General features: G+C 37.3%; 2 protein-coding genes across 2 annotated transcripts; both read right to left on the bottom strand.

Annotated features, from left to right (window-relative positions):
• Window positions 1-61291: 61291 nt before the first annotated feature.
• On the bottom strand, window positions 61292-61663 carry LOC132061644 (receptor kinase-like protein Xa21). Its single transcript, XM_059454416.1, has one exon. It carries the CDS (start codon window positions 61661-61663, stop codon window positions 61292-61294), a length of 372 nt encoding a protein of 123 aa, XP_059310399.1.
• A 79-nt stretch (window positions 61664-61742) lies between these two features.
• Window positions 61743-63767, bottom strand: LOC132061643 (LRR receptor-like serine/threonine-protein kinase EFR). Its single transcript, XM_059454415.1, has one exon. The coding sequence runs from the start codon at window positions 63765-63767 to the stop codon at window positions 61743-61745; it is 2025 nt and encodes a 674-aa protein (XP_059310398.1).
• Between the last annotated feature and the right edge of the window lie 8322 nt (window positions 63768-72089).

Below are 72089 nucleotides of genomic sequence, written 5' to 3'. Positions count from 1 at the left end.
CCGATTACCCTCAAGACCCTCATAAGTAATGTCATGAAGCGTATTATACGTAAATTTTGTATGCCGCCACATTTGACCCGAGGTGGGGCCACGCGTCCCGAGATTTTTGTACGAGGCAATCGTTTTTGGCATAATTTCGCGAACTTAAAGTTAAAGCTTTTGGCTATTGCCTTAATTACTACACGATGGTTGTTTTGATTGTTCCCTTAAGTTGTACGATATGTTTTGATACGTAAAATGATCGCGGAAGTTCATAACTTTTACTTATTAATTTCGTCAACCCGGAATCCGTTTCGTGCACTTTAACATGACGGGGAATATAGTTCGTCCTTGAGTTTGGAAAAGAATATGGTTATTTACTTGTTATATGCATATGACCTCTCACTACTCGCTCGTGCATACCGTCGTTATGTCTTCCACCGAGTCCCGGGCGGGTATGTATTCGTGCACACTATTGCATTGTACCGAGTACTCATTAGGGTCGGTATTATTTATACATACGAGTCCCTCACTCCGGAGGGCCGGGTACGGCATATTTATACATATACGGTTTATACTTACCGAGTCCCTTGCCGGAGGGCCGGCACGTTAAATGTGCATACCGATTTGATGATATGACGTTGGTATACATGATACATGTTTCTCAAAGTAGTTCTAGTTTTCCCGACTCTATGCTTAATTCGATATAGTCTAGATTGGGTTACGGTTCTATTTACCGTGTCTAATCGCTTTTACATACTCGACTATTTCGCATCGACCCCCTTTCTTCGGGGCCGCGTTCATGCCGCGTGCGCAGCATACGTTCGGCGAGCCGCCGCCAGTGGTCCCCGTTCGCCTATTTCCGGGAGAGCTCCCTCGTCCCGAGTCCGCATTTTCGTAGCCGAGTTTGTGCATATTATGTATATCCGAGTCATGTTAGGCGGGGCCCCGTCCCGTCATATATATTCGTATGTTCCGTTTTTGTGAGCGGCTCTATAGACATAAAACGTGGGTTATGGTTCCGATTTTGCACGTTCGCAAGTTTGTATTTGATATGAAATTCCGGGCGGATTTATCCACCGCGGCGCCAATTATGTATGTGTTTATATCCGAGGGTATACGGATACGTTGGTGCCCATCAGCGCAAAAGCTGATTTTGTTAGTAGGAAAACAAGAGACTCCTCGTCCATGAATTGTTCAAAATATTTTGAGTTATTTTATTGATTTTCTTGTTAACGAATGCATTTCGTAATACAAATTTGCCAATAACCACAACTATAATACAACGGGTAAAATTCAACAAAAGTGGTATCGCAGCGGTCACCCTACGAATGTACACATGCACTTCCGTCATGCAAAGTCTTGTTTCTGTGTTGTGCACCACATTTCCATATACCACAACACAAACAAACCTTCATAACATAAATCTGACGTGGATGAATTCTTACCTTTCTCTTCTAACTTCTTCATTCCACCAAATTGTCCAAACGACGAAACGAACGATTATCTTCCGAAATAATTATACCACGTTGTAGAGGACCCTTGAATTAGTAGAAATACAACAAGAAAATAATTCTTTGGACAAGTTTTCAAAGGTTTCTTTCTTTCCGATTCAATGGCCGAATGCTCAGTTTCTTTTCTCCTTCTTCTTTTCTTTCTCTTCTTTCATCAATTTCCGAATCTTCTAAGGCAAAAAATAAGGCATGTGATGTAGGCGCCCATTTTCCGCCCCCCGAGATTCGAGTCACCTTGGCCTCCAGCTTCCCTCTCTTTAATTTTCTAATGTCTTTTCCTTCTTTTTTTTGTTGCTCAAAGACACAAAGTTTTCAAGAACTAATAATTGGAAATTCCAATTTTACGCCGGAGATGATTTTCCAATATTTCCACATCCAAAATTTTCGTCACTGCAACTTATATCAAGCAAGACTAAAACATAGCATTGTCCTCAACTTACTACAATTATCTCGCGACATCGCAAATATTCAAAATCGCTTATAACACTTGATACCGCAACTATCTCAAAATATCCGAACGTGCAAAGTACGGGGTACGACATGTTTAGGCCAATCCTACATCGGGGTGCACGTCCGCTCATACGAGCATCCCGAGGCAGCAGGAGTGTTACCGTGGTATATGATGATTTGTGCATATGGTTTCTCACTATTTCCCCCGGCTTCGTGCGAGCTATTATTATCTCTTTCACCGCGTCCCGGCCGTGCATGTATTCGTGCACTTCATTTGACCTTGAACAGACACGCGTCCTCATGGGGAGGGGCATACGGCACGATCGATATTTACCGCATGTCACGGGGTTGGATGACTATTTGATAGACAATATGTCGATGGCTTCTCACCGGATGGTATATGATGATTCCCTTTTACGCGTTCCTCACTAGAGAGGGTCGGGCACGTTACAGGCGCATGTGACAGATGATTTTAATTATTGCGTCCCTCCAAGAGGCTAGGGCGGGCACGTTATATGTATATGACGATGATGATTTTACTTACCGCGTCCCTCACTAAAGGGCCGGGGCACGTTATATGTATACGCATCCGATGGTTTTACTTATCGCGAGCCTTCACTAGAGGGCCGGGGCACGTTATATCTATGCATATGTACGAGATGATTTTCTCGTTGTGGCAGGCCTCATTTGGGGAATGTCGCCGCGTATGAAATTTTTCTTGTGATTTATGTTTCAAAGGCAAGCGTTATGATTTCGGGTTATTGTATTACTTCTTTCATTCTCCTCGCCGGTTCGTCCTGTTTACGATATTCCATGCTTTACGCGCGCCCCACATACTCCACCGCACCCCCTTTCTTCAGGTCGCGGTCGCGTTTCATGCCGCGCCGGTCCATCGAAGATATGCATTAGATGTTCCCATGACACGGAGCTCCATTTCTCCGTACGCCGCTACGGTACATAAATCCTCACTTAAGGTTTTTTTTTGTGTTTATATAATCGTGTATGATATGGTTGAATTGTAAGCGGCTATTTATAAACCACATGTATTATTAAATGGCGCTACGTTTATTGTTATTATGACCGTGAGATAGGATGGAAAATGGTAATAGTTTTATTTGATTTGGTAAAAATCGAGAAAGGCAAAACGTTGTTTTATGCTAAAAACGTGTCCGGAAATGTCAAGACCGTATTTTACTTCAAATTACGCGCACTCCGACTCCATATTGCGAGTTGAACGCGATTATACTTACGCTAACATCGTATACCATCGAACTTACGGTTAAGCGTGCATAGGCGAGGGAAATTTAATACATAGAATTTTTTTTCCATAAGTAAAAGAGTCCTATAAGACTCGGAACATCGAGAGTAGTAAATGGACTAGAATATCCCGAGGCAAAAATTTGACAACCCATTAGTCCACGAAATAAAGCCGCGCGAGCAAAAGGAAACTGGGGTACAAAGAAAACATCATGGCACGAGAATTAGGGCCATGTGAGACAAATGGAGTAGAGGACCTCCCCGACTTATATATGATGTGTATAGGTATAGGTTAATGAGTAATACCCCGTGATGACCATGTTAACCGAAGAAGAGAGGCGGATTCCGACAACCAATGCGACGAAAATTTGAAATAACTTTGATAAGGAGAAGTTCAATCTAAATTTGGATTAATTTTAACAACAAGCGCAGATCGTATATGGTCATGCGGAAACCCCCCCCCCCCCGAGACCCCTACCCGACATATGAGACATATTGTATATTCGAGAAATTTATTTGGCAATTGAAATATCCCCGTACTAACAACGGGACAACTTGTGTAAATTATGAAAGAAAGGCTATCCCGAGAGACTTTCGATTGTTTAAAGGTTTAAATCAGGTATGATTTCAATGTCTCGGAAAGGTTAAGAAACACTTGGAGGAATTATATTCCATTTTATCCCTGACTATTTTGGGAAAGTTGAAAATTCAAAAAAAAAAAAAAAAAAATTTGAGGCAGAGGTGGCCGGCCACCTTATGGTGGGCCATGGCCACACCAAACATGTGTGAAATTATATATGATGACTTAGTCATCTAGAAGTCATACGATACTTGGAGAATTTTCAAGAAACTTAGAGAAAAACTCAAGAAGCAAGAAAAAAGGGTCACTCAACAAGGAGGAGGAAAAGGGAGACCAAGAATTAACCATAGAAAATGTTTTGCAAACCTACTAATTCAAGGGTGCTATAACGTGGCGAAAAGTTATGTAAGATAGTTCGCTAGTTTTCTCTAACGACCAACTGTGGTCATGTACATGTTAAGAAAGGTGAGTTTAATCTTCTTTTCTTGTGTATAGATGATGTGTGTGTTGTCGATTAAAATGGAAGAAAATTTATGATAGAGATAGTAGTTGGCCGTGTATGGTGGCCACAATGTGTGTGTGTTGTAGTATAAGTCATGAATACAGATGGTGGTTAGCATGTTTTATTTGTTGTGGAGTGAAGAAAAGAATGCAAATCATTTTTGTGTAAATGGTGGTTATTGGCCGAATGGCCTCCTTTGTGTGGTCTTGAATGAACAAATTGTCGTTGGTTTCGTTGTCGTCTATTACGATGTTATAAGAAAAATGCAGTTTGATGACTTAGAATGACGTTGTATTGTTATGGCATGATTTGGGAATGTATGTGGATTTTTATGTAATTTTTGCATTTATGAATATTGCTTTGTTAGTATGTGGATTAATGATGTAAATCATGAATTTGGAAGAAAGAGTATAATTGATGTTGTTTTATGGGTTTGAGGGCCATTTCAAAAGTGCAATGGAATAACGTTTGGATTATTTGAAAAATTGTATGAATTGCTTAAAGTGTTCTTGTATATGATTTGAATGGCTTTGAGTTAATGCATGAATATGAAAATGTTGATAATAGTCGGAAGTATGAAGTTGGAGTAGAAGTTGTGACATTATGTGGAAAGAAAGACTATATGTGTTATTGTGAGTTTTATGGCGATTATTGGTGTCGTTGAGTTGATCAGATGCTGGTTGGTTGTTGTTGTTGATATTTGAGCCGAGACGATTCTCGACGTTATACACATAAAAAGCGCCGCTCGAAATTTCGGTAGCCAAACGTGAACCTAAGATTGGAATGTTAATCCTCATGAATAGTAATCGGTAAAGTGCGACCATTTACGCATTTTCGACGAAACGGATTGGAGATAAAGCAAGCAGACGTCCGAAGGCATGTAAGGCTTACTCCTTCTTTCTTTGGCATGTCGTAGACGTGTAGGCTTGATTTCGCGCCGGGGGGACTTTCCTAATTCTAGAAATCCGAGATTGAAACGTTACTATTCACTCGCAGGGATCACAATGTCAGGGTATAGTCGAAAGAATTGTCTCGAACGCCTAGAACTTGCACGAATAGGATCCGATTACCTCCTAAGACCCTATAAGTAATGTCATGAAGCGTATTATACGTAAATTTTGTATGCCGATAAAGTACGAGAAAACATAATCTTCGTATTGAAATTCGTGTTTGTTATACATCTAGTTTTCAGTATAAAAGTTTGCATAGCTAATGTATAATCTTCAAATAACTAATTTAAATTGCGTGATTTGTACTCTGGAGATCAATTTTGCTTTCTTCTGATAAATAATCATATTTCTGTAGCATAGTATGAAAACATCAAAGAAGAAAAGAATTGTACAATTTCAAGCTGTACCTATATACAAAAGCCTACGGAATTATCCTTTCCTATGAAAACTATACGTCATTAGAGGTTACCGATTCTTCGAAAAATATGCTTTTTTTCTTCTAGTTGAACTCCTATATTATTACTACTTATATGAATATTTAAAATAAGGCTAAAGTGCAAATATACACCGCTAATTTTAGGTTTAAATGAGTATATACCGATAAAAAAGCGGTATATATCACACTGCCGATTGCATAAATGGTGCAAATTTGCTTTTTATTTGTGACAAGTTTTTTAAATATCATTTAGCTTATATTTTTAATTTAAAAAATATCACGTGACTTTAAAAAAAAAATATATACCCATTTTTTGTAGACTTATTTTTTAAAGGCACTTGGCAATTATTTTCTAGTAGTTGTATACATTGGTTTAAAAAAAAATTTACATTGCTTAAAAAATATAAGTCTACCCATGGCTTTAAACAAACTAGATTCGACCCAGTAAAAAAAATTACAACGTGGTTTAAAAAAATTGATAGTATTTTTTAATGTCACGTGACATTTTCTAATAAAAAAAAAACAAGCTAAATAATTTTTAAAAAAATTTACGACAGTGAAAAGGGTATATTTGTGCCATTTGTGTAACTATGAGGGGTATATATCCATCATTTTTCGCTCTAAATCGTAAAGTTGTGGGGAATATTTTATGACTTTTTCCCTTTAAAATATAAGTTGGAAGATTTAACTGAAGGTGACCTTTTAGTTGTCAAATTAGTATAGGTGACTTGTAGGACCACATCAAATCAAAATCAATTAAATTTGGGATTAAGAGATTGTCCAAAAAATGTATTTTTTCAAACTTCTTAATCTTTGTAAAATACAAAAGATCCCAACTTAATTAAAAAAAAACCCACTAGCCCCCGCCTCCTCCTCCCACCCCTCCCCAGCCCCCTCCCCGCCCCCCCCACCCCGCACCAAAAAATTCCCCGCCCCCCACCCCCACCAAAAAATTTTTTTTTTAAAGAAAAGTTTGGATTTTTTTTATTTGCTTTTTCACCAAAGACCCCCTCCTCCCTCCTCCTCCACCTCCGCACACCCCCCCCCCCCCCCCCCAACCCCCCGCCTAATTTTTTTTTTTAAAAATTTTGTTTTAAAAAAAAAATTTAATTTCTTTATTTGTTTTTTCACCCCCCTCCCCCCCCCCCACCCCCAAAAAAAATTAAAAAAAAAGTTTTGATTTTCTTTTTTTACCATCCCACTTTTTCTTCCTTCCACCCCTCACGCACCCCACCCCCACCCCATTTTTTTTTTTTTAAGTTTTGTTATTTTATTTGTTTTTTCACCCACCCCCCTCGCCCCTCCCCACCCCCCTCCCAACCCAATTTTTTTTTAAGTATTGATTTACTTTATTTTTTTTCAGCCCTCCCCCCACACACCACCCCCAAAAAAATTTTGATTTTTTTTACCTCTCCCCACTCCTCCTCCTCCCACCCCTCCCTCCACAAAAAAAAAAAAATTGAAAAGTTTTTTTTTTGTTTTTTTGCACCCCTCACCCTTCCAAAAAAAATTTGTTTTAAAAAAAAAGTATTGAATTTTTTGTTTTTCGCACACCAACCCCCTCCCCCCCCCCCCAAAAAAAATGTTTTTTCTTGAAAAGAAGTTTTGAATTATTTTTTTTGGTTTCTTACTTCTCCCACCCACAACAAAATGAAGTTTTGGATTTTTTTTTTGTTTTTGTTTTCTTACTTACCCCACCCACCCCCAAAAAAAAATTAATTTTGTTTTAAAAAAAAGTCTTGGAAAGTTTTTATTTTGGTTTTTTAAATCCTCTCTCTCCAAAAAAAATCTTGGAAGTTTTGAATTTTTTTTTTTTTTTTTTGGGTTTAGGAAAAGTTTGTAGTGAATAGATGGTTTTTTTAAATTCTTGTCTGGTATGGTTCGGGGTTTAGGAAAATATATCCAACATATAATTTTTGTTCTTGTCCTGGTATTTATCTGATTCTATTTAGAAGATAACCAACAGATTTGTAATTATTGCAACAAGTTCTACTTTTGCAACAAGTAGACAATCCATTGCAACGACTCGCTGTCACATTGGACATAGCTTCAGTTATTTAGTTTTTTTTTTTTTTTTTTTGTAGAATATCTCTGATTTATAGTTGTTGCAACAAGTTCTACACTTGTTGCCAACAAATGACAATCTGTTACCGTAACAACTAAATCTATTGACATAGCTTTGATTATTTAGTTTTTTTTTTTTGTAGAGAGATATCCTACAAATTTGTAGTTGTTATAACGAGTTACACTTTGTTGCAACAAATCAAACGATACGTGCAACAAATACAAATGTATGGACATATCTTCGATTATTTGGTTACAGTAGTAGAAGATATCCATGATTTTGTAATTGTTGCAACAAGTTCTACACTTGTTGCAATAAGTAGACAATACGTGTAACATGACTACAAATGTATATTGGACATAGCTTCGATTATTTGGATTACATGATAGAAGACATCCAACAGATTTGTAGTTGTCGCATAATTTACACACGTGTTGCAACAAGTAGACAATTTATTTATGAATCGGCAAATGTTGAGGAAAGATATAGTCAAATTGAACGAACAAACTGACAATCGATCCTTAGAAAGAGATGAAGAACGAGCAAAGAAGCGAGAGATACAAATGAAGAAAGTGAAGAAGAATTAGAAGATGAAGAAACTGATGATGGAAATGAAGGAGATGGAGTAGATTAAGGAAATCTGCTACACCTTAGAAGGCAGTTGCTGAACTAAGTTGTGGTATTTGGAGCCAAGGTTGTTGTTGAACAATTTCTGTTTTTTTTTTATTATTATTTATCCTTTATGTTATTTGTGAATGATGTTTATGAACTTATTTATTTTGATTAGTTGTGGTATTTGCAACCAAGTGGGCATGGAACAATTTTGTTTATGAACTTATTTATTTGCTTATTAATTATTGCAACAGATGATGCGTCGGTTATTTGCGAGCAACAAGTTACTAATTTGTTTCAACAAGTTACTAACTGCTTCAACAAGTTACTAATCTTTTTATACAAGTTGCTTAGTTGTTGCAACAAATTATTCACCTTGTTGGAAAAAATCAAACAATGGCTTAAAGTATGCAAAAACTAAAAAACATGTCGCAACATATGAGTTAATTGTTGCAACAGATCATACACTTGTTGAAGAAGTTGCGGCAAGTTGGTTAACTGCTTCAACGGATGGATACGATATGTTTAAGCAAATTGTTGAGTTATTGCAACATATTTGAATTATTGCAACAACTTACTTATATGTTACGGCCAGACATCTCATATGTTGCAACAACTTACTCATATTTTACAAAGAAGGTATCTCATATGTTGCAACAACTTACTCATATGTTGCAACAGATATCTCATATGTTGCAACAACTTACTCATATGTTGCAGCAGGTATCTCATATGTTGCAACAACTCCTCAATTGTTGCAACATATTCACGATATTGATCACATTGAACTCCTTTGTTTATACTGAATAACATTGAATTCATTTTTTTATCACTAAATATGGTTGAATTAAGTACTTCGCATCAAAACACTCTAATGATCACTCGATTTGGGAAGAATACACTTAGAATTGCCCATCTAATCCATGAAATTACTATCTAATCCATTAAGGATATTAGTATATATATATTCATCACTAAATACCATTTATTTCCTTTGTTTAACACTAAATATGGGTGAATCAAGTAGTTCACATCAAATTACTCTAATGATCACTCGATTTAGTGCATACTGACTTAGTAGATCATCTTTCCTGACTCAAAATACATCAAATTGATTAAGTATTATACATTGATCAACGAATATCGTTGATTTCCTTTGTTTATCACTAAATATGTGTGAATTAAGTAGTTCACATCAATTTACTCTAATGATAACTCAATTTAGTGCATAATGACTTAGTATATCATATTCCTTGACTCAAAATACATCAAATTGATTAAGTATATACATTGATCACTAAATATTGTTGATTTCCTTTATTTGTCATTAACTATGGGTGAATCAAGTAGTTCGCGGGCATACCGACTTAGTAGATCATCTTTCTTGACTCAAAATACCATCAAATTGATTAAGTATTATATATTAATCACTAAATATCATTGATTTCATTTGTTATCACTAGATATGGGTGAATCAAGTAGTTGATATCAATTCACTCTAATGATCATTGGATTTAGTGCATATTGACTTAGTAGATCATCTTTCCTAACTCAAAATACCATCAAATTAATTAAGTATTATAAATTGATCACTACATATCGATGATTTCTTTTGTTTATCACTAAATATCATTGATTTCTCTTTGTTGATCACTAAATATAGGTGAATCAAGTAGTATACAAGTGTAACTACGTAATATCTATTGCAACAAGTGTAGCATACATTGCAACAATCGTAGTATCTACATTACAACAAGTGACATAGTTGTTGAACAAGTCCTTACTCTTGTTGGATAAACACGACAAGTTACCCGATTTTACGCAACAAGTCACTCCACTTATTGGAAAAAACCCCAAAATGTAACTTAGTTAATAACGCAACAAGGCACATCGGTTATTTGCGACGGATTACTTACTTGTTGAAAATCTTTTTAGCAGTTGATAAAACCCAACAAGATGCTTGCTTTGCAATAAGTCCCGTTACTTGTTGGATAAACACAACAAGTTACGGAGCTGTGCAGCCAGATTCATTAGTTGTTGAAAATTGTTAGAAAAGAATTTATTAACGTCGAATACACACATTTGTGATTGAACACGATCAACATATCATATAAACCAAGTTCACAAACACAGAGACGGAAATTATCATTCTAAAAAAGAATAACATTAAAATGTCATAAAGTTCAACAAATAACTATTATCACAACACGGTACAGACTAACAACTATGGAGCATTTCGGTTTGGACATGTTTTTTGTACCCGTTTTGCATAAGGAGCATTTGTTTTTTCTCGTTCGCAATGATTCCCCGATTCCACGCCTCCTCTTTGTCCGCCTTCTTCCGGGTTTGCTAGGATCAACATATGGAGGAGGTATCTCTCTCTCTCTCTCTAATTCAAAACTTCTTTTCAAGTTTTTTTTGGGGGGGGGGGGGGGGGGGGGGATGGGGTGGGGTGGTGCAACAAAATAAAAAAAAAAAAACTTTTAAAAATATTTTTCTAAAAAAACTTTTTTTTGGTGGGGGTGGGGGTGGGGGGCAAGGGAGGAGGCATAGTGTGGGGGTGGGGGCGGGGATGGGGGTGGTGCAAAAAAAAAAAAAAAAAAAACTTTCAAAATCTTTTCCAAAAAACATTTTTTGGTGGGGGGGGTGGAGGGCAAGTGGGGGCGGGGGTGGGGGATGGGGGCGGGGGGGGGAGGGGGGTGAGGGCGAGGGACAAAGTGTTAAAAATAAAACTTGAGGGTAAAGTATTAAAAATAAAGTTGAGGGTCAAAGTGTCAAAAACAAAACTGTTGGGCAAGCTCCAAACCCCTTAATCACTAATCAAATCATCATCTCTACTCAATAATAAAAACTTGAATCACCTCCCCTCAATTTTAAGGCTTAAAGGTCACTTATATTTAAATGCCCCATATAAGTTTTACGTGCACTATGGTGATGAGATACTTATTTTTGGCTCGGTATCCTAAAGATCCTCAACTCCAATTTGAAAGCAAAAATCACTAAAGTTGAAGCTGAAAGTTCTCTAGTTATTTTTTGGCTTTTGTGATCTTCGTGTTCACATTGCCTTCGGTGACTTCATGCCTTTTGCTTTTTATATGAATTTCTATATTCTGTTGATGCCTTTTCTACAGGGTGGAGGTTACTCTACCCTCCCTGCATCCCCACATGGTGCATGACTATACTGGCTTGTTGTTGTTGTTGTTGTTGATGCAGAAAAAAGCTACTGTTTTTGCTCAAGAAATAAAATGGAATTGATTTATCCTTTTGCAGCATTTGCTTCATTGATAGCCTGCTTTAATTTAAGATCTGAAGTTTTCTTCAGTTGCTGCTTTAGTCGTTTGCTCGGCTGCTTTAAGATACTCGGTGAGCTTAGTGTCCTCGTGCAAAGCAACATCTCGTTCTTCTTCAGTTCTTTTTATACATGCGATGAAGCTTATTTCTTTTCCATCCCCAGCCAATAGCGACTCCTTTGCATCTAATTTCAATCGCTCTGCTGTCTTCCCATATAGTTTTGTTTCCTTTTTCCCTTCATCCAAAAACATTTTATATCTGGCATTAGTCCTTTTGATCATTTTTTACAAGTTTCCAGCCTCTTTTTTCACTTGTCCTAATTCTAATTGTGCAGCACTAAGTTTGTCTTTCGCCCCAAATGCTTTGGAAGCAACTTCCTTCAACGCAAACGCTAAATCATCTAAGGCCTTTCTGCTGTTTTCTTCAGCCTCACTTGCCAACTTCATTTCATTTTTAGCAAGTTCATCTCATAGTTCAGAGTCTTGGCCTTTGATGATGCAATCAAGTAAATTGTGTGTTACAGGATGGAACAACTAAAAGCATCAAGTAAGTCATGTGTTCCATCGTCCAAATTAAAATGAAGTATCAGTGATACTGTTTAGGATTGGTGTTTGCACGTTTGCATTGTTTTATGGCAAGTTTTGCAATAAATGAATTATTCAATCCAGATTGACGATAACAATTTCAAGTGCTCAGTAGATCTCAATAGTAGAAAGATTAATAAGAATTTAAATTACGAAGTTCCACACAATTTTTAGCCGGCTTATAATAGAATACTTCCCGTCTTCTTCTGATTGACAGAGATTTAATTGCACTTACTTTTTTAGTACTTGATAATCGTCAGTGTATGTGGCTTAAACTTTGACTTAAACTTTGACTGATACTGGAAAACGGGGAGATCAAATTAAAGTTTGAGTTTAACTTATATGCACTTACCATGTAAAAACTATTGAATTATTAGGATCTGGTCTTCCATTCACCTGCAAAATTCACCAAGTCCAACTGAGCATTCCAATTATTAAATAGTTAAGTATATCGGAAGACTCTAATGAATCAAAAATATAAAGGAGAAGCAAAAAGAGATAATTTCCAAGCTTGCAATCAGAAATTAAAATAGTGCAGCTGAACACCTTCATAATATTCATTAATTTAATTCTAGTTTATTCAAGCATTCAAAACATAGTTACCAAAAAAAATAAATATAAAATAGGTTCAAAACCACTCAAATGAAATTACGAAATGAGGGAAATGCAACACCCTGAAGTACAAATAGTACATGACTCCAAGTAGTACAGACAATTACTTTACTAAAGAAACATATTAACTTGCAGTTCAGAAAACACACCACCGAAAGAGATGCTAACTTCTACATTTCCAAAAATGTTTTCTTGATCTTGTTAAGCCTCTTGACTACATCTTTCATGGTTATCCTTGATTCTGGTGTTTCCTTTGTGCAGTCCAAAGCCACCTCTATCATGGAGGCTATGCAGATTTCCCTTTTAGAAGTGATTTGTTCTTCCTCAGAAAAGAGATTGACATCCACAACGTCCATCATAGTCCCTGGAAATGCTCATATTATTCACTTCCTCAAGTCAAGATTTTAATTGTATATCTCTTCATTTGTTGGCCTTTTTTTGGCCAAAACCTCCATCACCATGATGCCGTAACTATATACATCACCACTAGTGGACACTATTCCCTCCTAGCCATATTCTTAGAAGAATGAAAATGAAAAAAAATAAAAATTACTTATTGATATATAACAATGATTCAATACTAACAAAGGCTAGCTGTCTATTGATCAATTCTAGAATTCGGAAGGGCTTAGTTTTGATGAGAGAAAATCAAAGTGGAGTTGTTTATAATGATAAGTTAAAAGAAAGAGACTAGTATGCCTGGTGCCATTTAACAATGAGTACCTAATGTCTCGGTTTGTGCCATGAACTTGCTTACAGCTAAAATTTTGGAGATGCCAAAATCACCAACATGTGCCATGCACCATTTCTTCATCTTAAAGAACATTGGCTGGCTTTAGTTCACAATGAACTATCGAAGTGTCATGACCATGATGTAGATATTCAATTGCTACAACAACATCAAGCATTAGGGTGACTCTTATGGTGACTCTTTGAAGAAGGTTCAAGTGCAACTCTTCTTTGTACAGCCAATTCTCAAGACTCTCGTTGGGCATGTATTGCGGAACAAAGGCTCTTATATAGTCACTAGAACACGTAGTAATCACAGGGACAAGATTTACGCCTAATATTTCTCATCACTTCACATTCGGATGTTCACCACATTTCAACTAGATAACGTGCCTTTGTACACAAATTCAGAAGCTTTCCCGCTTTCTTCACTTGTATGTATCGCACGTATCTGTCTCTGTCTACACGTCTTGATTTGAATTAATGAAATTTAATTATTAGAACAATTATTTCAAGGTGCGTAACCGCATCCTTGAGTTTCTTTTAAGCGTATAAACATAAGATGCGTGCCTACATTCTTAATCGAAACGAAATTAATTATTTAAAAACGAATTGGCCAAGGTGCGTAACCACATCCTTGAGTTGTCTAAGTGTATCAAAATAAGATGCATAACCGCATTCTTAATCGAGATAAACATTTTAAAACGTCGTTAAAGCTCATCTCACGTTAAAAGCAATTATTTGTCTCTAAAATCCGAGACTTGTTATTTGGTCAATTTTCACTCTTTTGACAACGGGTTTTGAATAAGTTCGCAACCCGTATCGCTCCTTTATAATTGGTTTTCCGCTCTTTTCTTTTTTCACTTAATGCAATGTGATTTGAAATAATTCGTATCTCATTTCACTCATCTCACACTAAAAATTAATTAATGGGGCCTCGAAAATTAATCCGGGCCCCAAAACATATCGAGCCAGTAACGGCAGGCTTGAACGAGTGACTGAAACATTTTAAAATAACTCAAATAGTAACAGTAGGGAACAACTGGGAAAAAAAATTGACTAGAAAAAGTTATTGCCTGAACACTTAAAAATCAACCAAAATTCCAAATCATTTAGCTCAAATAGACAAACTTTAAACCAAAACTATAAGTAAATTAATATTTAAACCTTTTCCAGATTCAAACCCAATTGAGCTCACTGCCCAAACGTTTGAGGCTAAATGACTTTGGAGAATACTTCATTTGGACTACAATATTCACTTTTTGACCAAGTTACATGCTTAATGCTAGGATCAAATAAATTCTTTACCATAACGTCAATGAAAATTCCGACATGATTATTATTAATGTCAACCCAAAGAAATATCATCATTTTTCTTGCATGAAAGAGAGAACGATAGATCAAATCCAAAACTGAAGTTTAAACTCTCAATCTACACTAACATAACTCTATGGACTGGAATTAAGGAATTCACAATGCATTAATTACCCAATCTTAAACTCCATTATTCTAATGTTTATTATCCTTCACAGTAGCCTATTGATTGCCCAAATCGTGAAAAAAAAAAAAAAAAAAAAAAACTTGTAAAGAACCAATTTTTGTCAACTAATTTCAATTCTCAAGAGCAAATAACCAAAAGCTATTAATATAGCATGAAACCTAATTAAAGACCAAGTTGCACGCTACAGTATATTAAAATGACAACAAAACCATGGCATTATATCATCTCAATCCAAAATAGCAGATAGCATCCAAGAAATTCTATTTATAGTTCAAGACAAATAAGATAAAAAGTGATAGAATTGGACCTCTTTAGACGAATATCCAATTTATACAGCAACAAACGTCCAACCCTACTTGAAAGCAGAAAACTAGAACCGGAACCTCGTCGGCAACCTCTAACTGTAACCTCGCCTAGCTCAGATCAGAAAGTTTTAAACCCCAACTAGAAAACCTCCATTGAAAGTCATCAGGAAGAGGACTGATGGTTTTAGATGTCGGTGAGATGAAACAGTGCTGTTGTTGGAGCTGCTGTCATGGTGCTTAGAGGTGGTTTAAAGATTGGTTACGGGAGCTTCTACGTGAAGATTAAAATGCTAAGGCTACTAGGATTTTTGTGTATTAGGTCTCTCACGGTGTATATATGTGTATACAGAGGCGGATTTAGGATTTAAACTTTATGGGTTCAACCTTTATATTCTTAGTTTGAACCCGTTGTATTTTAAAAGTTATGAGTTCATGTCTTCTATTTATTGCAATTTTAATAAATTTTTACACATAAATTTATACTCCGCATTGAAAGTTAGGGGTTCAATTGAAACCCCACTTATCACGCTACATCCGCCACTGTGTGTGTATGGGTATATCTCAATGTTTTGTGAATTGTGTGTAGTGTGAGTGTTGGGCTAATTATGGTATGTGTAGCATTACTAGGTTTACTGCGGCTAGCTGTTATCGTGTAGGGTGTATCTCTCTAGGTTAGGAAATTAGGTCTAGCTTCCGTTTTATAGAGTGTCTAATTTTGATAAGTTTCTTAAAAAGTCCTTCTAATACTAGGATATTCTTATTCCTAAAATAGACAATGCCATGGATATGGGTAGGGATGAAATTTGCCATGTAAAGGTACAATTAATGGCAACCTTTAGAATGCCTACTCAATGTACTGGAGTTTTTTTTTTTTTTTTTTTTTTTTATAACTTCCGACTTTTGGACTACATAGTTGTGGGAAGTTGGAAGTAATTCTGATCCTTTATTTATTTTGTTAATCGTGCTCAAACACCACAAAGTGCACAGCTAATTAAGCAATTCTTCTTTCATTCAAATCATGGGCAATTGGAAAAAATTTCTTTAATTTCCCATAGAATACATTGTTCTTTTAATTTGGCATATCCCTCCACTCACCATTTGTGATGCACAAAACCAATCTGCAAGTGATAAATCAGGTAGTTGATTTCTTTTCTCTATTATTTTTATAGAATGTTTTGCTAATTCTATAGCTGATCGTTTAAATTTATAAACTCTTTGATGTCCCATTTTATTTCTTTCATTATGTTTCTCCCTTCATAATTAGTTAAACCTCACTGTCGTAATGTTATTTTCTTTCTGTTTCCCTTAATTTCCATATCGCCTTTTTAATTTTCGTTGGATAATTTGATAGCAATATGTTTGTTTCATTACAGTGCTGAATGGACGGATACATCATTTTCAAATGTGATTTTCATGTTCGTTAAGCATAACTTCCAGATGGTAGTATAGTTGAGTACTTAATCACACTTACGATAACATTTTTTTGGTCCATTAGCACACATGAGCTTGTATTTTACTAGCTTTTAGAAAAATAGTACATATGGTATAACATCAACAAACCTTTTGTCAAGTAAATTTGTAGTAATCATAAGCCATTGTTGGTTGGAAATGTTGGAGATTTGTCAAATAACAATCGTCAAAAGGTTCATCTTTATCACACATAGTTTAATATAATTTATAATTTATGATTTATACTGCTTTAAAAAGTTTGTACTGATCGACAAGGATATACGTGCAGCGCACGTGTCCAGAAACTAGTCTTGAAAGTAATTGTGTGTCACCAACATCGTCCGAGTATCTTATGACCACCAAAGCCCGCATGCTAACTTTTTGTGTGTGTCTCCAAACTACCTTGGCATGGTAAAGGAAGTAAATCGAGCCCCACACCATCATTCCGTCATCACCATACTCATCGCCCGGAACTATATAGGCTTTGATCATAATTGAGCTAAGTTAGTTCAAAAATACGCTTAACATGTGTTTCATCCGCTTTAGGCTAGGCCATTAATTAGAACACAACAAGAGATGTGTTGGTGTAGGACAGCTGGATAAGGGTATTGCATGACCTTTGTTCAAATCAATCAATTAACCACACCTTAATTCGATACTTATTAAGATCGACTATATGAATATCTATATTCCTTCCATGCACTCTACTCTGGTTATTTCACTCCAGCACTAGATAATTTGTTTCTTAATTTACGTAAATAAAAGTTAATACTAGTAACTATTGAAGCTAGCTAAGAGGGTGTGAATGAGAAATGGAGGGAAAAAGAAAATGGGGGGAAAATTGAAATTTGGAGAAATAACTTTTCTAAGTGCTCTTTCTTCCACATTGGTGGTAGAAAGTAACATTTGCGTGCTTATATATAGAAGCACTTCTTCTAGCTCTTAAAGAGTTGAGAAAAGGGACTCCCCTCGCGTTGTCGTCGTCGCTCGGCTTCGGATTTGGATTTGGTCAAATGATCTGATTGATTGATAATCTTTTTAGACCAAATTTATTTTATTCATTTTCCATTTCTGAAAATTTTTCCGCGCTAAAAAATAGTTATTTTTTTTTCGCGGAATATTTTCCCTAACAGAAATATTTCTTATTTTCGGAAAAAGGCATGGCCTTTCCAAACAGACACCATACCTGTTCACAACGGGTATTTCACAGGCTATAAATACAGAGGCGATGCCTCATTTTTCAACGACTGAAATTTTTGAAAACAAAACTAAGTCTGTGTCTTGTGTGATTTGTTGCCGTGCTTGAGTTTGCATGAAGTCAAAGGTGTTTGAGGTACCGCTACATCTTTGACAGGTTTATCCATTTTATCCCGGGAGGAAGTAATCCTTGACCTCGAGTACTTGAGGGGATTAAATTCCTTAAGGACATACAGTGAATTCTGTGGACTTGGATATTTATTTTCTGAATATTTTTCTCATTTTAGTTTCTGGTTTACTCTTTTCGTCACTTTCTTTTCTCAGTTTATTGAGATATTACTTTCTGCTTTCAACATTGTTTTACTAACAACATTTATAGTTTTGAGCACAGATTGGACAACAATCTTAAGGAATTTATTATATATATATTTTTTGTGTTCATTTCTACTTCTAAGTTGCTACTCAATTTAAAGAATATAAATGGTGTTGGTTTGAACAAATAAAATCTTTGCTGATTTTCATTGTTTCTAAGAAATAAAAGTGTTTTTCCAGAAATAAAAGTACTCTTTTTAGAAATAAAAAAGTTACTCTTTTCAGAAATAAAAGGTACTTTTCAGGAAAAAAAAAGTTGCTTTTTTGGAGACTAAAATCTTCAGATTTTCTACTCCAGTTTGAGATTAAAGTGTTCGTAACTTTCTATTCATTTGGAGACTAAAATCTTTAGATTTTCTACTCTGGTATTGAGATTAAAATTTTCATAACTTTCTACTCAGTTGTTTACTCGATTTGAAGATATAAAAACTTCATCGAGTATATATAAGTTTGTGCATTCGGTTTGAAGATATAAAAACTTCACCGATTTTTAATCCTATTTATGTTTTTCCAAACAGAAATGGGAGACCAAATTGCAAATGTGACTACTACTGGTACTGGAACAACAACCCCTGTCATTGGCTCTACGAGCAATGTTGCTAGTTCTAGTCGTTAACAAACCGCAAGCGGCGGAGAAACCCGAAAAATTTGCCGGAATTAATTTTAAAGGATGGCAACGAGAGAATGTTTTTCTATTTGACCACCCCGAGCTTGCAAAGGTTCATAAGGGAAGATGCTCCAGTTCCTGAAGAAGGAGCATCGGACAATGAGCTTTTCGTGGTTGTCAAGGCTTGGAAGCATTCAGGTTTTTTGTGCAAGAACTACATCCTTAGTGGTTTAGAGGATGATTTGTACAATGCACAATCGCAAAGACTTCAAAGGAGTTATGGGATGCTCTTGAGAAGAAGTATAAAACTAAAGACGCGTGTTTGAAAAAGTTTGTAGTTGCAAAATTTTTGGACTATAAAATGATGGACAATAAATCTGTCGGAACTCAAGTCCAAGAGCTTCAAGTCCTTATCCATGATCTCCTTGCTGAAGGTATAATTCGTATTAATACGTTTATTGCAAGTATTAACTATACCGTTACTTACAAGTTTAATATTGTAGGAATGATAATTAATGAGGCGTTTCAAGTGGCTGCTATGATTGAAAAATTGCCTCCTTCGTGGAGAGATTTTAAAAACTACCTAAAACACAAACCAAGGAAATGATGCTCAAAGATTTTGTGATTCGTCTAAAGATTGAGGAAGATAACTGTCACGACCCGACTAGGGTCATGACGGGTACCCGGGGCTAACCACCGAGCACCACTTATCCTATTACTTATCCTGCCTTCGTTCATATTTCTCACCATTCATAATCATAGAAAACGACTTTCGTTTAAAACATATTTACTTTATAAACATCCGCCCTTTAGGCTATCAAAATAATAATGTACATACGATAAGGATCTGTGAGACCATATTACCCACACATACGTATCTACGAGTCTCTACTAGAGTACTAGACATATGGACGGGACAGGACCCCGTCGTGCCCAAATCATGAATATATACATATGCACCAAAAGAATAGTCAATGGCACCTCCGGAAAATGGAGTGCTCTCAAATCAGCTACTAGCTTCCACGAATCTGGGTCACCTCCTTGTCTACCTGTGGGCATGAGCACAGCGTCCAAAGGAAATGGACGTCAGTACAAATATTGTACTGAGTATGTAAGGCATCAATAATAATAATACATAATAGGAACATAAGGGATAGCATAAAATAAAGGAACTGTCCATTTCTTATAATACCTTTTTAACAATCGTCGTACATACTTACCCCTTTATTCCTCTAAAGATACACTTGTTATATCCACATACTTACATATGCAGTAATTTACAATGCACTACAACCCCGTACCCGGCCATATTGGCTCGGTATCATCCTTAACATTTTTATACGTCGCATAAGCATAACATGACCTTAGCATAACTAATCATAACCTTATCATCATCTTGCATTCATCATAACACATACATATACATATCATAGTACCGTATTTACTTATACACATTTAAACGTTATCCGTATTCGGCCACGTAAGGCTCGACAAGATCGTATTCGGCCACGTAGTGCTCGACAATATCCGTACTCGGCCACGTATATCGACAAGATCCGTACTCGGCCACGTAGTGGCTCGACGGATCACATATATGTCTTCCGTACCCCGGCCATAACGAGGCTCGGTATATTTCGTCATCATCACATACATCTCATAAGCTTATCATAACTCTTCATAAAGCATGTATTTGGATTAAGGACAATCTATTGAAAATAATGTCATTTTCATGGCATGAACTTCATAACAAATGCCGTATACTTACCATTATTATTCATCTCATAGGCATTTCATGGCTTTATCATAATTTGCTCATCATAGTATGCTCATCATAATTCATCATAATGCATGCATGGGACTCATGGACGATTATACTTTATCGGGGTGACGTAGGGTCGTGAACCCCCGATTACATTATGGAGCATTCATGAACATTCCGCCTCACCTTGAAGGAATTAGCACATAAGGTGAGTGTATACAGTAATCAACATCAATGAACTATGGATAGCTTCATTAGCTTTATAGGAACATCATATCATGAACTATAGCTTCTTTAGACTTAGCTTATCATCATCAATATCGTACTCATCGCATATCTCTTATCTCATATGGCTTATTCATGAACAAGGCTCATAGTTTTCTTGAAGATAGGAAATTCATAAAGAAGGAGGAAAATCATGCCATAAGATTCATGCCTGAGAAAGAAAGGACTAGCCTTACATACCTTTGTCGCTTAGCTATTTTATTGCTTGCTCGTTCTCCCTTAATGCACTCGTTTTACCTTCAAGAGAATTCATGTCGTCATTAGCTACACAATTACAAGAATGTGCTTACTAAAGCTAGAGAAAATTGGGCAAAGATTTTCTTTGTTTATATGTCTTCCTCCATATTCCATATCAATTCCCAACATTCATAACAACAATCACCATATCATAAACAATAAGCATCATTCAATTGCATTTTCCACATTTCACAACTTCACTCCAAATTCTTCATAATCATGACCAAAGTTCACTATCGCGTTCTTTCGCATATAATACTTAACAATTATCTCCGCTCTCAATGTGCCATGATGTAGCGCACAATCGGCGGGTCATGTTATAGTGTGTATCATCTTACGAGAATAGAGGGATGGTGTGGATCAACCGGAAGAGGTATGCATAAAAGTATTTGCCTCCGGAGGAATCCTAGAATTAAAATCCGTTTTCGGGTTTGGAAAAGTGTGGATTTTCAAGAACGAGAATCATATGATATGTTGGGAATCTCTTATGATAATCATCCACGCTTGAAACGTATCTTAATGCCTAAAAGTTGAATAGGATGGCCCTTACGTAAGGATTATATTGCCCCCAATTTTTATGAAATGTTCTAAATGCCATTTATAACGTATTTACAATCACAACATATCCATTTTCATGATTCATTCCAACTACTACTCAACATTGACACTATTCCCACATTTATGACCCATTTGCTATATTCTAGTACAATCCAAGTGTTTCAACTTATCAATACTTCAAACAACATGGAAAGATCATGAAACTCACCTTAGATGATGGAGGAATAAGCCTTGAATGGTAATACACCTCTTGCACCAAAACCCTAGTTCACTTCTCTTGGAATTTCTTGGCTTAGATGACTTTAATGGGTTTCACACTCTTGATTCTTGTTGGTTTGATGAAGTTGATCATCAATTTCCTTTGGATTCTTATGTATGAAGTGTGGAGGATATTCTAGAGGTTTCTATGGCCAAAAATGGTAAAAAATGAATTTGGGTCGAATTGGTTCTATATATAGTGGTCCAGAAAATTCTGGACCAACACAACATGCGGCGAGCTTTGCTAGACGCAAAGCGTGCTTTGCTAGACGCAAAGCGTGCTTTGCTAAACGCATGTTGTGTCGCAAAGCTTTCGAAATCGCCAAATTCACCGGCACACTTTGCCGAGCAATCGCGTGGCCGCAAAGCGCGCTTTTCTTTGTTGCGTGTTGTGCCACAAAGTGCGCCGGATGATTTTTTTCCAAACTTCCACCGAAACTTAACTCCGATGATCCGACGAGTCTTAAACCTTCCCAAGGCTTACTAAACATGGTTTTACTCCATTATGTACTCAAGATGGACATACCTATCCCCATGACCTCGAAAAAATTTGTCCGCTAGGACAATTAGCTTTTGGCGAAACTCAACGTATGAAAATGAGAGGTGTAACAATAACAAAGCTGCAGAGAGGAAGGTTCGTAGTAATTCAACAATATCAGGTGCAAAATATTGTTGAAACTGCTCAACCGAAGTCCAGCAAGAGGAAGAAATCATCCGGGCCAGTGAACAATTCTAAGAAGAAAAAGTTGAAAGGAGAAAAGTTCAAAGGAGACTGCTACAATTGTGGCAAGACTGGACATAAATCTATAGATTGTTGTGCCCCCAAGAACCAGAAGAAGAAAAATTAAGCAAACATAATTGAGAAGAATGAAGAGAAGGAATTGTGTGAAATGTTCTCCGAATGCAGTTTGGTTGGAAATCCAACAAATTGGTGGATTGATTCTGGCGCTGCATGCCATGTCTGCTCCAACAAAGAGATGTTTATCTCATATGCTCCAGCAGGGCCTGAAGAAACAATCTTTGTGGGAAATTCTGCAATAGCTAAGGTTAAAGGCATTGGGAATATTACTCTCAAAATGACTTCGGGCAAGACATTGACTTTGAAGAATGTTCTTCATGTTCCAGAAATCAAAAAGAACTTAGTTTCTACCAGACTTCTAGTGAAGAATGGTTTTAAGTGTGTTTATGTATCCGACAAAGTTGTTATAAGTAAGAACGATATGTACGTGGGAAAAGGTTACCTCACCGAGGGCCTTTCAAGCTTAATGTAGTTTCTATCAATAATAATAAAGTTGAGGTTTCGTCTTACTTGCTTGAGTTAGATTCTTTATGGCAAGAACGTTTGGGACATGTTAATTATAAAACTTTGCGAAAAATGATCAACTTGGAAGTATTGCCTAATTTTGAATGCAACAAATCAAAATGTCAAATTTGTGTTGAGTCTAAATATTCTAGGCATCCTTACAACTCTGTTGAAAGGAATAATAATCCGTTAGACTTAATTCATACAGACATTTGTGATATGAAGTCAATACCATCTCATGGTGGAAAGAAGTGTTTCATAACTTTTATTGACAATTGTACGCGACATTGCTATGTTTATTTACTTAATAGTAAAGATGAAGCAATAGACGTATTCAAGCAATATAGAAACGAGGTTGAAACACAACTCGACAAGAAGATCAAAATGATACGAAGTGATAGGGGCGGTGAATATAAATATCCTTTCAAAGAAGTATGTTTGGAATATGGCATCATTCATCAAACAACTACTCCCTACACGCCACAATCCAATGGGATTATGGAAAGAAAGAATCGAACTTTAAAGGAGATGATGAATGCTTTATTAATAATGTAACACCTCGTGCATTCGGGCTAAGGTTTGACTCATAAGAAGATGATATAATGGAACAAAGATGGGAGGTGTAGAAATTTTTTTGAAACATAATCAAGTCATAAGAAGAGTCTTAGGACAAAGTAAAGTCGGACGCTACCTTACGGAGCATGTTTTCAAGTGAGTTTGCACTAGGTCTCACTTAACATGAGTATACGGAAAAATCTATACGGAATTTGGGAACACTTCATTTTGAAAGTTGTAGGTCTTTGAAATACTTTTCCAACGGTATATTATGGAAGCCAAACGGACATCTGTACAAAAAGTTATGCCCATTTTACTAAATTAGTGTTTTGCCGACCTACGACAGAATGTACGGACTATAAAATATTTACGGGCCGTACACTTGGGCCATAAAATTGTCAAAAAAATCCAGCAAACTGTTATAGATTTACGGTAGGATTTATGGACCGTAAAAATTGTCCAGAAAACCCAACTCACTGTAATTGATTTACGATAGGATTTACGGACTATAAATCTTTTACGGACCGTAAAAGTCAGTGTAAAACAGGTTCGACAACAACTTTAAAACTTCGTTTTGGGGCCTTTTCACTTCATTCTTTAATTTCCCAAACCCTAGAACGAAGGTCTCTTCCTCTCATCCTTCCAAAACATCAAGGTAAGCCTACCCTAAGCATTCCAAGTCAATTCTAACATCTATTCATGAAATCTAATTAGGAAATCATTGTTCCCAATCTAGGGTTTTCAAGAAAATCCATCTCAAGGTTCAAGATTCAAAATTTTGAAATTCTTCTTCAAAGATTCAGATTTTCCTCAAGTTTTTAGAGCAATTAAGGTATGTATGGCTTCTATCTATGTATGGGAACATCTTTGTTCTTTCCCATGCCACGTTCCTCCATGATTATACGAGAGTTCACCAAAATTGGGGTTATAGCCATATTCATGATAACCCTAGGTTTATGTGCCATGATATACCATGTTTGTATGATTAATTCGTTATTGTGTTCTCAATATTCCCTTTTGGTTATTGAGAATCTGTCTGTAATCCATGAAAACTCATATTTTGCATTCCATGGGTTCTTACATGCAAGCTATTCGTTACTATGTTATTTTCATGAAACACTCTACATGTTTACATGTTTTCATGCAAGTATATTATGTAATTACATCTATGTTTTCATACAAGTTATACCATGTACCTATATCCATGCTTTATTATACTCACGAATCATGTTGACAAGCCATATTTATGAATCAAGTTTACAAGACATGTTTACAAGTTAGGTTTATGAAAAACCATTGGCTCAGAGGCCACCTATATTCACATTCATGTTTTTGGGAGTTGCATAGATTACCGAGAAGGCTCAAATAGCCTGAAACTACATTTGCCACCGTAGGATAAGGATCGCTCCGCCCAGCTAGGATGATTCCTCTCATGTTTTCCCATTAAGGATTTGGATCCATTCATGTCATGTCCACGCCTCTTGTACCCCTAAGGCACGGGACGGCTTGCCGGGGGCGAGAGATCGGACGCCACATGTTAACGTGGTGGTTATATGTCGGTTATATTAATGCTCTCCCAACTTAAAATATTTTTACCCATGTTATACATGTATTTAGTTCCATGTCAGATAATCATGTTCATGACCAGGTTTCAGTTTCAGTTTCAGTTTCAGCTTTTATCATTGCTATTTCATATGCCATGCTTATTCTTTCAGTTACTTTACATACCAGTACATTCAATCTTGATGTCCCCTTTTATTGCCCGGGAGCCCGCATTTCACGATGCAGGTACTGATTTACAGGATGACACATCTGCTCAGTAGGACAGCATTCATATCAGCTTATTGGTGAGCCCCATCTCATTCGGAGTTTAGTCAACTCTTTATTTTATGATTAGCTATGCATCTAAGGTATGCTGGGGGCCTTGTCCCAGCAAGTATGTTTTCCAGTCAGACTCATGATAGAGGTTTCATAGACTAGGCCAGTCAGTTATATTATGTCAGATATTCAGAGTTGTTTAGCCATCTTTGGCTCAATTATTATTTCCGCATTCATGTTTTAAACAAGTATTTTATAAGTTATTATGACTTCATGTGTTTTTCTTAAAAGTCCATTATGTTACGTCATTTACATTCCACTCATGCATGCCTTATGATGATTCAACAAGCCATGTGGTTCGCTCGGTCACATGCAATATGGCACCAAGTGCCATGTTACACCCAAGCCATAGTTCGGGGCGTGACAAAGCTTCGTATCAGAGCACTAGGTTCAAGTGTCTTTAGGGATTCTATGAAACCGTGTCCAGTGAAGTCACTTTTATATGTGTGAGGGCCCCACACATATAAAATATTGACCACCAAGACATTGAGGATTTTCTCACTTCTTTCATACTCTAGATCGTGCAGTTAGCACAAATGTAGTTGGACTCTCATGTCGATCCGCCTTTCTAATTCGTGCTAGTGTACGTATTTTCAGAAAATTCCTACAAAAAGAAAATACACCAAGAGGACCACAGCCACCAGCCAGAGGGCTATCGCGGATGTAGCTCACGAAGAGACCATTCCGACTCAGACAACAGCCCCAACCGCTCCTACAGTTACACCTCCTAGTGATTCGGATGGGGATGTTAGGAGTGCTATCAACATGCTCACACAACTGGTAGCAGCTCAGGCCCAACGTCAGGAATCTGGGTCAAGTTCAGGGAATAATGGAGAGTCTTCTAAGACTAAGGACTTTCTCAGGATGAATCCCCCAGTCTTCACGGGGACAAAGAAAGACGAGGACCCTCAGGACTACATTGATGCTCTTTAGAAAATCTTCAGGATTATGACAGTTACGGAAACCGAAGCAGCTACTTTTGGAGCTCATCAGCTGCAGAGCATTGCTAACACTTGGTATGAATCTTGGAAATTGTCCCGAGGTGAGGATGCACCTGATGCTACATGGGATGAATTTTTAAGCGCATTCCTAAACCATTTCATGCCAATAGAAGTTAGAGAAGCTAAAGCTGAGCAATTCCCGAAGCTTAAAGCACGGCGGTGCCGGATTCAGACTACTATTTGGAATTTGTTAGTCCGGCTAATCATGCCCCACTTATGATACCGATACGAGGGCAAGAGTGAGGAGGTTTGTTGGTGGTCCGATTCCCATTTGTACGACGGGGCCAATATTGCCGCACGAACGGGGGAATGACTATCTCCAAGATGGTTGCTTTTGTACAAGGAAATGAGACAAGGCTAAAGCTGAGGAGGAAGCCTTGAAAAGAGAATGACAAAGAATTCAACAAGAGGGACAAATCTACGGGTCAATTCAACGGTAATGAAAAGAGGAAATTCTTTAAGAACAAGTCAACAAGACCTACTCCACCTACAACAAGTGCCTCGGCCCCAAGTTTCGAAATGATAAGAAAGAACTTCAAACCATCGAGTTATTATTCTCAAAGCTAGTGTGGGTCGGTCCAACTTACACTACTATTCCGATATGCGGCAAGTGTAGCAAAGAGACACTCAGGTGAGTGTCGTATGGGTATGGATATATGCTATGGTTATGGCCAGAGGGGTTATTTTTAGAGAGATTGTCCGTCGGCTAGGCAAGGTACCGGAGGTTTCGTGGCGTTGTACCATAAATTCAATGAACTCTCGTAATAATAAAGCCCAAATGGGCACAAATGCAACTAAGTCCGGAAACGCAGGGAGGAGGACAAATCATTTATATGCATTGAGAGGTCGGGATATAAAAGCTCGTGCGGATGTTGTCACGTACACTAACAGTTTTCACATTCGATGTTTATGCCCTTATTGACGCAGGATCCACCTTATCTTATGTAACCCCGTTTATTGCTAAGAAATTTGGGATTGAACCAGAAAAATTGCATGAACCCTTTGAGGTGTCCACCCCAGTTGGGGAATCAGTCATAGCTAGACGTATTTATAGGGGTTGCCCAGTTTTAGTCCATCACCGTAGAACCATAGCTGACTTAGCAGAGTTAGAGATGGTAGACTTTGATATGATCATGAGTATGGACTGGTTAGCTTCATGTTATGCCACGGTATGTTATAGAACCAAAGTTGTAAGATTTGAATTCCCTAAGGAGCCAGTCATAAAATAGGAGCGTAATTTAGTAGTACCTAGGGGTAGATTTATTTCTTACCTAAAAGCCAGAAAAATGATTTTCAAGGGTTATATCTACCACCTAGTTTGAGTCAAAGATTCAGATGCCCAGACTCCAACTCTCCAATTCGTCCCAGTTGTAAATGAGTTTCCAGAGGTCTTTCCTGAAGATCTTCCAGGAGTCCCTCCTGACAGGGAGATTGAACTTAGAATTGATCTACCCCCTGACACTTAGTCGATATCTATTCCGCCATACAAAATGGCTCCAGCGGAGTTAAAAGACTTAAAAGCCAGTTGAAAGATCTTCTGGATAAAGGGTTTATCAGTCCCAGTGTTTCACCTTGGGGTGAGCCAGTCTTATTTGTCTGAAAGAAGAATGGTTCCTTACGCATGTGTATTGACTACCGCCAGTTGAACAAAGTCACAATTAAGAACAAGTACCCTCTTCCTAGAATAGATGACTTATTTGATCAACTTCAGGGTGACCAATGTTATTCCAAGATTGACCTCAGATCAGGCTACCATCAGTTAAAGGTTAAGAAAGTTGATATTCCGAAGACCGCTTTCAGAACCCGTTATGGCCATTTTGAATTTCTTGTTATGTCATTTGGGTTAACAAATGCGCCGGTACTTTCATGGATCTTATGAACAAGAGTCTTCAAACCATATCTTATTTATTCGTCATTATCTTCATTGATGATATTTTGGTGTATTCCCGTAGTGAGGCTGATCATGCAGAACATCTCATAAGAGTGTTGCAGACTTTTAAAGATCACGAACCTTTTGCAAAATTCTCAAAATGTGAGTTTTGGCTTAAGTCAGTAGCATTCCTAGGCCATGTCATCTCAAGTGAACGTGTTGAAGTTGATTCTCAGAAGATTGATGCCGTAAGGAGTTGGCTCAGACCCACCTCAGTTTCTGATATAAGAAGTTTCTTGGGTCTAGCAGGCTATTGTAGACGTTTTGTAGAAGGATTTTCTATTTTCTACTATTTCTGCTCCATTAACTAAGTTGACTCAGAAGAAGGTTAAGTTTCAATGGTCAGATGCGTGTGAGCAAAGCTTTGAAGAGTTGAAGAAGAGACTAACGTCGGATCCAGTTTTGACGCTACCAGAAGGAACCGAAGGGTTCGTCGTTTATTGTGATGCTTCGGGAGTTGGTCTCGGATGTGTCTTAATGCAGCATAGTAGGGTTGTTGCTTATGCGTCTAGACAGCTTAAGGCTCATGGAAAGAATTATCCGACTCATGACCTAGAGTTGGCGCTGTAGTTTTTGCACTTAAATATGGCGTCATTATTTGTATGGAGCGCATGTTGATATTTTCACGCATCATAAAATCCAAAAGATATATCTTCTGAAGCAAAGGGAGTTAAATCTTAGGCAGAGGAGATGGCTCGAATTGCTTAAGGATTATGATGTGGATATTCTCTATCATTCGAGGAAAGCGAATGTTGTAGCCGATGCTCTCAGTCGGCATTCCATGGGAAGTTTAGCCCACGTTGATGCAGATAAGAGAGTTATGACCAAGGAAGTCCACCGTTTGGCCAGTCTTGGAGTTTGACTTTTGGACTCCGATGATGGTGGTGTGGTTGTTCAAAATAGAGCTCTTTCCTTTTTAGTCGTTGAAGTCAAGGAGAAACAGTTTAGTGATCCCTATTTGATACAGCTGAGAGAGGGGATTCACAAGCATAAGATGACGGCTTTTGAACAAGGGGGAGATGATGGTACCTTGAGGTACTGAGGCAGGTTATATGTTCCAAATGTAGATGGGCTCAGAAAGCGAATCATGTGAGAAGCTCACAACTCCAGGTATTTCGTTCACCCAGGTTCCACTAAGATGTATCATGATCTTAAGGAGATTTATTGGTGGAATGCTATGAAGAAGAATGTGCGTATTTTATAGCAAAGTGTCCGAATTGTCGCAAGTAAAAGCCGAACACTAGAGTCCCGGTGGCTTGGTTCGGAATATCGATATTCCCCGTCTAGAAATGAGAAATGATCAATATGGACTTTGTATCAGATCTACCTCATTCAGCTAGAAGGCATGACTCTATTTGGGTAATCGTTGACCGGCTTACTAAGTCAGCACACTTTTTGCCAGTTAAGACCACAGATTCAGCAGAAGACTACGCTAAGCTGTATGTCAACGAAATTGTCAAATTGCATGGGACCCCAGTATCTATTATTTCAGATCGTGGTGTTCAATTCACAGCGAACTTTCCTTTCAGAAAGGATTGGGCACCAAGGTGAACCTCAAAGACAGCTTTTCATCCGCAAACAGATAGCCGGGCGAGAAGCGTACTATTCGGACTGCGAGGACATGTTGAGAGCATGTGTCCAGATTTCAAAGGTAATTGGGATGATCACTTACTCCTCATTGAGTTTTCTTATAATAACAATTATCATGCTAGCATTGGGATGTTGGCGAAGGTATAGGTCACCGATTGGTTAGTTTGAAGTTGGTGAAGCAAAATTGTTAGGGCCGGATTTGGTCTATCAGGCTATGGAGAAAGTCAAGTTAATTCAAGAGCATTTGAAAACGGCTCAGAGTCGCCAAAATCCTTATAGAGATGTGAGGCGAAGGGACTTAGAATTTTCAGTTAATGATTGGGTGTTCCTTAAAGTCTCACCCATGAAGGGTGTTATGAGATTTGGCAAGAAAGGAAAACTCAGTCCCAGATATATTGGACCTTACAGAATTCTGCGAAAGGTCGGTCTAGTAGCTTATGAACTTGAGTTGCCACAAGAGTTGGCTGTTGTACATCCAATGTTTCATGTGTTCATGTTGAGGAAGTGTGTAGGAGACCCGTCGTTAGTTGTTCCTGCTGATACTATAACAGTTAAGGATGGTTTGACCTATGAGGAGATCCCCGTAGCCATTCTTGATCGTCAGGTTCGCAAGTTGAGAACTAAGGAAGTGGCCTCAGTAAAAGTGTTATGGAGAAGTCAGAAAGTTGAGAAAGCTACATGGGAAGCCGAAGAGGATATGAAGTCCAAGTACCCATTTTGTTTTGAAGAGCAAGCAAAGAACTCTCAAGGTAACTTTCCATAGCCCATGTCATGTCGTGTCTCATGTTTCACGCTCATGTCATGTGTCCAGTGCACATGTTTCATGTTTTGGTATCCACGTTTCCATGTAACCATGTCATGTTAATTCAGTCTCCATGTTTCATGTAATGTTTCCTTCACATTCATGTATTCAAGCCATGCCATACCATATTCCTAACCATGGCCACTCATTCGAGGACGAATGATCCCAAGGGGGAGATATTGTAACATCTCGTGCATTCGGGCTAAGGTTTAACTCATAAGATGATGATATAATAGAACCAAGATGGGAGGTGTAGAAAGTGTATAATCAAGTCATAAGAAGAGTCTTAGGACAAAGTAAAGTCGAAAGCTACCCTACGGAGCGTGTTTTCAAGTGAGTTTGCACCAGGTCTCAATTAACATGAGTATACGAAAAAATCTATACGAAATTTGGGAACACTTCCTCTTTGAAAGGTGTAGATCTTTGAAATACCCTTCCAACGGTATATTATGAAGGCCAAACAGAGATCTGTACAAAAAGTTATACCCATTTTACTAAATCAATGTTCTGCCGATTTACGGATCACACAGTTTTTCATGCGTGCATGTTTTTCATCATACAATTAATCCTTGCTTACGGATCACACAGTTTTTCATGCGTGCATGTTTTTCGTCATATAGCCATTCCCCATTCATATGGGGGATTGTTGAAGCTAGCTAATGAATAAGCTAGCTAAGAGGGTGTGAATGAGAAATGGAGGGAAAAAAAAAATAAGGGAAAATTGAAATTTGGAGAAGTAACTTTTCTAAGTGCTCTTTCTCCCACATTGGTGGTAGAAAGTAACATTTGTGTGCTTATATATAGAAGCATTTCTTCTAGCTCTTAAAGAGTTGAGAAGAGAGACTTCCCTCGCACCGTCGTCGTCGTTCGGCTTGGATTTGGATTTGGATTTGATCAAATGATCTGATTGATTGATAATCTTTTTAGACCAAATTTGTTTTATTCAGTTTCCATTTCTGAAATTTTTTCCGCGCTAAAAAATAGTTATTTTTTTTTCCCGGAGTATTTTCCCAATATTATCCCTAACACAAATATTTCTTATTTTCGGAAAAAGGCATGGCTTTTCCGAACAGACACCGTACCTGTTCACAACAGGTATTTCACAGGCTATAAATACAGAGGCAATGCCTCATTTTGCAACGACTGAAATTTTTGAAAACAAAACTGAGTCTGTGGCTTGTGTGATTCGTTGCCGTGTTTGAGTTCGCGTGAAGTCAAAGGCGTTTGAGGTACCGCTACATCTTTGATAGGTTTATCTGTTTTATCCTAGGAGGAAGTAATCCTTAACCTCGGGTACTTGAGGGGATTAAATTCCTTAAGGACACACAGTGAATTCTGTGGACTCAGATATTTATTTTTACGAATATTTTTCTCGTTTTCAGTTTCTGGTTTACTCTTTTCGTCACTTTCTTTTCTCAGTTTATTGAGATAGTACTTTCTGCTTTCAAGATTGTTTTACTAACAACATTTATAGTTTTGAGCACAGATTGGACAACAGTAAGTGGTGACTTGTACAGTTGATCGATCAATAACATTGAAAAACTGCAAGTAATTCGCGCTAATAATGAGAGAATTTATTACACTAAATTTAATTAGTATTAAAAAAGGTATATATGTTTCTCTTTCATAGTCTCATTACACTTCACTGCGTTTCCTGTTTTTGGTCTTCTCTTATTTGGAAGCTATTGTGCAGCATTAGAAAATTGTTCCACCATAGAGTTAATGCGTTGGCTTGACTTGACCGCTGACTCAATTTGGGTTATTTCCACTGTGAAGTTGAGAAGAAATTATCTGAAACTGGTGGTGCTTAGTAGGTGGCAAAATCAGGCTGTGGAAATATGATTCGTCCAACCCGCCCAAATTGGGCTGGTTATTCATGACTCGCCCATTTTTTAAAAGGTTCCTAACCTAGTTTCAAGTAGGCGTTCCATTTTGTAACTTCTTTTCTCTTTGATAATGAAGTGAGAGCATGGCTGCACTAAAAAAGAAAGGAGAAAAAAATGTATTAAGTGAGAATTGATCTTTGGTCCTCTGGGTAAATAACACAGCTTTCAACCAAGTACACCATTAAGCCTTTTTTTAGGAGGGGTGCCAGCGGGTAATAGTAAATCAATTCTAAAAAATATGTACATAAAAATATACCTATGATATTTGGCACAAATATCATGTTTTGTGTCATTTTACATCCTACTCTTACGACTTTTATCGCTTAATTCGTGATGCCATCGTCGTATTTGAACTTATGTCGTCATATTTCATTTGTATAGGTACGAAGATGACAAACGATAGAAAACTGTGCTGAAAGTGGGTGATTTTGGAGCATATGACGATTAGACGAGGTGACGAGTCGAAGACCACAAGCGATGAACAAAAAAAAAAAATTGAACTGAAGGCCTCGCTTTGCATCCACATCGCGTGAAGAAAGCGGACAAAAACCAGCCCCAAGATTATCGGGCGATCCTTCCGCATCGCGGAAGGAAAGCGGAAGTCTGTGCATGCCGGTGCGCGATCCTTGCGCGATGCGGAAGAAAGCGGGGTTAACTGCGGCTTTTCCCGTTCGACTAGGATTTGGTTTCCTTATTTTTTGTTTTTACCTAAGACTATATATAAACGTTTTATTAGCTGAGCACGGTGTGCTGGGATTATTTCAAAGATTTGTAAGCCACCGTTCTCTTTTTTCTCTCTCTAGGTTTATTTTATTTTTCATCTTTCTCAACCCTAGGTTATTCATGAATTCTTTTGTCTATGATCGAATCATGAGTAGCTAAACTTCTTAATTCTAGGGTTGTGGCGAAAGACTTGAAAGTTGGTTTGATGATAATTATTATCTATTGATTTTTCATATTTTGGGTTGCTTATTTATTCTTGATCTTAATTGTTTGATTATCTGGCCAATAGTTAGACACTATACGTCAGGTGCGAATTGGACTTGAGAAAGGGAATTCACATACGTAATAAGAATAAATAGAGTTTGTTCGATTTAATCGTTTCACTACCGAGGATAGAGATATACCCTTTAGCCCTACTTAGTTGAATACGGAGAAATAAATGTGTTCTTGTTATGTCACTTCAGGCTTCTCTGGTTTATGCCAAGCACTAGAAGTTCAGGAAAGCTGTTAGTTAATCTTGATCACGAAATCGAAAGAACTTTTCACCAACAGAGAAAAATGGCTAACGAAGGAAGAAGACTTGCTCTTGAACGGGCGAAGGGATAGAGCCGGAGACGGCGATGAACGAGTGCAAGGGCACAAGAACAACGATTTCTTTTATCCGGTTATGCTAGGCCTAGTCCTGCAACTATTGCTAAGGCTATTGTTAGGGCCGAAATTACTGGAAATTTTGAACTGAAAGAAGGAACAAAGGCGGCTGGTGTAGCATGCGTGCCAGTATATGGGTAAGTCTAGTAAAGACCCGCATAAGCACTTGATGCAGCTCGTGGAGTTGAGTGAGAATTTCCAATATAGAGATGTTCCCGATGATTATGTGAAGAAATCGTCCTTATTTCCATTCTCACTGATTGGCGAAGTGAGGAAATGGTTGACGAATTTGCCTGCAGGTTCTACCACTTCTTGGGAGATATTATCAAATACGTTTTTCGACGGAGTTCTTCTCACCCAAGAAAAAAAAAAAAAGAAGAGGCTGCGAGGACGAATTGCTAACTTCACTCGCAGAGATTCGAATCTCTACCACACGCTTGGGGAGAGGTATAGAAGCGGGCTATCGAGATTGCCCCATCACATGCGACCAAAGGAGATCATTGGCAACTATTTCGTAGAGGTCTTAACCATGAATCAAGGGCCTCGTTGAATGCTTGGCTCGAAGGGCAGATCTTAAACAAAACATATGAAAGATGGAAGATCTCCCGAGATGATGTACGAGGGTCATCATGAGTATCATGAGACTAGCCGAGGGTTACCACAAAAGTCGCCGGGGTTAGCTTAAAGTTGATGATGTTGCGGCTAGGTCGGGTGACATTGGTACTCTTACTAACGTGATGTTGAGGGTGTTTCCTCAAGCTCGGCATTCAGATTCAACCCTTCAACATATTCGGGAGCGCATGTGTAAGTTGCGGTGAGCCTCATGATTATAACAATTGTCCATTGAATCCAGAGTCCGTTTATTTTATGGGACAGCAGAATCATAGTATCAAAAATCGGGAAAACTATTATGAAAATAATTACAACACTCCATTTGGGAAGCAGGATTTTCACAAGCCGAACAATTATCAGCAACCTCAAGCTCAGCCAGCTAGCAATTTAGAGGAGATGATGAAGCAGCTCATTGCTCAAAATCAAGTGACGCACGACGGCGAAAATCGAGAAAATTCGAGTGAGATGTAGAAATCTATTCACGAGCTTGAGCGTCGGATGGGGGCGACGTGCTCTTATGCGAATGTCGGACCACCGGGTGCTCTTCTTAGTGATGCGAAAGAATCCAAAAAGAATGCAAGGCGATCACCTTGAGGAATGGTAGAGAGCTAGAAGAAGTGCGTGCCGAAAAAGAAGAACATAGCAGAGGCAGAGCTTCTCCCTACTAAGCGAGCTAAACCAAATCAAACAATCACAGAGCAACATGTAGAGGAAGTGGTGCGACCACCCCCTCCCTTTCCACAGCGACTTCAGAAACAGAAAGCAAATTCGGCCTGCAAGAAATTTCTTGAACTCTTAAAACATGTACACATCGACATACCTTTGGTGGAGCTTTTGCAAGAAGTCCCAAAATATGCTAAATATATTAAAGATGTGGTTGCGAACAAATGGCGTTGGACAGAGTTTGAGCGCGCTTGCACTTGCGGGGGTGCGGGTTCTAGAGTGAGAGAGTAAAATTCCTCCAAAGTTGAAAGATCGACGCTTCACAATTTCGTTACGATCGACGACATTAAAGTTGGGCTAGCATTGTGTGATTTAGGATGCTAATAATACGATGTCCACCTCGTATTTAGAACGTTGAGTTTGGGAGAGCCTAGGCCAACAGTATTACATTGCGGTTAATGGCTAATCGATCTCTTGCTTATCTGATGGCATTATTGAGGATGTTCTTGTGAAGGTAGGCCACGTTTATTTTGCCGGTTGATTTTGTGATACTTGATTATGAGGGTTCGTGTTCCTCATCATGGGGAGAGATTCTTGTGCTACTGACTGATCTTTGTGTCAGAGTGAAAGATGGAAGATGTCCGTGACGATTAATGGACAAAAGCAACTTTGATATGTTTAAAGCTACGAGCTTTCCAGCCCGTTATGAGGAGTTGAAGATGATTTTCGTGGTAGAGCACAGAGCTGTGTCTTAGAGTTAGATCACTTTCTAGCTTCGCGAGATCCGTTGGAAGACGACTTTGGTGTATGGGGGAAGATCGACAATTGATGCGGAAGTGGAGGAGTGTCTTAGCATTCTTGACACTTCGTGTGCCTATCTACGAACAAGTACACCGGTTGAGGAGCTAGATAGACCGAGTCGTGGAAGAAGGTTCGAAACCGTCTGTTGAAGAGGCTCCCGGATCTTGAGTTGAAACCATTGACCTTCTACTTCACTACGCTTTCCTAGGTAGTGGAGACACATCCACCAATAATCCTCTCGGCTTATTTGGTGATGTGCGAGGGTTGAACGTGTGTTACGAGGTGCTAAGAGATCGAGTCGAGGCAGGTGGTCGATGGCGATATTCGAGGTATTAGTAGCTCATTTTGCATGCACAAAATATTATTGGAAGAAGACAGCAAACCTAGTTGTTGACACCCGATTTTGTCCCGTCTTCCCTAAATATTTATTTACATTTCTACTATTTTTGGTAATTTAAGCAACAATTATTTATATTTTTACTATAATTATTAGCTTTTATTAATACTGGCGTTCATTATCCTGTTGCAGTCACCATTGTTATTTTATTACTATTATCGTTATTATTATTATTGCCATTTTTTTTACCAGTATTATTATTATCATCATTATTATTCTTATTATTGTTATTTTTATTACCAGTATTATTATAACCCGCGTTATAATCATTTAGCATTTTACCAGCTTATGCACGCACATCGCCTTTATCTTCGCGTATTTTAATAATAGTATTTACTTACTATTGAATTTTAAATATATATTATCGCACGATCATTACGGCGTCATTCTATTTTCATCGGAGTACTAATAAATACATACTTTTTATATTAGTGGATATTTTAGCACACTTAGTATATAATTATTAAAATAGGTCTTGTATTTAAATTTAGCAGCCCAAATCATTTCTTTCATCTACCCAAATCAACTTGTGCTCTTTTGGGACAATTCATAAATCAGCCCACGTTTTAATACCCAGCCCAAAAGAAAATTGACCTAAACATTTTCAGCCAACCTAGTCCAAATTTCGACCCGACCCGGTTCACTTCAAGAGGGAAACCACTAGGGTTATCCCTCATTCCCTTCAGCCGCCGCATCCTCCCTTTCTCTCTCTTTACCCTTCTCTTTCGTCTCCCTTCTCTCCTTCGTCTCTCTCATCTCCCCCCCACGTTGCCACTGCCACTTCCACCTTCCCCTGTTCCCCACGCTACTGCCACTTCCACCTTCCCCTGTTCCCCACGCTCACTGCCACCCCACGCTCCCCTCTAGCAAATCAAACCCTAGAATCGCCCTATAAAAGGGAGTTTTTCGATTCATGAGAAGGGTGGAAAGGCGAGGAATCAAGGCGGAGAATCGCAAGAAATCCCTTAGGAAAATAAGTTTATGAATCCCCGCAAATCCCTTTGAAAAGGCCCCAAGAATGGAGTTTCTTTTTCTTTGTCTGCATTGATTCTTTGAAAGAATTAGGTTTTCGTGTGGCCAAAAATCCCCTAAGCAATATTAGTACATCAGCTTTATTTCTGCATATCGGGTCAAGAATACCCAAATCAATTCTTGTTTTCGTTTGCTTTGGTATTGCTTTGAATCCGAGCATCGCAAGCTTGGATTTGATAGTGTTCGAGTAGATTGTAACCCCTCCGCACCCTATTCGCTGCACCCGAAGAAGGTAATTCTCCATTCTTTTTTTTTCTTTTTGCATTCTTTGGTTACTACGCGTGTCATTTTAGTTTGTTATTATGTGACTAAAGCATTTTAGTTTAGTTAAGTTAATTTAGTTTGGTAGATAAGTCTGTTTGCATGTTTCTGTGATAGTTCTATTGGTGTGATTAAGCACGTTTATGTATGATAATCTAGTTTAGTTTGTTTAAGTATATGAACAACTCTTCTTTAGTTAATTAATTTTAGTCCGATAGTTTAATAAGCGTTTATGTGTTCATACATGTTTGTTGTCTAGGTTGGTTTAATTTCAGTTTAGCTTAGCTTAGTAGCATTATGCATATTCCTGTTTCAGTTAGTTTAGTCTCGGCGCATAAGTTAAATGTTCATGTTTAGTTTGGTTTAATTTCCAGTTTAGTAGTTTAATAGTATCTATCTGTTTATGACTTAATTCAGTTCAGTTAATTTCAGTTTTATTAGTATTTATGTGTTCACATGAGCTCATACGAGGATGATTGTGTCAGCTAGTAATGATACATGATATATTAAAAAGCGTAGCATGACCATGTATGTTTAAATATCAAGTTAAAGCAAGATCTAAGTCATCTAGATTGGGTCTGATATCTTTTAGAGTGTTTACTATGAATATTTGGGTGAAGATGTTTGAATTTGATTATGTGTCAGTATGATAAATCTGTTTTAAGCTTAGATGTGGAGTTTGTTAACTTGAGAACGTTTGTTAACTTGAGAACGTGGTATATGCATGATCTATACTAAGATATGGTAAAATGAGTTGGACCTTTGTATTTGAACTTGGTATTCCCTCTTTATATTTGTTAAATGTGCCCATTTTTTTTTACGGATGCGAATGTCTTTATGGAATGCCTTGCCTCGTGCGGAGAATGCATAATGCGTGATGTCCTTAATGAACTTCGTCATTGGTTTGCGAAATATATCACATAAAGATTATCACTAGACTTTATTTGTTGTCCGAGCATAAGTCAATACGAGCCGTAGGCTTGTTAATTTAATCACCATGAGCCGTGCAAAGTCTTCAAATACGCCTAAATGCCAATGTGTTTAGTTGTAGGCCCTTGGGTTTCCTACGTTGGATTTGAACCTATTCTTCATCATTGCACATAGTCGTTATTCTTAAAATGGCGCTTGAACATGCTAAATGCATATTTTTCCCTCCGTATGTCCCGTACAAACTTAAAACCTTAGTATTTGTCGATCTATTATTTGAAATCACCTCTCTTTGCTTACGTGAGAGATGTTATTTTCCATTTTGCTTGGATTTCTAGTAGAATAAAGCGAGAAGCCGATGGAATAAAATCGGCTTGCAACTCGTAATTTGTTCTTATACTATTAATGCTTAGCATGATGTATGAATTTATGATTTGTGTAAAGTTAAAAGAATGCCATTTGTAATTTTAGTCGAGTGGAATTATAAGTTGCTGCTAAAGTGGCGATAGTTTGTTATAGTCATCGAAGATTTAGCTTCGATAATAGGAAAAGGAGAACTAGAAAATATGCCGGTATTATAAGCATCCTTTTCGAATTCAACGGTGTTTTATATGCCGAAAATATGCCATGTTTAGGCTTGATATGCGTTGTATGTTGCCGGATACTTAATCTATATTCCAAGCATCTTCACGTGAATGAACATGTACTAGCGAGGTCCTGTGCATAGTCTATGTTATCAGTTTGGCTTATTTAAATTAACAATGCGTCGATTCTGAGCACATTTCAGTTTGAAGTATGTATATAAATGTATATTGCAAGTATGTTGTGGTTAACACATTGATAAGGAGGTTAGTTGGTCATTATGGATCAAGCTTGAACCCTCCCCAGTGTTAGCCATGCCTGGGATTCATGAAATTCCTTGGAACTTGTGCAACATCGGGAAAACGGGGGCAAAAGCTTTCCAATATTAACCTTCCATACATCCTTATGAATGTGTATACATGGGGTATGCTTAAATATACATAGTATACACATAATCTACTGATCTGTTTTGAGTTTATATTTTACATGTTTAACCTCATTTGTTGGTTATATACTAATCCTTATCTTTCGTTTTTATGCATGACCTCCGTATACGAGTCCGAGGGGCTCGTTCGTCTCCTATATTCGGTGTTGGGCTAAAAGCCCAACGAAATGGTCTCCGCATCCAGCCTATCACGAAGCTTTTTTGGGCACAAAATCTCTGTGCAAGGCCCAACAAAGAAGAAACAGTCAAGAAATATATAAAATTGTTGGGTCGAAGCCCAACAACAAATAAATCCATGCGGCCTTAAACCCTGGGTCCATTTGACGTTATTTGCTTCTTTTTTTTTTCCTTTTTATATTATTTCTATCGTGTGTCCTTAATTTATATCATGCAACTAACCCTTTTATTTTGTTTTTGTTTACTTAACTTAGACGAATTCTAATGATTTAGCGGGATAGTTTTAGTATAAAAGGGTAGTTAATCCAAAGGAACTAGTAATTAATCCCATGAGCTTCATTTCTTCTTTATATTTAAGTCATCTATAGTGTCTATAATATTCACCTCTAGAACAATTGATGATATAAATTCATATTTGGAGTTAAAGGAATTATATGCTATTCTTATGGCCTTAGAAAATTAAAATGTCGCTAATACGCAAATATAAACTCAAATACACTCTTAAACAATTTCTTCAAGATTTATCAAGTTATACATGTTTTCTTTAAGCCGAGCATAGTTAATTAAAGGAGAAAGAAAAACTCACTTTCCTTTTTGCATCCCATCTATAAAAAAAATAGTATAAATCTTCTACATAGCCATGTTCATATAACATAATTTTGTTCAAAGTTCAGTCTGCTAAGTCTTCTCTTAAAACTATTACTTATATGCAAATTATTATATTTTGCAAGCTTTATTTTGACATAGCATTATTTTTCATTTAACGCTTTAAGCAACATTTATAAGTCTTATTTTAAATATCATTTTCTTTTATGCAAACCATTTTACCTTTTACAAATCTATTTTAAACAGCATTACTGCATTTCCACTTAAAGCCTTAGCAACATTTATAAATATTATTTTAAATAGCATTATTATATTTTCCTTTAAAACCTTAGCAACATTTACAAATCATTTTCTTAAAATTTAAATATGACATTTGCATCTGTAGCCTTAATTAATTAACCTAAGTTTGACCGGTAAACCGTAGTTAACGGATTCTAAAGGATGCCTAACCCCTTCCCTTTAGGATAATTAGAACCCTTACCTAGAATCACTAATTAAGTAAACCATTAACGAAGGTATAGTTAGGTTTTACCTTAGTTAATAAGTTAGGTGTCCTAATTCACCTTAAAATTAATTAGGTGGCGACTCCTTAAAACAAAGCAATAATAGGAATCTCCAATACGTTGTACTCTAGTTTAACCCGTTAAAAAGGGGTATAACACTAGTATTGTGGGCTTGAGGCGACTGAACCTGATCATGAAGGAGGTGGTGAAGAAAGAGGTAATCAAGTGGCTTGACAAATTTCATTATTTATCCCATCTCCGATAACAATTGGGGTGAGTTCTGCGTACAATGTGTCCCGAAGAAAAGGGGCATGACCGTGGTGGAAAACGAGAAGAATGAATCGGTGCCTCAACGAATCGTTACGGTTGGAGGATATGTATCGACTATCGCAAGCTGAACAACGCCACCAGAAAAGATCATTTTCCTTTGCCCTTCATGGATCAGATGCTCGACAAATTAGCTGGGCACGATTATTATTGCTTTTTGGATGGTTATTGGGGTTACAACTAAATCATGATTGCACCTGAGGATCAAGAGAAGACCACATTCACATGTCCATATGGCACGTTTGCATTCCGGCTGACGCTTTCGGTGCCAGGCAATGCTCCGGTACTTTCCGTCGACGCATGATGGCTATTTTCACCGATATGGTGGGAAATTATGTGGAGGTATTTATGGATGACTTCTCTATTTTTGGAGATTCTTTTGATGATCGCCAATCATCTTGATGCCGTGCTAGCTCGTTGTGAAGAAACGAACTTGGTCCTTAATCGGGAAAAATGCCATTTCATGGTTCGAGAGGGGATCGTTCTTGGGCATAAGATATCGAGCAATGGAATAGAGGTTGACAAGGTGAAAATTGAATCAATTGAAAAATTGCCACCACCCGTTTCAGTTCGGGGAGTGCGTAGTTTTCTTGAGCATGCAGGATTCTATCGACGGTTCATCAAAGACTTCTCTAAAGTTGCTAATCCAATGTGCAAGCTTTTAGAGAAAGATGTGAAGTTTGTGTTTAATGAAGCCTGTCTGACGGCTTTTGATGAGCTGAAATGAAGGTTAGTGTCGGCCCCTATTATCATCGCACCCGATTGGTCTCTGCCGTTTATTTTGATGTGTGATGCAAGTGATTTTCTTGTGGGAGCTATCCTTGGTCGAAAAAGGGACAAGATTTTTTCATCCTATCTACTATGCCGGAAGACACCTGATGTAGCCCGGATGAACTATCTTGTCCTGGCAGAGAGTTATTGGGCGTTGTCTACGCCTTTGACAAATTTCGATCATATCTGTGGGCACGAAGCGCGATTGTGTGCACCGATCACCTTTGCGGTTCGTTATCTCGTTTGCAAAAAGGATGCAAAGTCGAGGCTTATTCGTTGGGTCTTTGCCGCTGCAAGAGTTTTGACAAATGAGATTCTTAATCAAAAGGGCACGGTAAAATCGGGTAGCAGATCATTTATTAAGATTAGAAGATCGAACATGTGGATGAAGCGTTGGCGATTAAGGAGACTTTTCTCCGACGAACAACTCTTTGTTCTTCAATCAACGAGGTGCCATGGTATGCGGACATGGTGAACTTTATAGTAAGCGAGATTTACCCCGGTGCTAATCACGAGAAGAAGAAGCAAATTTTGCATGACGGTCGTTTCTATGTGTGGGATGAGCTCTATCTACTGGTTAGCACAGATCAACCGATCGGGGAGGTGTGTTCCGGAGGAAGGTCCACGCGATTCTCGAGAAGTGTCACTCATCACCCTACGGGGACATCATCGCCGGTGACAGAAATTGTACTCGCAAAGGTATCACCCGTTCCTACTCGCCAACTTTGTTCAAAGATGTCAGCGAATTTGTGCGAGCATGTGATAGGTTGCCAGAGAACCGAAAATATCTCCAAGCGTCATGAAATGCCTTTGAAGGGCATCTTAGAAATCGAGTTGTTTGATATGTGGGGGTATTGACTTCATGGGGTCCGCTTCATACCATCCAAAGGGAATAAGTACATATTGGACTGCCGTACTTATGTCTTGAAGTGGGTGGAAGCTATTGCACTTCCAACCAATGATGCTAGTGTGGTGACACGATTTCGAAAAGAATATTTTTACAAGGTTTGGGACCACATCGGGCTATCATCGTATCAAGGTACGCACTTTTGCAATCGGCTCTTTGATAAATTGCTACTCAAGTATGGGGTGAAACTCAAGATAGCGACTGCTTATCATCCTCAAAACGAGTGGTCAAGTGGAGGTATCAAACAGAGAAATCAAGAGGATTTTGGAGAAAACTGTGAGCGTAAGTAGGAAATATTGGTCATTGAAGCTTGATGATGCTCTGTGGGCATACGAACAGCTTATAAAACTCCGATTGTCACATCTCCCTATAAGGGCTCTTTTTAGTAAGGCATGTTATCTACCGGCCGAGCTTGAGCATAGAGCATATTGGGCGATCAAGAGTTCGAATCTCGGCATGGTTCAAGCCGGAGAAAAGAGACGTGCACCGCACGAGTTGGAGGAATTTCGCTATCATGTGAAAACGCGAAAATGTATAAGGAGCAAACTAAGAGAATTCATGAAAGGCATCCGGTCTTGTGACTTTGAGCTTAGGCCAGTTAGTCTTCTTCCGTATAACTCTAGGTCAAGATTTTCGGTGGAAAGTTGAAAAGTAAGTGGTCGCCATTCGAGGTAGTTCGTGTGACTGCACATGGAGCAGTTGAGCTAAAGAAACCCAGCTCGGATGAGACATTCATGGTGAACGGGCAAAGAGTGAAGAATTACTATGGGGAGGCCACTGACCGCGCGAGGTCCTCCATCGATCTAGAAGAGGCTTGAGGAAAGCCTGCATCGTGCCGCAACGTTAAATCAAGCGCTTCTCGTACAGAGGCAACCCCGTGTGAAAAAAAAAAAAAAGTAGATTCTGTTTGCTCAAGGTCGAGGTCCGAAAAATATACAGGGGCCACGCATTCTAGACTTAAGTACATGTAATATGACTAAGTGTGGGGTTGTGCCACGACTCCCTTTTGTTACTGACCTGTACTTCTCGTTTGGTAATGCGTTGTTTTGCAGGCAAGATGGTTCACGTTAAGTCCAAGGGCAAATCTGCCGCCTCCTCCTCCCAAGGCACAAAAGAGGACGAGCACAAAACCCGTCCAAAGCAACAAAAGGCAAACGTCCGGAAGGGCAAGCATCCCGCGGTTGTCATTCCTCGGGCGTCTAAGGACACCCCACCCCCGTCTCCGGGGACGGAGAAGAGTGGTATGCGGGGTTTGACACCTCAAAGGGCTACTATCATGAGCGGGCGATCAGTCGAGTCTCGTTGAAGAATTTTTTTTGGGATATCTACAACCGCATCATCGCCATGGGATGGACGTCGGTGTTTGAACAATCAGGGCCCGTGAACATTGATTGGGTCATGGAACTTTACGCTAGCATGCCAAGCTGCGGGAATCCAGATTCTGTATTCGTTCGAAAAAATTAGGTGTCGTTGACGGCTTCAACTTTGTGCGGGGCAATTGGAATCCCGGATGTGCCTATTGAACCATTGCTATAATTCATCAAAAGGCCCGATTATAAAGCTATCTGGAAAACTCTTTGTGCGGCTAACTCCAGAGCTCAATGGGCACGATACGCAGAGCCTCTTCGGAAGCATCAGAGCATGATCATGAGCAATTTTTGTAGAGAAGCTCGAGTTTGGTTGCGCCTTCTAAATGCCAGAATCATGCCACTCGATCACTTCTCAGAGATCCAAAATGAGAGAGTGTGCATAGTGTATTTCTTGATGACAGGGCAGCCGGTGAACATTGGGTATTGGATGATGCAGGAAATTCGAAGAGTGCGGGGTGGCAAGTCGAAAAGGCTGAGTTATGGAAACACTCTCACTTCCTACTTAATGAGGCTCGACGGAGTTGGCATATGCTGCGATGAGTGCTTGAGGCACCCAGCACTCACTCGACATCTCAAATGTCATGGCCCCGGCGAGTGCATCGGACATCGTTTGACTCGGTAGAAGAGAGATCCGCCCATCCACGGTGCTGGCCCAAACGCATGCCGGGGATGATTGCGAGTGAGCATTTTAACGTTGATCTTTCCGGGGTCTTTGTTCGGAACCCCCACACCCCACATTCTCGGGCACTTGTGGGTGAGGCGTCTCCGCTTCTGCTGAGATGAGGACGAAAACCCTGTTGATCGGTGATGTCCGCATTCGAAGAAGGGGGAGGAGGTAGAGTCGCTTGCGCAAGGCGATGACAATGAAGAAGAAGAGGACGCCTAGCCGGATGATGGCGAGGGCCGAGGATGAGGACTCGCGACGAGGACGACTAGGCCCTAGTGGGCCCCGTGGAGTATTTCTTACCTTACTTACGCTTTGTTTGTTTTCAAATATATACGCATCGAGGGAATTGCATAATTTTAAGTGTAGGGTGGGAAAATACGTCCCTGGTTTGTAACAACATGTTTTGAGGTTGCGGATGATGATTAGTATGCCTTAGGATTAATTTTTTTTTAGTAGTTTTGCATCTTAGTGTCGAAAGAAAAAAAAATATAGAAAAAGTTGAAAAAATTCAAAAAGATTTTATTTTCCTTATTTTTCTTTGATAATTTCTTAAGTCCCTCATTAGTAGGCATTCATCATTCACCCCCTTTGGTTTTCTTATGGCCTCGGTTCTTTCCCGAGGGGGGGCCTTTGAACCGAGCGTAGGTAGATTTTTTCTTTAGTCATAGAAAGGGCTTTTCCTGATGACGGGTGGATGACAACCTGCTTAAGGGAAAATTAGTCCTTAGGATAGGTGTATTCAAATGCTAAGTGCACGGGTTAGGTGAAGTATTGGCATATGAGTGATCTTGAAATTTTTGTGAAAGCATGCCTTGAAATTGTATCACTTTTCTTGAAAGCACTTGAAAATGGTTTTTGTTTTGACTCGTATGACCCACTTGGCATTGTTGATTTTCATTGTTGTTTGATTCGAGGGGACAACCGGATCCTCTTGCGTTGATTGTGTGCCGTATGTGAGTAAGGTTTTGCATTTGAATCCATGTTTGGTATTGACGTCTAGAACTTGCCTTGTGTTCGCAAAGCGAAATGAAGTTCGTACGAGCCTAGAAAATGATAGAGGCGTTTCTTTGATTAGTCACTAAAAAGCCTAAAAAGTTATCCCACCAACTTGCAAATAGCACCCTAGTTAACCATCCTTTTGAGCCTTAGCCTTTTCTTTGATAGCAAGCAATTAGCCTTTACCCCTTCGTTCTATAAAACGTGATTTTTGATCCAAATACTCTATGAGCACTTTAATCATTTACATGTATAATGGGAGTTGATGTGAAATAAAAAGGAAAATGGTTGTTAATTGTAATCTAGGAAGACAATGGAGCACCGAATGAAAAGAACTAATTCACTTGTTAGTTGGGAATTGAAAGAAAAAAAAAGAGAAAAAAAAAAAGAAATCTGAAAAAAATGTGTAGCGAAAAATTTTTCCTTCTAACTTGTGTGACTTTTAAAGAGTGGTGCTTAAACAAAGAAAATGGGTGAATTGGGAGAAGTTTAAAGATTGGTTGGTGTTGAATAAGGGCTAATGAAGAAATTGTGCAAGAATGATAAAAGTATATGTATTAAAGTGCTTAGGGAGGTTAGTCACTATTATCCAAATAATTCCTACCCATCCCTTAGCCTACATTACAACCCTCGAAGTCCTACTTGATTCTAGGTTCGTCTTACTTGTATTAGTAGAGTGGTTACACTACGGGGAAGCCTATGGTATGTCATATTTTACATGTGATATTCTTTGTGAGAGTGAACGTACTTAATGATGTTATGTCCATTGATTCAAACATATGTGATTCTTGAGAGATATGGACTACTTTATTTTGGTGAGGGCACATAATTAGCAATAGAGTGGTGAAGCGCTGATTCCTTGATCATAAGGTTGCTTACATGCTTTAACGTGGTGTCGTTAGGTCAATTGGTTTTAAAATTGAAGTTTTTTCAAGAAGGTGGTCCTTGGTGCTGAAAATGAGGTTTTAAATCTTTGGCATGGCTTTCGCAAATTGGCTTGTTGTTTTGGTTTGAAAATTTTCTTTTGAGATAGCCATACTAGCCAAATCCCGTTGCAGACCTGTTTGAATGAGTTGAGCTAGAAGTGTAGTTTGGTGTTGGTTTGTGTTTGCTCGAGGGCGAGCAAGGTCTAAGTGGGGGTGGTGATATTTGGCACAAATATCATGTTTTGTATCATTTTACATCATACTCTTATTGACTTTTATCGCTTAATTCGTGATGCAATCGTCGTATTTGAACTTATGTCGTCATATTTCATGTGTATAGGTACGAAGATGACAAATGATGAAAAACTGTGCTGAAAGTGGGTGATTTTGGAGCATATGACGATCAGACGAGGTGACAAGTCGAAGACCACAAGCGATGAACAAAAAAAAAAAAAAAAAAAACTGAAGGCCTCGCTTTTCATCCGCATCGCGTGAAGAAAGGACAACAACCAGCCCCAAGATTATCGGGTGATCCTTCCACATCGGCGAAGGAAAGCGGGAAGGCTCGGACCGTGCGCGATCCTTCCGCGATGCGGAAGGAAGCCGGGGTTCTCGCGCAGACTTTCCGGTTCGACTAGGATTTGGTTTCCTTATTTTTTGTTTTTACCCTAGACTATATATAGACATTTTATTAGCCGAGCACGGTGTCCGGGGATTAGTTCAAAGATTTGTAAGCCACCGTTCTCTTTTTTCTCTCTCTAGGTTTATTTTATTTTTCATCTTTCTCAACCCTAGGTTATTCATGAATTCTTTTGTCTATGATCGAATCATGAGTAGCTAAACATCTCAATTCTAGGGTTGTGGCGAAAGACTTGAAAGTTGGTTTGATGACAATTATTATCTATTGATTTTCCATATTTTGGGTTGCTTATTTATTCTTGATCTTAATTGTTTGATTATCTGGCCAATAGTTAGACACTATCTGTGATGCGTGAATTGGACTTGAGAAAGGGAATTCACGTACGTAATAAGAATAAATAGAGTTTGTTCGATTTAATCATTTCGCTACTGAGGATAGAGATATACCCTTTAGCCCTACTTAGTTGAATACGGAGAAATAAATGCGTTCTTGTTACCTCTGACGACCATAGAGATATAGGCGTTATAGTAACATCTACGGCTCGTGAGCGCCTCGAGAGAATATCACAAAGTATAATTAACCCGTCAACTAGTAACCCGAAATAAAATAGGTGGAATTGTCCGAAGATAAACCGGATTGTCGAAAGCCATGACCCTAGATCTTTCTCTCATCCGATAATTCTTACAATCTTTGTCAAGATATTCTCGGTACAAAAAAACACCCATCACAAATTGTTTACTTTTCAGTTTTAGTTTAGTACAATAAACATCTTGATTTTTCACTTTCTTGAATAGTTTCATCCGAATTTGAATTAGCTTAACAGTAGAATCTAAGTCTCTGTGGGATCGATATCCGGACTTAACGCCTATATTACTTGTACGACCACGTATACTTGCGTGTGCGTTTGGGAGCAACAACCTAGTTTTGCGAAGACCATGCGTTCACGTGCCCCATAAGTTGCATATAAATTCGCCCCTGGTTTCCCGTTTACATCCACAAAATAGAAGAAAAGTTATGCTAATTCCTTTCGTCTCATGGTTTTTTCTTCACATGTATTTTTTTTTCCTTACGTTTATCGTACAAACAAACTGTTAGTGTACATGTTATTTTTGTCAATTTTTATAATACGCGATAATAATGGTCATGGGATTAATACAAAGAATTTTAGCAACTATTTTACAAAAAAATGAGACTCGATTTTAGTCTTTTCTTTTGGTTTTAATTAAAAGAGACTGTATATATTATTGTTTTTCAAAACTTTAGTAACCTATTTGCATGTTGTTTTTTAGCTAAAAGTTTCTGGGGAAAATGCTTTTCAGAAGTTTTTCCAAATCAAATTCAACAACACATTATAACTACCACTGTGGGAAGTCTTTACTTCTTGACCTAACAAATTGCGGTTATAGTATTCCACACGTATCTTGATCTTGGAGTTTACTTCACAAAGCAATTATGTTTTGTGTGAAATGATCCTTGAAATGAAAATCCTTTAATTTGATGATGAAAATCCTTTAATCCGAATAACTAATACAACATTTGATTTCCAATATTAAACTCCGCGTAAGTTATATATGCAGAGTTCAATACCTGAAACCAATTACAACGTTCCATAATTTTATTTTTTAGGAAAGAAAAGTGAGCCAACACTGAAGGTATTAAAGGAAAAGATAGGTTGCAATGGACACAACTGTGAGGGTGAAATCATACATATATACAATAACCATTTTGCTCACAAGTTTGTTTGATCTTTATGTTAACTAGCAGAGTATTTGGTTGGGGGATTATGGGGGTAAATTACTTGCTTATAGAAAGAATTAGGGATAAGGCACTATTACCTCCTTGAACTTTGGCCAAAGTTGCTCTGAAACATCTTACCTTTTCAGGGGTCCTATTAGCCCCTGAACTTTTTTTAAACGGAATAATTACCATTCAAAGCGCTGACGTGGCAAAGAGAATGTATTTCACTCTCTTTGGGAGAGTGAGAAGCATAAATTCTGACACGTGATATTTTTTTAGTTGGGTACTTTACATTTAATTACACCTAATTAATTATCATTAAAGCTTAAAGTCTTTTTCTAAACTGATTTTATTTTTTAAATGTGGAAAACTGATTATTTTTTATATATGAAAATAAAATCTAGTTTTCCTGATTTAGTTAAAAAAACGGATTTTCCACATTTTTTAAAAATAATTAGTTTTTCCAAATTTTTATAAAAATTTGATTTTTTCACATTTTTGACAAGAAAAGAAACTTTTTCCAGATTTTTTTAAAAAACAATCCAAATTTTATTTGAAAAATAAAAGTGTCCTAAAAAATGAAATCATGAAAATCTAGATTTTTTAAGACATTTAAAAAAAAAAAAAATCCATGTTTAAAGAAAAAAAAAAGTGGGTTTTAAAAAATCAAATTTTCAGATTTTTTTTTTTAATATCCATTTTTCATTTTTTTTTATAGAAAATTCAGTTTTTCAATTATTTTTTTTAAATTGTCACGTATGCGAAAAGAATTAAAAAAAATAGAAAACAAATAAATATACATATGGCAAGGAGAGTGTATGCCACTCTGTCATAAGAGAGTAGATATCCAGTTTCAGGGCGGTAACTATTCGTTTTAAAAAAGTTCGGGGGGTAATAGGACCACCGAAAAGGTAAGATGTGTCGTGGCAACTACGGCCAAAGTTCGGGGGGGGGGGGGGGGTAATCGTCCCTTATCCTAAAGAATTAACAGCGAGATTTTATAGGATATGTAATTATGAAATTATAAGAGAGGTTTTCCAGACATCTCTGGCGATCAAAGTGTTATTCTTCAGATAAATGATCATATTTCTGTAGCATAGTATGAAAATAATGTCTAAAACATGTCTTCAACCTATAACTGTGATATCGCTGGGCAATGTCACCAAAATCTAGCAATACGCACATCATATTTCAATGAGATTGTTGATTATTTTGTCGAAGATAAACTTAGGAATATAGCAGCAGACTCAAACGTACCCTTCCTTTGGGGGGGGGGGGGGGGGGGGGGGGTCGAGTTCTGTGAACTGACGGTGTAAAAGATATTAAATCACAAGTATCTAGCTTCTAATTGTAATTTTTTTTTTTTTGTGTGTTCAAAGCAGTAATTTAACAAAATCAGTTTATGTTTTAAGAATCCAAAAAACAGAAAAAACATTAAGGACAAAAATGTGGAAGAATCAGAATATTTCCGAGCCCACAAGTTTCTTGTGTCCTTAAGAAATCTAATCTCCTCACAATAAATGCCAAGGTTAATGATTAATTCCTCAAATGATAAAACGAAAAACTATTCGCAATAGCCGCAATACAAATCGCGAACTTCAACGAATTCAAATGGCGGCAGCAAATCACACGACACTTACATTTTGTTTGAAAATGATGCACAAAGGAAGACTAAGAGGAATTTCAGAATTTCGGTGTTTTTATGCTTCAGTGAATAAAAAATATTAAGCAAAACTACAACTTATATAGCCATCTAATGGGTGTCATGAAAATGTGTGGTGACTTTACAAAAAAACGACATTCTTTGTTCCAGGTGCCTTTTCGGAAAAATCACTTAATTTCCCATTCACACCACACAAAACCCAACACCAATGTACCCCCAAAATTCACGGACTCCAACAAATGATGTTCCTCTGTATATGTCCTTTCTTAATTAGCTCGCTTCCCCTTCCGCGCCTAATGTGACTATGCCCAAAGTCCAAGAATGCAATAATTAGTACAAGGAAATGCAAAGTGCTCAGTTCACCAAATGTTTATTTTCTTTTTCTTTTTCTTCCACTATCACTTTTGGTTGAAAAAAATAATAATTAAATTATTGAATACAAATGAATAAGCTAATTAATGGATAAAAATATGAAGGAGAGTGTTACACCTCGAAAAATTTTCCGTTAAGCATACAACGAATAGACTAACGAAGGGCATGACGTATACGATGTTTGACAAGTAAGAAATAGTCTCTAATGGTCCTAATTAAGATTTCCAAATACATTTGAGGTAAGAGAGGAAAGTTGTTGAGGAAAGCAAGCTATAAGTTGTGTGTCGGGCAAGAATTTCGAGTATGGAAATAATGAGAGGTTAGGGACGTCTTGGAGAAGAGTTATAACGACCCTTAGATTGTTAATGGAGTGTTAAACAAGTGTTAAGAAGGTTCCATAAGGATTGGAGATCAAACGAAACGACGGAAGACGACTTTGGGAAAACTGTGAGTTGCACGGCCACTTCCACAGACCGTGTAACTTTGTACGAACCGTGGAAGGGTCCGTGAAACTCCCAGCAGAGTTGGTGGCTGGCTGGTGGTGAACCACGACCAGTTCCATGGACAACATAATGTTCCACGGACCGTGAAAGTGTCCGTGGAAGTCCCGACGAGCTGAACAAGTTCTGATTATATAAGTGTGTTCCCACCTCATTTATTTCATCCCCCACATTCTCTTCATCTCTCTCAAGACCTCTAGAATATTCCATACACTTCATCCACAAGAATTCAAGGAAAATTGATGATCAACTTCATCAAACCAACAAGAATCAAGATTGTGAAACACATTAAAGTCATCTAAGTCAAGAAATCCCAAAAGAAGTGAACTAGGGTTTTGGTGTAAGGAGAGCATTGCTACTCAAGGCGTGTTTCTACACTATCTAAGGTGAGTTTCATGATCTTTTCATATTATTTGAAGTGTTGAAAAGCTGAAACACTTGGATTATAGAAGAATATAGGAAGTGGGTCATAAATGCAAGAATAGTGCTCTTGTTGAGAAGTAGTTGGAATGAACCATGGGTATGGGTATGTTATGATTATAAACAGATTATAAATGGTATGTAGAACATGGAATGAGTAGTATATGCGAAGAAACATGATAGTGAACTATGATCATGATTTTGGAGAATTGAGAGGAAATCGTGAAATGTGAATAATATAGATGAATGACGATTGTTGTTTATGATATTGTGATTGTTGTTATGAACGTTTGGGAGTTGATTTAGAATGTGGAGGAAGTCGTATAAAAAAACGAAATACTGCCCAATTTTTTCTAGCTTTAGTAAGCACGTTCCCATAACTATTTAGCTAATGTCGATACAAATCCTCTTGAAGGTAGAACACGTGCATTAAAGGAGAACGAGCAAGAGATAGAATTAAACGACAAAGGTATGTAAGGCTATCCCCTTTTCTTCCAAGGCATGATTCCTATGTTTTCTCCATAATCTTTCTTACTCCTAGAAATGCCAGAAGTCTATAGTCTCTGAAGAATCTCACGATAACTCCAATCCTAGAGATTTTCAAGCCTAAAATTCTAGATGATTTCATGATGTGACTGAGCGTGCTATATAATATATGGCCTCAGCTTATGTCTGACTGTGCTATATAACATATGGCCTCAGTTTATGTCATGGACCATTCAAAGCGAGACCTAACGGTGATGATGCCATAATGTACTCGGAGGCTTACGACCTTACGTCACTCCGATAAAGTGCACCTTTATTTGGGCTCTCATGCATGCTACGCATATTATATATGTATATGATATGTATATGTATATAGGGGACATGGGGAAAGGTGAGGCGCTATAGACGCATAGCCACCTGATCAGCTGGTATCTTATGATGTCGTCTCGGACGCGGGCTATATGGGTAATGGATCGGGCCGTTCGTTCCGCAGCAAATATATATATATATATTGATATGTGATGATATACGGATCGGGCTGCACGTTCCGCAGCAATACATGACATGATGATATTTTACGAGTATGCATGCATGACTCCGCCTCAAGAGGCAAGCAGTCCTAAGGTTATCCTTTTATGTCTATTCTATTTCCTGTTCCCTTGTTATTTTGTGACGCATGCCTTACATACTCAGTACATTGCTCGTACTGACGTCTTTTTTTGTTATATCCCGTATTTTTGTACATTGGAATATTTTCAAGCTAATCGAGATAAGTTTAAGGACAAGATTATTTTGGGATATGAGATAGAGACTTTTAATTCCCGATTTTAATTAGTACACGAATTGCTTATAAATTTTAATTGGTATAGAAATATTGGTGGAGATTAGGGATTAATTAACCATGATTAGATTATTAAGTGGGGGTTAGTGATTAATTATGATTAATTAACTTAATTAGACCACTAAGTGGGCCCCACAAAATGTGACTGAATTTGATTGGTGCTTGGTTGAGTGGGACACATGTCATTGTGGCTGGACATGTGTCACCAATATGGGCAGCATATATAAATGAGTTAATGACTCATAATTCATTATCTTCATCCACAAAGTGAATTAGAGAGAGAGGAGCTCAGTCATGGCAGCTCACGGCCATGACTGCCCTTGAGCAAGATGATGATTTTCATAGCAAAAACTAAATTCCTAAAGTGTTCTAACACTTCAAAGAGGAGCAGCAAGGCTAGAGTTCATGTTGAAGAAGATAAAGTAGTTCAAAGGTGCACGTTAGTGTTATACCTCGCATTTTGTACGTCGGAATATTTTCAAGCTAGGGCGACAAGTTAAAGACAAGGCTATTTTTCCGACTTTGTCTCAAGACATAAGTTGCTTATGAATTTTGTTGGATGGAAATATTAAGGAATTTGGGGTTAAAAGTGAATTATGAAAAGTTAGACATTTTATGAAATATGGGACCAAAAGTGAATTATTGGGAAGTTGGACATTCCATGCAAACTTGGGGGCCAAAAGTTAATTGTATAAAGTTGGCCAATTCATGAAAAATATGAAGCCATGTGGCCGGCCATGTGGTTATGTGGGCCATGGCCACATGGTTGGCTATTGTGTGGAATAAAAGGTGACAAGGTCATCTTATTTCATCACTTCACCTCGAGAATTTTCAAGAAAAAAATGGGAGAGCCAACACAAGGAGGTGTTCGGCCATGGCAAGAGAAAAAGAAAGATAAAAAATCTTTATCCCAAAAATAATTCCTTCTAGTTTTCCTACCAATTGAAGGGTGCTCTTTAACGTGGGATAGTCGTTAGAACAAGCAAGTTCTTTATTCTTGCAAGAAAAATCAAGTTGGCCGAGTGGTGAAGCTACATGGAAAAGGTAAGATTTAATCTTTATTTCTATATGTTACGCATGGGTTGTGCATGTTGTGAAGTGTGGAAATGAATGAAATTTATGAAAATATGGATGATAGAGTGTAGCCGTGTATTGTGTGGTGGCCGTGGGTGTGTATTGTTGTGAAGGAGAAATGAACTAATTGAATTTAGCATGTTTGTGTGTTGTTGTAATGTGTAGAAAATGAATGAAACTCATAAAATGTTGGAATTGATGTTTGGCCGTGCATGTTGGATTTTGGCAGTGTGTATTGTGTTGTGGAGTAAGAGGAGAACTAATTTGTTTAGCATTTGGTTATTGTCGTGGTGAATTTTATGATGTGGAATGAAGCTTTAATGATCTAATTAAAGGTTATGAGTGTGTGGGCTGATTTGGAGCCTAATGTGATTTCAATATGTTGACTTGAAGTTTATGGAAATAATGTTGTTAGCATATGTAATTGTCGATAGAGTTTATGAATTGGAAGGTAGAAAATGTATTGTTGTTGTTTTTATGGAAATTGGAGGCTTCGGGTTGCCTTGTATGTTGGACGGGCTGATTTGAATATTGTGCGGATTACTTGAAATATTTTTGAATCTTGATGAAATGATCTTGGATTAGTATTCGAATATGTGAATGTCGATGTTGACTTGAACGTATGTAGTTTATTGGAATGTAAATGGAATGTCGTCAAATTGTGTAGAAAGGAATTATTGATGTTAGAATGCGTTCTGAATCACTTATGGATATCGTTGTCATGCTTGTTGGTTTGGTTGTTGTTGATTTAGCCGAGTGGAATTCTCGGGGATGCCCGATTTATAGGGGAAATGCTGCCGAAATTTCGGTAGAAAAAGTAATGGCGTGAAATTGGATTCTTGATGTTTATGACTAATATTCGATATTTATTGACGTTGTGTAGACCTTGGAGAGTCGAGACGTAAGGTTGGATTAGCTTAGGCAGCGGCTAAGGTATGTAAAGCTCACCTTTCTTTCTTTTGGCATGTCCTAGTTGAAAGTAAGTTATGACACGTTTCTCGAGGTAACTCTATTCTTGCAATCCGAGTATGCTTATGATTCTTATTTGTTTCTCGATATTTACATTCTTATGTTTCAAGTGATTGAATTTCAAAAGGCTTATAAAGAACTTTGCTACTAAAAGGTCCCGAACTTCAAACGCTCGTAACTTTTGCATACGAGCTCGGAACGCCCCAAAACATAATAGGTAACTTCATAAGACATAACATTCCCCTATCTCTCGTAGTCGGGCCCGGATGGGGCCGGTACCCGTCCGTGGGGCCCACGGCTTTGTTACGACTATCCTTAATGACTTTTAAGAAAAATTGAGTACTATTTTCACCTTGGCTTCCGAATATGGATTTCCTACTTATTTGATAAGTTTTGGGATTATGATTTTTATGCATTTCAAATGAGGACTGTTACGCATATGACTGCGATATGTAACTATGATTTCTAAGTCCGGTTTAATAAATTCCGAGAGATGCCTGAAAGGTACTTGAGATAACTATTGTTCCGATTTGCAAATGATGGTTCGCCTAATTATTTCATCGAGTCTTGAAAATGATTTGTGTGCATATGGTTTCTCACTACTCTGCTCGTGCGAGTCAGCCACTCTTTCACTGCGTCCCGGGCCAGGGCATGTATTCGTGCACGTTTCTCTGCATTGTTCACCGCGTCCCTCCATGGAGGGCACGGGCACGTATATTTACCGCATCCCTTGCTAGCGGGGCCGGGGCACGTTATTTGATATGATGATATGGGGGAGGTGGCCAGGATGGCACTTGATGATTCCCTTTTACCGCGTCCCTCCATGGGGGGTCGGGGCACGTTACATGTACATGCATATGATATGATTTTACTACCGCGTCCCTTACTAGAGGGTCGGGGCACGTTATATGTATATGTGTATGCGCATACGATGATTTCATTCACCGCGTCCCTCACGAGGGGGCGGGCACGTTATATGCATACTTGATGATTTTATGGAAATGACATACACGATATATGTTTTTAAAGGCAAGTTTTATGGTTTTTTTCGTACTCTTTATTTCGGTATAATCCCGCTTATTATATTTCATGCTTTACATACTCGCACCTATTCCGTCGACCCCCTTCCTTCGGGGGCGCGTTTCATGCGCGCGCGTACACCCAGTGAGTGAAGATATTAGTAGGAGATGTCCCGGCGGGATTGGCGAGCTCCGCTTTAGTACCGCCGAGTCAAAGTATTATGATATGGATTCATGTTCGTGTTAGAGACTTTGCGAACGATGTCGTGGGTATAAGATGTCAGTTGTGTAAGCGGCTATGTAAGCCGATATGTCATTTTGCGTTGTATTATAATTTCTATATGTTTTTAAATGTTACAGATTTTCTTGGATCGAGAAAGGTAAAGAGCATGTTATTTTTTTTTTTAGAAAACTTTCGATATGTATTTATATTACGATTTGAGAGTCAGCGTGAGTATGAGTGTTATGTGAGTCAGCGGGTTCGCTCGGCCCTACCTAAGGGTCGGGTGCCCATCACACCCTAACAGAAATTAGGGTGTGACAGTTAGTGTGGGTCTGCCCTAATAAAAATTGAGGTAAGATTTCTTCCTTTGTCATGAAATTACAGTTAATAATGTTGTAATGGAGAGATTAATTTGTATTAAGTGGAATTGGAAGTAAGAAAATTTCATGATTAGTGTTGGTGTTGAAATGGACAGAATTGGAGTTGTTCAAATTAGGTTGGGTTTGATTGTTGTTATTGTAATTAATGTTATGGATTATGTGTTAAAAGTGAAGGAATCATATATGTTAATGTTGAGGTGTTGTTTGAGCCGTGTAGGGGGCTGTTCTAATCAGAAATGGTGAATTAGTTTTAATTAGCATTGTGGTTGTTGTTGTCATGAATTATATGATGAAAGTGAAGGAAGTAAATGGTTAAAGTTGAAGTTATATTTATTTTGTGGGCTGTTTTAAGAACTTATTGTGATAACTAAGTAGATTTCTTGTGCATGAAGAATTGATGTTGTTGTCGTGTGGTTGCTGGTATGATTCATGAATTGAGATGAAAGGAGTGTATGAGATAACGTATAAGAAGCGTATATGGTTTGCTTGGTGTATTCGTAGATGTTCGTAAGATTATCGGGCATCTTTTTATGTTGTGATTAAGGACTGTTTTGGGCATGTTGTTATTCTTTCCGAATTAGAAGATTAAGTATAGTTAAGATTATACATTGTGTTGTTATAATGGTTGGGCTGTTATAAGATCGTTTCGATGAAATGTTATGACTATAGATTATTAAGAATAACTTGAATACGTCGTAATCGTTAGGTTAACTATTAATGAATGTTGTGGTGTGTGGGCTGATCTGAATGTTATGCAGGTTGTTCGGAGTATCCTTGAATCTTGTCTTGGTTAGTCTTGATGTAGTACTTAAACGTGTGGTTATGGATGTTGATTTGGTTGTTTTATAGTCGGCTTGAATATAAGGGAAATGCCGCCTAATTTTCTAGAAATGAGCTACTAACGTTGGAATACGTTTTGAACCTTCCGTAAGCTTAACCGTGGTTCTTAACGTCTTAATATAGGTTGAGACACTTTGGGCAGCGTATACGTATTGTGTCGCGGATAAGCGTTAAAGGTATGTAAAGCTATCCTTTCTTTCTTTTGGCATGATTCATATGAAACGAACAAATGACGAATGTATAAGCTCCTATTCTTAGAGACACTAGGATGGCTAATGTGCTTGACTTCCATAAGTTATTTCATGTTATCTTGATACGTGTCTATGATTCCTGAGGCTCTATTTGATATAGTCCATAGTGACGTTCAGAGGGTACTTAACATTACTATCGTCTTTGATACTCGAGTGTTAGTTCATTTTACATATTCCATTGAGTCTCAGATGATGATTTAGTTGCATATGGTTGCTCACTACTCTACTCATGCATGTTGTCATAATATCTTTCACCGAGTCCCGGGCCGGGTATGTATTAGTGCACGGTTTCACCGCATTGTTCACCGAGTCTCTCACTGTAGAGGCCGGGAGTACGTACATATATATATATATATATATATATATATATAAATGATGATATGAGGATATGATGATATGATGATGTGATGATGATAGCACCGAGTCCCATGATGGGCCGGGCATGGTATACATGTATACGACTTATTCACCGAGTCCATAATGGGCCGGATATGGTATATGATATAGCTATGCATGATTTTATTTCATAAGGCATAGGTACAGTGGTTTCTTGATTATCATACTTGTCTCCTGGAATCTCTACTTCAGTTATGATCTTCCTTATTGTATTTCATGCTTTATATACTCAGTACATATCTCGTCGACCCCTTTCTTCGGGGGGGTCGCGTTTCATGCCGCAGTGCGGATACTCGCTTTGGTAATCCTCCGCACCAGGACTTCTACTCGGTTTCTTGGAGTGCTCCATTGTTCGAGCCTAGACTTTTGGTACGGCATCCTTTTGATGTATATATGTGTTTATCCGAGGGTACGGCGGGGCCTTGTCCCGTCATATTTCACTATCGATACGCTTAAAGGTCTGTAGACATATGTGTGGGTTGTATATAGATGTTATTCAGCTGTGTCAATATGACTTATTTTGGGATGTTCCCGTACGTAGTGGCAGCCTTGTCGGCTTGCGTATATATTTTGAGATGTTGTATGTAGTGGCAGCCTTATCGGCTTGCGTATATATAGTTGGGACGTTCCCATACGTTATGACAGCCTTGTCGGCTCGTGTATTATGTTATCTTTTGATTGGTTGTGACTCCTCAGGAGACAGGTTACCTATATATACAAATGTGACGTTCTGAGATAACGTCTTGTCTTTGCAAGCTTCCATATTGTGTTTAATTTCGGGTTAACTATATCTACAGATATGTATATGAGTGTCCAGCTCGAACACTAGTCACGGCCTACGGGGTTGGGTCGTGACATTTTTCTTCTTGGACACTGTGTTCATGCCCACAGGTAGACAGGGAGACGATCCAGCTTCCTAGGAATCAGATCAGCTTGTGCAGGAGCACTTTCATAGACCGGAGGTGCAGTTTCTGATATATTCTTTTGTGTACATACTCGGGCATGGCGGGATCTGTCTCCGTCTTCATGACCCCGATTTCGACTAGAGGCTCGTAGATACTCGTATGTGGGTAGCAGATATTATGTGACCCTCGATGGATATTTTGTACATTATTCTTTTGCTATATATATATATATGTGGACATGTCTTATGGAGATTATATGTGCACAGGTTAAGGTAATAGTAGTATGATGTGTGGTGCTCGGGGGGGGGGGGGGGGGGGTCGGCTCGGGTACGCGTCAGGGCCACTGTGCCGGTCGGGACAGAGAGAGGCAAAAAGAGATGAAACAGATATTTCCAAGCTTGCAAACAGAAAGTAAAATAGTGCAGCTAAACACCTTCATAATATTCATTAATTTAATTATGATTTATTCAAGCACTCAAACCATACTCAATCAAACAAGTAAATAGTTTCAAATTAAACCACTCAAATGTGAAATCACAAAACAAGGAACTACAACACTCTGAAGTATAAACAATACATGACTCCAAGTAGTAACTATACGCTAGACTTTATTACTAAAGAAACCATGTAAAAGAAAAGCAACATATTAACTTGTAGGTCAGAAAGCACACCACCGAAACAGATAACTTCTACATTTCCAAATATGTTTTCTTGATTTTGCTAAGCCTCTTGACTACATCTTTCATGGTGATTCTTGATTTTGGCATTTCTTTTGTGCAATCTAAAGCCAATTCAATCATGGAAATTATGCAGATCTCACTTTTGGAAGTGATTTGTTTTTCCTCATGAAAAATATCGGCATCCACAACTTCCATCATAGTTCTTGGAAATGCTTTCTTTATCCATTCCCTCAAGCCAACATTTTCATTGAATATCTCTTCATCTGTTGGTCTTCTTTTTGCCAAAACCTCCATTAGCATGATGCCATAGCTGTAAACATCACCACTAGTGGATACTATTCCCTCCGAGCCATATTCTTAAAAGAACGAGAATGAGAAAGAATTATTCATCCGATATATAACAACAATTAAGTGCTAAAGTTGATTTTTATTTATTGCTAGAATTTTGAAGGGCTTAAATATGATTTTTTGTGAAAATAAAAAAGAAAGGTCTTGGATATATACCGGAAATAGAAAGAGACTAGTGTACACGTGCAATATATCCAAGAGTGCCTAATGTCTCTGTATGTGCCATAGACTTGCTTACAGCTAAAATCTTAGAGATGCCAAAATCACCAACATGTACCGCCATTTCTTCATCCAAAAGAACATTGGTTGGCTTTAGGTCACAATGAACTATCGGGGTGTCATTACCATGATGTAGATACTCAATTGCCACAGCCACATCAAGCATTATGGTGACTCTTTGAAGAAGGATCAAGTGGCGATCTTCTTTGTACAACCAAGTATCAAGACTTCCATTGGGCATGTATTGCAAAACAAAGGCTCTTATGTGTTTGCTAGAGCAAGTAGTGATCACTGAGACAAGATTTGTGTGTCGAACATTTCTCATGACTTCACATTCTGTATCAAACCTCTGGCATACTTTCTCATTTTCCAAATCTAGAACCTTTATGGCCACAATAGTTCCGCTAGATAATGTGCCTCTGAGAGCTTCCCACACCAATTAAATTTGATCCATCAAAATTATTTGTTGCTATTTGAATCTGATGATAAGAAATCAATTGATAAGTTTTGATCTCTGGAACCTTTTCAACATCTTTGGACTTTCCTTTCTTCTTTCGTTTCATTATCCAAATTGAGACCAACAAGAATATTAGAAAGGATGAAATAACCACCGGAGTAACAATTTTTAGCAGAAGCACCTTAAACTTTGATTGTTGTCCAGGATTAGTGATAGCACAAGCAGGAACCTCCAATATGTGCATTCCACATAGACCTTTGTTCCCAAGAAATGATTGCAGAGTGGAATTTGCAAACACACCACCATTGGGTATTTCACCTTTTAAACTATTAAATGAGACATTGATGCTTTTAAGGTATGAGAGTTTTTCCAATGTCTTAGGAATAGTACCTGACAAGGTATTTAAAGACAAATCCAAGAATTCCAAGCTTATCAAGTTGGAAAAGGATAATGGAATTGGGCCTGAAAATGAATTGTTGGATAGGTTAAGATACTTCAGGTTTTGGAGGTGCCCCAAACTGCTTGGTATCATCCCCGAAAAGTGGTTAACAGAAAGATCTATTTCTACAATGGCCTTTAGTTCTCCAATATTCGGTGGTACTTCTCCCACTATATAACTCTGTGACATGTATAGATAGAGAAGACCGCTCATTTTCCAAAGGCTTAGAGGTAGCTTTGATGGAAATTTGTTAGAACCCAACAGAAGATATTGTAGCATGCTAAGATTTCCTATACATACTGGAATTAAACCAAAGAGCTCATTACCATTCAGATATAATTGAACCAAATTAGATAAATGGCATACCACCTCTGGAATATGTCCCTGCAATTTATTGTTATGTAGATACAGCCCTTGGAGTTGTTTAAGCTTACCAATCTCAGAAGGAATACTCCCTGTCAAATTGTTTTCTTGAAAGCCTAGGCTAATTAGACCGCTCATGTTGCCTATACTTGTGGGAATAAGGCCATTGATGTGTGCATCTCCTATATGAAATATTTCAATAGTAGATGAAAGATTCCCAATTGAATTGGGCAAAACGCCATTCAACGAATTGTGACCCACTTCTAGATATCGCAACATCCTACAGTTCGCCAAAGAATTCAAGAATAACAACTCATGCTCTCTTGGTTCATTGGTAAGTTGATTGGTATGTAGGAACAGTCCACGCAGCTCACGAAGATTTCCCAGATTAGTAGGAATAGTTCCTGTGAGAAAGTTCCCTGCTAGATCCAGTATCTCAAGCTTGGAAGCATTTGTTATGAACAATGGAATTTCCCCTTTGATCTGATTTTCTCCCAAAAAAAGTTCCCTAAGGTTAGGAAGATGAAGACCTGTAGTGGCTGGAATTCTCCCCGAGAGGTTGTTGAAACTAAAATCAATTATTTCCAAAGAAGAAATATTGAAAATAGCTTTTGGAATTTCACCAATAAGATTATAATTATCGGTAAACGATAATTGCCTCAAATTTGATAGCTTCCCCAATTCTGGAGGAATTGGCCCCTCCAAGCGATTTCTTTTACAATAAAGATTTCGCAGAGTGGAAATATTGCCCAATGAAGTGGGAATAGTCCCTTTTATTGGATTATAACCAATATAGAACTCTTTAAGCTTGGATAAACAGCCAATATTTTTGGGAATTTTTCCAGTTATATTGTTGATTGATATGGATAGAAAATTGAGCTTTGTGAGTTGGCATATGTTGGAAGGAATGCAACCAGAAATTTGGTTGTTAAATATACTTAGAAACTTCAGATTTGACAAAATATTCCCTTCATCAAGCAAGAGAGGACCAGAAAGGCTATTGTTTGCAAGAGATGCGACAAGAAGCGACGAAATATTAAACAGTGTTGTAGGAATGGAACCTGTTATTTGATTTTCGTGCAACCACAAATTTGTAAGTTGGCTAAGATTACCGATCTCCATAGGAATGTTGCCATCGATTCTATTCCCAGACAAAATGAAGTTCATCATTTTCGTGGCATTTCCAACCGAAGGAGGGATTATACCCGTGAGGCTATTGTTCCTGAGGTATAAGACTCTAAGTTCCGGTACATACCATGGCCCTTTCCACATTTCGCCACTGAGTTTATTCAAAGACAATGAAATCTTTTGAATTCTCTGGTGTTGAAATAGACTTGTTGGAATACTTCCTTGGAGCTGATTGTTCCTAATATCAATCACTCGCAAACGAGACAACTGACCAAGGCCATAAGGGATCTTTGTGGAAGAAGTTGTTCTCCAGATTGAGCTCTCTGAGAAAGGACAAATTGGCCAAAGACGGGGAAATTGTGCCTTGAAGTTGCAAATTAGGAAGACCCAAGGCTAGAATCCTTTGCCTTTTTGTACTACAAGTGACACCAAACCAAGAGCAAAAAGAAGTATTCTTGGTCCAGTTCTTGACCAAAAAATGACTAGGACTTGTAATAAAATTTTGGAAAGCTAGTAGAGCTTGTAGGTCTGTTTCATTTGAGGAAGTAGCGGATAAAGAAAATGAGAAATACTGGACTAGAAAGAGATGTATCAATAGTAAAATGTATTTCTCCATGCTGTTACTATGCACTGGAAACACACTGCTTTGAAGGGATTTATATGAAACTTGATCTGAGTAGTTTCCAAAGTTACTCCATTATATAGCACCAATATACCTAGAAAAAAAAAAGAGACAGAAAAATGGAAAAGGATATATGTTCTATCATTAGGGCAGCCCGGTGCAGTAAAAGGTTAGTTGATTGATAGTCTAATTAAATGAGGAGGAAAGTATATTGGAAAAGAAAATGAATGTCCACTTGACTTCACTTAAATTACGTCACAAAAAGGAGAAAAGCTATCGCCTTGTATTGGAAGAAAAAATGTACTCCCTAAGTTCCAATTTGTATGACATTGTGTGACTCGACTCGACACGAAATTTAAGCATGTGATAACAAATGTAGGACTATAAAAGTTTCTTTTAAAGGTAAAATGTAATGTTTAAAGTTAAATTATTTCTTAGTGTTTAAAAAAAAAAAAAACCACTCCCTCCGTCCCAATTTATGTGGCATTGTTTGGCTTGACACAAAATTTAAGAAAGGAAGGAAGACTTTAGAAATTGGTGTGATTATAAATTATTTCATTAAGGGTAAAAGAGGAAATCGAAAGTTTAATTATTTCTAATTATAGAAAGATGACATACTTTTTAGACAAACTAAAAAGGAAAAGAAGTATAAATAACAGACACTGAATAAGTTAACATTCCAACCCAACATAGCACACGTTAGGGTATTAAAACACGTCAACGACAAGAAATAAATAAAATAAGAAAAGAGGAGAATGAACCTTTATTTGAATAAAAATGTACTCCAACGTTGATTATCAAAAAAAAAAAAAAAAAAAAAAAAAGCTCAAATGAAAATCACTGTGACTTTCACCTCCGGGTTTAGACATGACATTGGAATTGGGATTGGGTGATTTTAAGATGGGATCTGTGGAGTTTTAACAAAGAAGATAACAATGGAGAAATGGTCTATTAGGTGTTTTTGTATATTCTTGGCTACGACTGATTAGTTTTTTAGGATGATTCTCTAGTCTCGGGTCCATTAGGTTTCTATATTTAGCTATTTATAGTGTGTCTAGGTGTAGGGTTTGTGGAAGGTCTTCCCTTTGTCAACTTTCCCAAAATGCCCATGTGTAAAAAATATCTTGGGAAGAACGAATGAAATATTCCTTCCCAAAATGAAATGTGCTTTTTGTGTGGATTGGATGAAATTTTGCCAAATGACAATACACTATTGGTTCTATTTTTGATTTAATTAATAAAAATATTATTCCTAATTTAAAAAGCAAGATTAAAAATACTCAGTTACTCGATACTCTTTTATTACAATCTTTAACTTGGAAACTAACTAAAATAGATAAAGAGAGTATTTTTTGGGAAATTTTCTTTCTTTTGTCACAAATTAAAACAAAACTTATATTCTAAAAATGAGACTCTTTTTTTTTTTTGGCTGTTTTCAAACGTCCCGAGAGGGTCTTTTTTTGCTTTAAAAAATATGTAAAGAATGATGTTCTCCAAAATAATAATCCTAGCTTGATTTATGTGAACCTATTTTCTTATTAATTAAATGCAAAAAATGTCTCTTTCTATATTTAAACAATTTACCTTTATGTAATGATTTATAGCCATACAAAATATATGTGACTCATTTAACACCACAAATTTAAAAGTCTTCTACTCATTCTTACACTCCATGTCTAGTCAAATGGGTTCACCTAAATTGAAACGGATGGAGTATTAATTTAATGACATATCGCTTTAAATAAAATTAATTTAAAAATTGAAACGCTGAAAATTCTCTAGTTGTTGACTTGACAGAGCAATTGCATTTCCCAAGTCTTCACGGCAAACGCAAGAATTCCCCACATGTACCTTCACATCAAACGTACAAAACATTAATTTCTTTCGTATGAAATGGTCCTTAAAATGAAATTTTTTTGATAACATAATAAAATGTTTGAATGTATTGTATTTGATCTCTTTTTCCTGTATTTATAATCTATGGTTGTTCATCGTTATTACTTATTGTAACTTTTCCCCTAGAAACTTGTTTGCGTGCGTGTATATGTGTTTTGTGTTATTTTAGAAAAATAAATACCCCTTCCGTCCCAATTTATATGATACTTTTTTCTTTTTTTGTCAGTCCAAAAAGGAATGAAACTTTTTTATATTTAGTAACAATTCAACTTTAAATTTACTTTTCTACCCTTAATAAAATGATTTCTAGCCAAATAAATCTCTATGGTTTGTTCTGATCACAAGGTTCGAAAGTTTTCTTTTATTTCTTAAATTTCGTGCCCAGTCAAACACCTTCATATTAAATGGACAGAGGGAGTAATATTCTTCTAAAAAAAGTGTTCTGTACTTCTGTTATTCCAGGAAAACTTTTATATGTAATATGTAGCTTAGGAGATATACTAATCATAACATTCATTTTAGAGTGAATAGGTTAATAAATTAAATCAGCTATCATCGTTTTGCAAGTTCCATACATAAATTATTTGGTGCTCACAGAACTCCCATGAACTACCGTGACTCATATTAAAGTACCCCTTGGAGGAGGAATATAACACGTAACATGAATATCACGCTCCAAAAGCTCCTACAAAGAATTCCAAGTGGCAATACACGTGGAAAAAATTGAGTGAATAGATTAAAACCCCCTAAACTATCACAGTTTGCGACTTCATACTTAATGGGTGTTCACAGAACTACCAGGAATTCATTGTGCTAGGTGACTAGTTTTTAAGACTTTTTTCATCACCCTTGCGCCTTTCAGCAAGTTATCCTAAACAATGTAACATATTCAGCTGAATTTTATTAATCTAAAGGGACTTAGACCAAAAACTCTGACGGCTGAAGTGAAGACTTTGAAGAAGAACTTAGTCTGGAGAGGAGGTAACAGGACCCATTGGCAGAGCTAGGAGTTTTTTTTTAAAAAAATTCAACAAAGAAGAATTAAACAATTCCTATGCCAAGGGAATTCAACAACTTGAATATAAGCAAAAAAGAATTATTTTTGCGCTATTTACATGTACTATAATTTTTTTTTCAACCAAGGGGCCGGGGTTCAATTGAACCCCCTTGCGCTCCTCTGCCTCCACCCCTAACGGGAACATCTAATTATTTAGGTATGAAACTCATGAAAATGATAATAGTTTAGGGATTTTAACTTATTCACTCTTCATTTAATTTGTATGTATGTCTGTGTTTCTTATAGTGTACTCCTTTCTGTTCTAGTTTGTCTGACATAGTCCGACTTGACATGAAATTTGAGAAGGAATTGAAACTTTTTGAAAGATTTAGTCTTAAGCATTTCATATGTATGAATATGAAAGTTTCTCATTATAGGTAAAGTGAAATGTTTAAAGTGAAATTATTTTCTTGGTATACATAAAAAATAAAAAAAATAAAAAAAAATCCTTTTATGAACGTACTAATAAAGTTAAATGATTGTACTGATTTCCACAACCTTTTATGCGGTGTATTACGCATTATTGAAATGTCATCATTCTCACATTGAGGAGTACATTGGCCAACTATATAAAGACAAGAAACACAAGAAGACAGGTGAATTAATGCGTAAGCTGAGGGTTAAGGAAAATGATTGAGAAAAGTCATTCAACTTGCATTATTGAAAAGTCATTCAACTTGCATTATTAAGAAGGAAAGAAAAAAACATATTATATATTTATATGGTCCAGCGCCAAGTAAATGGGAGTCCATGCAGTCTAAAACAAGTTCGAAAAAGCATGTTTCTTGACCTCTTGCCAATCACATACTGAGGAACGGATCTAAAATTTAAAAATTATGAATTTCTATGACTTTAAATTATTACACAATAATAATCGTGTTTACGTTCAAATTTTTATAACTAATTTTTGGATTTCTCAATGTAAATAAAGAATTTAAACAAAAGGTATTGGATTCACGTGAATCCATACCATATATAGGCTTGATCCGCCCCTGACCATGTGCATCACAACTTGCATTGATCATCTAATATTGCAATATCTGAGACCAGAATGTTCGGACAGAATGTTATAAAATATTGCATTCATCATCTAACAATTTGCGCGCGTATTTTTGTTCGTGTTTTTATTTTTTTTTATTTTTATTTTTTATAAATAATACTGTTCTAAAAAGATGTTCTATACTTCTGTTTTTCCTTTCACTATTTTATAACTGTCTTGAACGTATATATTCCAGGAGAACTTTTATATGTAATATGTAACGGAAGATATAAAATAATCATAACACTCATTAAGAGTGAATAGGTTAATAAACCACTAAACAATCATCATTTTGAAAGTTCCATACATAAATTATTGGGCTCACACAGAACCCCTATGAACTACTATGAACTTTTTTTTTTTTTTTTTTTTTTCTTTTTTTAATTTTAAAAAAAAAAATGGGGGAGGGGATTAATTACAACATGAGGATTCGAACCACCAGGAAGGTGAAAATTCAGGTAGTCAACCAACTGAGCTATTGGATCCCTACATTATGAACTCATATTAAAGTGCCCCACGGAGGAGGAATAGAACATGCAAACATCACCCTCCAAAAGCTCCTACCAAGAATTCCAAGTGGCAGTACAAGTGGAAAAAAATTGAGTGACTAGATTAAAACCCCCTTAAACTATCACCATTTGGCGACTTCATACTTAATGGGTGTTCACAGAACTACCATGGATTCATTGTGCCGGGTGGACACATTTTAAGACTTTATTCACCACTCTTGCGCTCATCAAGTTATCCCAAACATTTTGTTACATATTCACCGATTATAAAGGGACTTAGATCAAACAGCTCCGACGAGTGATGTGAAGACTTTGATGAAGATCTTAGTCTGGAGAGGTAACACGAACGATGGCGGAAGAATTTGAAACAAAGGGATTCAAAAAAATTCCTATGCCAAGGGGATTCAATTATTCAACAACTTATATATAAGCAAAAAGAATTATTTTTGCACTATTTACATACTACCATATTTTCCCCCCTTGTACACCTCCTCCACCCCTGTATGTATGTCTATGTTGCTTATATGGTATTCTATCTATTCTAGTTTGTATGACATAGTCTGTTTTGACACGAAATTTGAGAAGGAAATGAATTTTTTTGTAACTTTTAGTCTTAAACATGTCATGTTATATGTATATGGCTATAAAAGTTTCTCATTTACATAAAATGAAATGTTTAAAATTAAATTAATTATTTGATATAAAAAATAAGTTTTTATGAATTATTGAGGAAAATGTTACACTGCTACACATTATAGAAATGCCATCATTCTCACATTGAGGAATACATTATCAAACTTTATAAAGACAAGAAAACAAGAAGACAGGTGAATTGCGTAAGCTGAGGGGTAAGGAAATTGATTGAGAAAAGTCAGTCAACTTGCATTATTAAGAAGGGAAGAAAAAAAACATATTATATATTTATATGGTCCAGCACCAAGTAAATGGGAGTCCATGCAGTCTAAAACAAGTTAGAAAAAAGCATGTTTCTTGACCTCTTGTCAACCACATATTGAGAAACGGATCTAAAATTTAAAATTTATGAATTTCTACGACTTTAAATTATTACACAATAATAATTGAGTTTATATTCAAATCTTTACAACTAATTTTTGGATTTCTCAATGTAAATAAAGAATTAGAATTTAAACAAAAGGTATTGGATTCACGTGAATCCATACCACGTATAGGCTTGATTCATCATATGCATCACAACTTGCATTGATCATCTAATATTGCAATATCTGAGAGCAGAATGTTCGGACAGAATGTTATAAAATATTGCATTGATCATCTAATAATTTGCGCGCGTATTTTTGTTCGTGCTTTTTTTTTTTTTGGTTTATAAATAATATTGTTCTAAAAAGATGTTGTTCTATATTTCTGTTTTTCCTTTCACTATTTTATAACTGTCTTGAACATATATATTCTAGGAGAACTTTATATGTTATATGTGACGGAAGATATAAAATAATCATAACATTCATTAAGAGTGAATAGGTTAATAAACCACTAAACAATCATCGTTTTGAAAGTTCCATACATAAATTATTGGGTACTCACACAGAACCCTTATGAACTACTATGAATTCATATTTTATTTTATTTTAAAAATGGCGGAGGGGATTATAACGTGGGGATTCGAACCCCCCCACCAATAAGGTGAAAGTTCAGGGTAGTCGGCCAATTGAGTGTTTACTCTGATCCTACACTATGAACTCATATTAAAGTGTCCCATGGAGGAGGAATATAACTTGCAAAACATCACGCTCCAAAAGCTCCTGCCAAGAATTCCAGGTGGCAGTACAAGTGGAAAAAAATAGAGTGACTAGATTAAAACCCCCTTAAACTATCACCGTTTGGCGACTTCATACTTAATGGGTGTTCACAGAACTACCATGGATTCATTGTGCCGGGTGGACACATTTTAAGACTTTATTCACCACTCTTGCGCCTCTCATCAAGTTATCCCAAACATTTTGTTACATATTCAGCCGATTATAAAGGGACTTAGATCAAACAGCTCCGACGAGTGATGTGAAGACTTTGATGAAGATCTTAGTCAAGAGAGGTAAGACGAGCATGGGGCAGATCTGAATTTCAAACAAAGGGATTCAAAAAAATTCCTATGCCATGGGGATTCAAGTATTCAACAACTTATATATAAGCAAAAGAATTATTTTTGCACTATTTACATACTACCATATTTTCCCCCCTTGTACACCTCCTCCACCCCTGTATGTATGTCTATGTTGCTTATATGGTAGTCCCTCTATTCTAGTTTGTATGACATAGTCTGATTTGACATGAAATTTGAGAAGGAAATGATTTTTTTTGAAACTTTTAGTCTTAAACATGTCATGTTAAATGTACATGGCTATAAAAGTTTCTCATTTAGATAAAATGAAATGTTTAAAATTAAATTAATTATTTGGTATAAAAATATTTTTTATGAATTATTGAGGAAAATGTTACACTGCTACACATTATAGAAATGTCATCATTCTCACATTGAGGAATACATTAGCAAACCTTATAAAGACAAGAAAACAAGAAGACAGGTGAACTGCGTAAGCTGAGGGGTAAGGAAATTGATTGAGAAAAGTCAGTCAACTTGCATTATTAAGAGGGAAAGAAAAAAAACATATTATATATTTATATGGTCCTGCACCAAGTAAATGGGAGTCCATGCAGTCTAAAACAAGTTAGAAAAAAGCATGTTTCTTGACCTCTTGCCAACCACATATTGAGACGATCTAAAATTTAAAATTTATGAATTTCAACGACTTTAAATTATTACACAATAATAATTGAGTTTATATTCAAAATTTTATAACTAATTTTTGGATTTTTCAATGTAAATAAAGAATTTAAACAAAAGGTATTGGATTCACGTGAATCCATACCACGTATAGGCTTGATTCATCATATGCATCACAACTTGCATTGATCATCTAATATTGCAATATCTGAGAGCAGAATGTTCGGACAGAATGTTATAAAATATTGCATTCATCATCTAATTATTTGCGCGCGTATTTTTGTTCGTGTTTTGTTTTTTTTGTTTATAAATAATGTTATTCTGAAAAGATGTTCTATACTTCTGTTTGTCCTTTTACTATTTTATAACTGTCTTGAACATGTATATTCTAGGAGAACTTTTATATGTAATATGTAACGGAAGGTATAAAATAATCATAACATTCATTAAGAGTGAATAGGTTAATAAATCACTACACAA

This window comes from Lycium ferocissimum, chromosome 6 (assembly GCF_029784015.1).
Source record: "Lycium ferocissimum isolate CSIRO_LF1 chromosome 6, AGI_CSIRO_Lferr_CH_V1, whole genome shotgun sequence".
In the NCBI taxonomy this organism is placed as follows: domain Eukaryota; kingdom Viridiplantae; phylum Streptophyta; class Magnoliopsida; order Solanales; family Solanaceae; genus Lycium; species Lycium ferocissimum.
This window is presented reverse-complemented; position numbering and strand designations above follow the sequence as displayed.

Coding starts and splice junctions, on each gene's coding strand:
- LOC132061643 (XM_059454415.1), bottom strand. CDS start 63,767: ATGATGAACTTCATTTTGTCTGGGAATAGAATCGATGGCAACATTCCT.
- LOC132061644 (XM_059454416.1), bottom strand. CDS start 61,663: ATGAGAAATGTTCGACACACAAATCTTGTCTCAGTGATCACTACTTGC.